A 72,089-nucleotide genomic window follows, 5' to 3' on the forward strand; every position below is an offset into this window, starting at 1 on the left:
CGTGCCAAGCCTGGTTTCAGCACCGTCAGCCGTTTCCGGGTTGTGTCAACTTCACTGAGACGCCTATGCTTGCCCCGTCGTGGTGCGGTCGAGTTAGCCAACTCCAGGGTGCCTCCAGTTTAGGAGCTTCCTATGTGGGCTGCGTGAACTGGTAGTCAAGGCTGGTTCTGTAGTGCCAGTAGGCCCAGCTCCCCCTGTAGGACTGTTGGGGTTCGGTAACTGCGGCTGCCTCGCGGCCTAGCTGTTCTCTCCTCTCCTTTGGACCTTCGGGTCCACCACCTGGTTCCAGCACCGTCAGCTGGTTCCGGGCCGAGCCTTTGGCTTAGGTGCCTCCTCCTGGGTATCCGAGTTCCGCCAACGCCAGGCGGTCCTTGGTAGTGCTTTTAAGCGCGGGCACCTACAGCTTAGTAACCGGGTTCCAGCACCGTCAGCTGGTCCTCGGTCGTGCCATTGGCTCTTGCACACTGGGGCAACGCATCTGGGTTCCAGCACCGCCAGCTGGTTCTCGGCAGTGTTCTTGTCACAGGTACTCCCTCGTGCCAAGCCTGGTTTCAGCACCGTCAGCTGTTTCCGGGTTGTGTCAACTTCACTGAGACGCCTATGCTTGCCCCGTCGTGGTGCGGTCGAGTTAGCCAACTCCAGGGTGCCTCCAGTTTAGGAGCTTCCTATGTGGGCTGCGTGAACTGGTAGTCAAGGCTGGTTCTGTAGTGCCAGTAGGCCCAGCTCCCCCTGTAGGACTGTTGGGGTTCGGTAACTGCGGCTGCCTCGCGGCCTAGCTGTTCTCTCCTCTCCTGTGGACCTTCGGGTCCACCACCTGGTTCCAGCACCGTCAGCTGGTTCCGGGCCGAGCCTTTGGCTTAGGTGCCTCCTCCTGGGTATCCGAGTTCCGCCAACGCCAGGCGGTCCTTGGTAGTGCTTTTAAGCGCGGGCACCTACAGCTTAGTAACCGGGTTCCAGCACCGTCAGCTGGTCCTCGGTCGTGCCATTGGCTCTTGCACACTGGGGCAACGCATCCGGGTTCCAGCACCGCCAGCTGGTTCTCGGCAGTGTTCTTGTCACAGGTACTCCCTCGTGCCAAGCCTGGTTTCAGCACCGTCAGCTGTTTCCGGGTTGTGTCAACTTCACTGAGACGCCTATGCTTGCCCCGTCGTGGTGCGGTCGAGTTAGCCAACTCCAGGGTGCCTCCAGTTTAGGAGCTTCCTATGTGGGCTGCGTGAACTGGTAGTCAAGGCTGGTTCTGTAGTGCCAGTAGGCCCAGCTCCCCCTGTAGGACTGTTGGGGTTCGGTAACTGCGGCTGCCTCGCGGCCTAGCTGTTTTCTCCTCTCCTGTGGACCTTCGGGTCCACCACCTGGTTCCAGCACCGTCAGCTGGTTCCGGGCCGAGCCTTTGGCTTAGGTGCCTCCTCCTGGGTATCCGAGTTCCGCCAACGCCAGGCGGTCCTTGGTAGTGCTTTTAAGCGCGGGCACCTACAGCTTAGTAACCGGGTTCCAGCACCGTCAGCTGGTCCTCGGTCGTGCCATTGGCTCTTGCACACTGGGGCAACGCATCTGGGTTCCAGCACCGCCAGCTGGTTCTCGGCAGTGTTCTTGTCACAGGTACTCCCTCGTGCCAAGCCTGGTTTCAGCACCGTCAGCTGTTTCCGGGTTGTGTCAACTTCACTGAGACGCCTATGCTTGCCCCGTCGTGGTGCGGTCGAGTTAGCCAACTCCAGGGTGCCTCCAGTTTAGGAGCTTCCTATGTGGGCTGCGTGAACTGGTAGTCAAGGCTGGTTCTGTAGTGCCAGTAGGCCCAGCTCCCCCTGTAGGACTGTTGGGGTTCGGTAACTGCGGCTGCCTCGCGGCCTAGCTGTTCTCTCCTCTCCTGTGGACCTTCGGGTCCACCACCTGGTTCCAGCACCGTCAGCTGGTTCCGGGCCGAGCCTTTGGCTTAGGTGCCTCCTCCTGGGTATCCGAGTTCCGCCAACGCCAGGCGGTCCTTGGTAGTGCTTTTAAGCGCGGGCACCTACAGCTTAGTAACCGGGTTCCAGCACCGTCAGCTGGTCCTCGGTCGTGCCATTGGCTCTTGCACACTGGGGCAACGCATCCGGGTTCCAGCACCGCCAGCTGGTTCTCGGCAGTGTTCTTGTCACAGGTACTCCCTCGTGCCAAGCCTGGTTTCAGCACCGTCAGCTGTTTCCGGGTTGTGTCAACTTCACTGAGACGCCTATGCTTGCCCCGTCGTGGTGCGGTCGAGTTAGCCAACTCCAGGGTGCCTCCAGTTTAGGAGCTTCCTATGTGGGCTGCGTGAACTGGTAGTCAAGGCTGGTTCTGTAGTGCCAGTAGGCCCAGCTCCCCCTGTAGGACTGTTGGGGTTCGGTAACTGCGGCTGCCTCGCGGCCTAGCTGTTTTCTCCTCTCCTGTGGACCTTCGGGTCCACCACCTGGTTCCAGCACCGTCAGCTGGTTCCGGGCCGAGCCTTTGGCTTAGGTGCCTCCTCCTGGGTATCCGAGTTCCGCCAACGCCAGGCGGTCCTTGGTAGTGCTTTTAAGCGCGGGCACCTACAGCTTAGTAACCGGGTTCCAGCACCGTCAGCTGGTCCTCGGTCGTGCCATTGGCTCTTGCACACTGGGGCAACGCATCTGGGTTCCAGCACCGCCAGCTGGTTCTCGGCAGTGTTCTTGTCACAGGTACTCCCTCGTGCCAAGCCTGGTTTCAGCACCGTCAGCTGTTTCCGGGTTGTGTCAACTTCACTGAGACGCCTATGCTTGCCCCGTCGTGGTGCGGTCGAGTTAGCCAACTCCAGGGTGCCTCCAGTTTAGGAGCTTCCTATGTGGGCTGCGTGAACTGGTAGTCAAGGCTGGTTCTGTAGTGCCAGTAGGCCCAGCTCCCCCTGTAGGACTTTTGGGGTTTGGTAACTGCGGCTGCCTCGCGGCCTAGCTGTTCTCTCCTCTCCTGTGGACCTTCGGGTCCACCACCTGGTTCCAGCACCGTCAGCTGGTTCCGGGCCGAGCCTTTGGCTTAGGTGCCTCCTCCTGGGTATCCGAGTTCCGCCAACGCCAGGCGGTCCTTGGTAGTGCTTTTAAGCGCGGGCACCTACAGCTTAGTAACCGGGTTCCAGCACCGTCAGCTGGTCCTCGGTCGTGCCATTGGCTCTTGCACACTGGGGCAACGCATCCGGGTTCCAGCACCGCCAGCTGGTTCTCGGCAGTGTTCTTGTCACAGGTACTCCCTCGTGCCAAGCCTGGTTTCAGCACCGTCAGCTGTTTCCGGGTTGTGTCAACTTCACTGAGACGCCTATGCTTGCCCCGTCGTGGTGCGGTCGAGTTAGCCAACTCCAGGGTGCCTCCAGTTTAGGAGCTTCCTATGTGGGCTGCGTGAACTGGTAGTCAAGGCTGGTTCTGTAGTGCCAGTAGGCCCAGCTCCCCCTGTAGGACTGTTGGGGTTCAGTAACTGCGGCTGCCTCGCGGCCTAGCTGTTCTCTCCTCTCCTGTGGACCTTCGGGTCCACCACCTGGTTCCAGCACCGTCAGCTGGTTCTGGGCCGAGCCTTTGGCTTAGGTGCCTCGTCCTGGGTATCCGAGTTCCGCCAACGCCAGGCGGTCCTTGGTAGTGCTTTTAAGCGCGGGCACCTACAGCTTAGTAACCGGGTTCCAGCACCGTCAGCTGGTCCTCAGTCGTGCCATTGGCTCTTGCACACTGGGGCAACGCATCTGGGTTCCAGCACCGCCAGCTGGTTCTCGGCAGTGTTCTTGTCACAGGTACTCCCTCGTGCCAAGCCTGGTTTCAGCACCGTCAGCTGTTTCCGGGTTGTGTCAACTTCACTGAGACGCCTATGCTTGCCCCGTCGTGGTGCGGTCGAGTTAGCCAACTCCAGGGTGCCTCCAGTTTAGGAGCTTCCTATGTGGGCTGCATGAACTAGTAGTCAAGGCTGGTTCTGTAGTGCCAGTAGGCCCAGCTCCCCCTGTAGGACTGTTGGGGTTCGGTAACTGCGGCTGCCTCGCGGCCTAGCTGTTCTCTCCTCTCCTGTGGACCTTCGGGTCCACCACCTGGTTCCAGCACCGTCAGCTGGTTCCGGGCCGAGCCTTTGGCTTAGGTGCCTCCTCCTGGGTATCCGAGTTCCGCCAACGCCAGGCGGTCCTTGGTAGTGCTTTTAAGCGTGGGCACCTACAGCTTAGTAACCGGGTTCCAGCACCGTCAGCTGGTCCTCGGTCGTGCCATTGGCTCTTGCACACTGGGGCAACGCATCCGGGTTCCAGCACCGCCAGCTGGTTCTCGGCAGTGTTCTTGTCACAGGTACTCCGTCGTGCCAAGCCTGGTTTCAGCACCGTCAGCTGTTTCCGGGTTGTGTCAACTTCACTGAGACGCCTATGCTTGCCCCGTCGTGGTGCGGTCGAGTTAGCCAACTCCAGGGTGCCTCCAGTTTAGGAGCTTCCTATGTGGGCTGCGTGAACTGGTAGTCAAGGCTGGTTCTGTAGTGCCAGTAGGCCCAGCTCCCCCTGTAGGACTGTTGGGGTTCGGTAACTGCGGCTGCCTCGCGGCCTAGCTGTTCTCTCCTCTCCTGTGGGCCTTCGGGTCCACCACCTGGTTCCAGCACCGTCAGCTGGTTCTAGGCAGTGTCTTTTGCTCTTGTACCTTCTGCTCCCCATCCTGGTTCCAGTAACGTCAGCTGGTTCCGGGCAGAGCCTTTGGCTTAGGTGCCTCCTTCTGGGTATCCAAGTTCCACCAACGTCAGGTGGTCCTTGGTACTGCTTTCAGGCACGGGTACCTCCTGCTTAGTAACCGGGTTCCAGTAACGTCAGCTGGTCCTCGGTAGTTCCATTGGCTCTTGGACCTTCGGCTACCCATCCGGGTTCCAGTACCGTCAGCTGGTTCTCGGCAGTGTCTTTTGCTCTTGTACCTTCTGCTCCCCATCCTGGTTCCAGTAACGTCAGCTGGTTCCGGGCAGAGCCTTTGGCTTAGGTGCCTCCTTCTGGGTATCCGAGTTCCGCCAACGTCAGGCGGTCCTTGGTAGTGGTTTTTAGCACGGGTACCTCCTGCTTAGTAACCGGGTTCCAGTAACAACAGCTGGTCCTCGGTAGTTCCATAGGCTCTTGAACCTTCGGGTAGCCATCCGAGTTCCAGTTCCATCAGCTGGTTCTTGGCATTTTCTCAGCCTTCTTGTACCTTCTGCTACATTTCCAAGTTTAAGACCCTAAAGTCGACGACCCGGAAGACCACCCCGATGACGACGACGACGACGACCCGGAAGACCACCCCGATGACGACGACGACGACGGCGGAGACGACGACGGAGACGACGACGGCGGAGACGACGACGGCGGAGATGACGACACTGAAGACGACGACCCTGGAGACGACGACATGGAAGACCGAGAAGCAGAAGAACAAGAGGCTGCAGAACAAAGAGCAGAAGAACATTAAGCATAACACTTAATATCAGAGCAAAAGATATGATATGCAGAAGAAGACTAAGCAGTGTATGGGGGTGAGTCCGTTCCTCCTCGTGGTGCCCCTGGATAAAGCCTGATGCTGCAGGCCAAACTGAACGCGGACAAATGTAACTTTTGTGACTGGCAGAACGGAAGGTGTAATCTTCCAACTTTTATAGATAACAACTACGGGAATGCCTGTCACAAATGAGAATATGATGAAGAAGTAGAATAGGAAGAATAATAACAGTGGAATAAAAAGAATATGTAGAATAGGAAGAATAATAATAGTTGAAGAAAATGAATATGAAGAATGTAATAAAAAAAAAAAATAGGTAGAAGATGAAGAAGAAGATGAATAAGGTGAAGAAGTTGATGTCAAAGATGCTGATGATGATGAAGATGAAAGTGTGGGAAAAGGAAAAAAAAGAAGGGGAAGGTCGTGGAATAGTGAAACATCAATATCTGACAAAATAAAAAAAAATTTACATAGTCAATATCTTTTTCAATCCGAACGTCTTTAAAAAAAAAAAAAATCATGCTATTCTATTTGATTGGACTAATCCTCATTGCCTTTAATGTCTCCGCCACCTCCCCCATACATCCTACATTATTCTTAGTTGTTTTCCTTCATGTAGAATGAACCTACAAGGAAAGAAAGGGTTTATTTTAATTCCGATATTTTGGTCCCATTGACTTGCATTGGGATCGGGTATCGGTATCGGCGATATCCGATATTTTTTGAATATCGGCCGATCCAAACCGATACCGATACTTTCCGATATCGGAAGGTATCGCTCAACACTAATCATAAGTATACTCGCGTGGGTTAAACTTCACCCAACGTGAAGGAAGGGATCCTGTTGCGTCACAGGGTCGCGGTACCGCACATAGAAGGCGAGCAAGCAGTCAGCGAACTTAACCCCAACTAGGATTGAAGTCCGATTAGACCCTTGCTGGCACAACACCGCAACAGGGTGTGTTAGGCAACTCTTATAATTAGAGCACCAAAGTGCGAACTGTGCCGTGCTGGCAGGCACCACTAAGCACCCAGACGTGGGTCAGGAAGCGCACTACTGGCGCGTGGCGCCGCACTGGCGGTCACAGCAATAGACGCTGATACGTATGTGACACGTTGAGTGATTTGTCGGGCGCTAGATAGCAGCTATACTCCATACGCGAACAGTCATACAATAGGGTAGGGGTATTTAATGAACGACTTGCACTCACAACAAACACACGTATTCAATTGTACACTAGCGCATGGCCGTGCGGTCATGCGCAGTTTATATAATTGCAGGATAGGAAGTGGCCACAGAAACTTTGCCATTCCAAGACCTGCCAAGAGGACCAATGGAATGTGCTGCAGAGCCAGAGCACATGACCCTCGATCTCCAACGGGAGATCTTGCTCTGGGCATGCTCAGTGTGCGCAAACAAGGACTTAGTCCCAGGGAAGTCCGCTCGCCGCTGACCAGCACTGACTTTAATGGCAGGAGCTGAAGAAGCAGCAGTAACTCTCTGTACAGAGTGAGAGCGAGCAAGACACTGGGAGCGACGTCCCTGCTGAGCAGACTCCACTGCGGCTGGAGGAGAATGGGAGACCGCAGTGGAGACGGATCGAGATTCCCCCTGTGCAGCAGAGGAAACTCGACTCCTAACACCCCCTTTTCCAGATTGAGACCATGTTTAACATATTTCAGAAATTCACCCCTTGTAGGCGGCTCCTCCTTAATCCAATTCCTTGCTATCACCTTCCTAGCCATATATAATAGCCTAGCTATTGCTATCTTCCAGGTGTTATCCACTCTAATTTCCTCCACATATCCCAGTAAGCACACCATCGGATCTCTCGGCACTCTGCATTTATACGCGCCTGCATTTTTCATTTCGTTTTATGCCCCGGAAGTCTTGCAATGCAAATTGTGTGTCCCTGGACTTCCGTGGCATAGAAAGTAATGAAAAATGCGGGCACATGCACAATACTGATTTTATGATTTGACCACAGTTGGGCAAAGCATACTGCGCACACGCAAGAGGCCATTTCAATGCGCACGCACGGCAACCCTACAGGATCTGTGATACTCACAGATCACATTATGTACAGCAAACCAAGGAGGGGGAAGAGAAGGAGAATAAGCCCCGCCCATTGGACCGGACCGAGGAGGTTTACATACACCGCAGGAGACATAAAAATGGTATTTAGTCATCAAAGGTGGGAATTCAGGGGGTATCAAAAGCAATGCTATAATGCTTATGTGGTACTATATTTAATGATATGTTTACATCAAAAAATGGGTGACAGATTCCCTTTCAGCATAAAGGCAGAGCTTAGAGGCTCCCAGCTGCTTCCAGGTAAACATAAATATTTTAAATATGTATATTAAGTTTTTTATATATTTGAAATGAGTAGTAAGTGTAATATTTCTAAGGGTATGTTCCCATGGTCAGTATTAGGCAGCGCTTGGAATGCAGCACATGTCTGCTCCGTCCAAAGCGCTGCCGGCTTTTGTACGCACGGTGATTCTGCATGTGTTCATTGAACCGTGCGGAATCAATGCGCCCAATACATTGGACGGTGATATTTATCTTGCGGAGATTGAGCGCCTCCGCAAGTTAAATAGACATTGGAAAGAGGTGCAGCATGTCCGTCTTCACAGGGAAGCCGGAGGCGTCCATGCACGCATAGTGGAGATGGGATTTCTTTAAATCTCATCCACTATGCTGTAACATCTGACCGATGCGGGTTGAATGCTGCGGATGTATGTAGTGTCCAACACGCAGCGTTTACTGACAGTTGGAACATACCCTAAAGCACACGACATTAGAATATGCACTTTTTTAGAGTGATGTGTCCTGCATGTGTTTAAGGTTTGTTTATAGCTTTTTGCTAGATCTGCTGCATAGCAGATACAAATGGTGCCTAACAAATTGCACTGACATACAGCTCTGTCAAAAATTAAGAGACCACCACATCAAAACCCTGCAATGTGCAGTCCAATCTCCAGACCTTAACCCCATTGAAAACATCTGTAATGTAATCAAGATTAACGATAGTCACAAGCAATCAAACAAAGAAGAACTCCTTAAATTTTTGTGCCAGGAGCAGTGTGAGACTTGTGGAAAGCATGCCAAAACGCATGAAAGCTGTGATTAAAATTTATGGTTATTCCATAAAATATTGATTTCTGAACTCTTCCTGAATTAAAACATTTATGTTGTTTCCAAATGATTATGAACCTGTTTTCTTTGCATTATTTGAGATCTGAAAGCACTGGTTCTTTTTAATTTTGACCATTTTTCTTTGTCCAAAAAAAATACAAAATTTATTGCTTGGAAATTCAGATACATGTCGTCAGAAGTTTATAGAATAAAAGATCAATTTACATTTTACTCAAAAATATACATGTAAAGAGAAAAATCAGTCTCTTAATTTTTGCCAGAGCTGTATAATGGGGGCTGTCAGTTTTTCTATAGTAATAATTTTGACAGTAAAAATATCATTGCATTGCTTATTTCTTCTGCCAAATAAAACAAAATTTGCCATGTTGGTGTGTTTGAGGCATGTGTTCATTGTATGTAGTGTGTGAGATGTGTCTGTATATGACTGTGTGAAATGGTCTTATAAAGATGGCTCAGTGGATAGCACTGCAGCACTTGCATCGCTGGGGTCCTGGGTTCTCATCCCACCTTGGACAACATCTGCAAAGAGTTTGTATGTACTCCCCATGTTTGAGTGGGTTTCCTCCGGGCACTCCGGTTTCCTCCCACATTCCAAAGACATACTGATAGGGAATTTAGATTGTGAGCCTCATCGGGGACAGCAATGATAATATGTTCAAACTGTAAAGCGCTGCGGAATATGTTAGCGCTATATAAGGATTATTATTATTATTTTGTGCCTAAGTGATTTTAAGGTCATTTTTCAAGCTGGTGTTATAAAGTATTCTAATTTACTGAGATAATTACTTTTGTGTTTTCATTGACTGTAAACCATAATCATCAACATTGACAGAAATAAACTCTTGAAAAAGATGACTCTGTTTCTGTAATGACTATTAATATATGAGTTTCACTTTTTGTATTGAAGAACTGAAATAAATTAACTTTTTAATGATATTCTAATTTAGTGAGAAGAACTTGTATGTGTAAAGTATATATCCAAATATGTATTTAGATCTTATGTGCATCACATATTTTGTTAACATTTATTATTACTATTTATTATTATAGCGCCATTTATTCCATGGCGCTTTACATGTGAGGAGGGGTATACATAATAAAAACAAGTTCAATAATCTTGAACAATACAAGTCACAGCTGGTATAGGAGGAGAGAGGACCCTACTCGCGAGGGCTCACAATCTACAAGGGATGGGTGAGGATACAGTAGGTGAGGATAGAGCTGATCGTGCAGTGGTTTGGTCGATCAATGGTTACTGCAGGTTGTAGGCTTGCCGGAAGAGGTAGGTCTTCAAGTTATTTTTGAAGGTTTCGATGGTAGGTGAAAGTCTGATATGTTGTGGTAGAGAGTTCCAGAGTAGGGGTGATGCGCGAGAGAAATCTTGTATGCGATTGTGGGAAGAGGAGATAAGAGGGGAGTAGAGAAGGAGATCTTGTGAGGATCGGAGGTTGCGTGCAGGAAAGTACCGGGAGACGAGGTCACAGATGTATGGAGGAGACAGGTTGTGGATGGCCTTGTATGTCATGGTTAGGCTTTTGTACTGGAGTCTCTGGGTAATGGGGAGCCAATGAAGGGATTGACAGAGGGGAGAGGCCGGGGAATAGCAGGGGGACAGGTGGATTAGTCGGGCAGCTGAGTTTAGAATAGATTGGAGGGGTGCAAGAGTGTTAGAGGGGAGGCCACAGAGCAGGAGGTTACAGTAGTCAAGGCGGGAGATGATGAGGCATGGACTTGGGCAGCACGGTGGCGCATTGGATAGCACAGCAGCCTTGCAGCGCAGGAGTCCTGTGTTCAAGGCCACAGAGCAGCAGGTTACAGTAGTCAAGGTGGGAGACAACATCTGCATAGAGTTTGTATGTTCTCTCCGTGTTTGTGTGGGTTTCCTCCGGGTACTCCGGTTTCCTCCCACACTCCAAAGACATACGGATAAGGAATTTAGATTGTGAGCCCCAATCTGGACAGCGACGATAATGTGTGCAAAAGTGTAAAGCGCTGCGGAATATGTTAGCGCTATATAAAGAAAAAAAAGAATGGACTAGGGTTTTTGCAGATTCTTTGATTTAGGGGTATTCCAGGAAATCTCCTGACTTACAAGCTAAATGTGTCCATAGGTTCCATCCATTGCCAGTCAGTGGTCAAAATGAAAATCCTTTGGCTTTTTACTGGCTGGTAAATATCTGTCTATTGGAATAAAAAAGATATGCAATATTAGACTATGCTATTCCATCTAGTTGAGTCTGGTTAAAAAAATGTAACCATTTAGCTAGGAATAGGGTTGAGCGAAACGGATCGGCCAATTTCAAAAGTCGCCAACTTTTGGCAAAGTCGGGTTTCGTGAAACCCGACCCGATCCCACTGTGGGATCGGGTCGGCGGTCGGTGATCTTCGCTCCAAAGTCGGATTTCGTTTTATATATATATATATATATGTCATTGAGACACATATATATATATAGATATATATATATATATACTAGCTATTGAACCCGTTCTACGCCCGGCTGGCGAGCATTTATATTGGTATATGGTCTCCATCCTGTCATGTGCTCCTCCATCCTGCGTCCCCATCCTGTCATGAGCTGCTCCCATCCTGTCATGTGCTGCTCCATCCTGCGCCCCCATCCTGTCATGTGCTGCTCCCATCCTGCGCCCCCATTCTCACATGCGCTGCTCCCATCCTGCACCCCCATTCTGACATGTGCTGCTCCCATCCTGCGCCCCCATTCTGACATGTGCTGCTCCCATCCTGCGCCCCCCTTCTGACATGTGCTGCACCCATCCTGTGCCTCCATTCTGACATGTGCTGCACCCATCCTGCCCCTCCATTCTGACATGTGCTGCACCCATCCTGCGCCCCCATCCTGTCATGTGCTGCTCCCATCCTGCGCCCCCGTTCTGTCATGTGCTGCTGCCATCCTGCGCCCCCGTTCTGATATGTGCTCCTCCCATCCTCCGCCCCCATTCTGACATGTGCTGCTCCCATCCTGCACCCCCATTCTGACATGCGCTGCTCCCATCCTGCTCCCCCATTCTGACATGTGCTGCTCCCATCCTGTGCCCCATTCTGACATGTGCTGCACCCATCCTGTGCCCCCATTCTGACATGTTCTGCACCCATCCTGCGCCTCCATTCTGACATGTGCTGCACCCATCCTGCGCCTCCATTCTGACATGTGCTGCACCCATCCTGCGCCTCCATTCTGACATGTGCTGCACCCATCCTGCGCCCCCGTTCTGTCATGTGCTGCTGCCATCCTGCGCCCCCGTTCTGTCATGTGCTGCCCTATTCTGTCATGTGCTGCTCCCATCCTGCGCCCCCGTTCTGTTATGTGCTGCTCACATCCTGTGCCCCCGTTCTGTCATGTGCTGCTCCCATCCTGCGCCCCGTTCTGTCATGTGCTGCTGCCATCCTGCGCCCCCTGTCATGTGCTGCCCTATTCTGTCATGTGCTGCTCCCATCCTGCGCCCCCGTTCTGTCATGTGCTGCTCCCATCCTGCACCCCCGTTCTGTCATGTGCTGCTCCCATCCTGCGCTCCCGTTCTGTAATTTGCTGCTCCCATCCATATGCCCCATACACTGCTCCATAAAGGTTTATGGCCCCCATAAGATGCTCCATAGTATGTGCCCCGTACACTGCTCCATAAAGGTTTATGGCCCCCATAACAGGCTCCATAGTATTATATGCCCCGTATGCTGCTGCGATATATAAAAAAAATAACATACTCACCTATCGTCGCTGGGCGCTGAGTGCTGGGGGGCCTGAGCAGGCGGGGACACCGGCGCGCTGTGGGGGTCAGGTGCCGGAGTCGCCACTAGCTCAGGCCCCCGACACTTGCCATATTCACCTGGCCCTGATCCAGCGCTGCGTGCCTCTTCTTCCGGGTCCTCTGGCTGTGACTGTTCAGTCAGAGGGCGGTGTGTGTGTTTTTTAACCATTTCATACAATTGGATTAATAATGGATAGGTGTCATAATTGACGCCTCTCCATTATTAATCTGGCTTAATGTCACCTTACAATAGCAAGGTGACATTAACCCTTCATTACCCCATATCCCACCGCTACACGGGAATGGGAAGAGAGTGGCCAAGTGCCAGAATGGGCGCATCTTCCAGATGTGCCTTTTCTGGGGTGGCTGGGGGCAGATGTTTTTAGCCAGGGGGGGGCAATAACCGTGGTCCCTCCCCAGGCTATTAATATCTGCCCTCGGTCACTGGCTTTACCACTCTGGCGGAGAAAATTGCGCGGGAGCCCACGCCAATTTTTTTGCGATTTAACTCTTAAATTTAATAGCTACAGCGCCCAAATTTTGCCCATACACACTACTAACATTAGTAGTGTGGAATATGCAAAAAAAATTGGAATATGACATGGCTTACTGTATGTAAACCATGTCTCATATCATGTCGGGTTTAGGAAGGAGAAATGAAAAGCCGGCAATTGAATTACCGGTTTTTCTGCTATATCGCGCTGAAGTAAATATAAACATACTAGATGGTGGCCCGATTCTAACGCATTGGGTATTCTAGAATATGCATGTCCACGTAGTATATTGCCCAGCCACGTAGTATATTGCCCAGCCACGTAGTATATTGCCCAGCCACGTAGTATATTGCCCAATCACATAGTATATTGCCCAGCCACATAGTATATTGCCCAGCCACGTAGTATATTGCTCAGTTACGTAGTATATTGCCCATTTACATAGTATATTGCCCAGCCACGTAGTATACAGCACAGAGCCACGTAGTATATTGCCCAGCCACGTAGTATATTGCAGAGCGAGGTAGTATATTGTTCAGCCACGTAGTATATTGTCCAGCCATGTAGTATATTGCACAGCGACGTAGTATATTGCCCAGCCTTGTAGTATACAGCACAGAGCCACGTAGGATATTGCACAGTGGCGTACTATATTACCGAGCCACGTATGTCACAGGTTCAAAAAATAAAAAATAAACATACTCACCTAACGATCCGAGGGCCCCTTGTAGTTGAACATACTCACCATTCTTGTCGCTGCTCCTCAGCGTCCCGTCTCTCCGCTTGCTGGGATCCAACGGCGCTGTGCAGATGAGCGCGCGGCTGCCGCTATCTTGCATTCCCAGGATGCTTTGCAAAATTACCCATATGACTTAGTGGTCTCACGAGACCGCTAGGTCTTATGGGTAATTTCGCAAAGCATCCTGGGAGTGCAAGATGGCGGCGGGCGCCAGCGGCTCAGCGGACTACGGAGGGTGAGTATAGCAGTTTTTTTGTGTTTGTACTATTTTTAACATTACTTTCTTTTACTATTGATGCCACATAGAGTTGGGGCCACACAGGGTTAATAGCGGCGGTAACGGAATGCGTTACCGCCGGCATTAACCCTGTGTTAGCGGTGACCGGAGGGGAGTATGGAGCGTGCGGGGAGCGGAGCGCCGGGGGACACAGTGCGGGGAGCGGAGCGCCGGGGACACAGTGCGGGGAGCAGGCACCGGCCACTGACTGCGGGGAGCGGAGCACCGGGGACAGTGACTACGGGGAGCGGAGCGCCAGGGACAGTGACTGCGGGGAGCGGAGCACCGGGGACAGTGAGTGCGTGGAGCAGGCGCCGGCCACTGACTGCAGGGAGTATGGCGCGGCCATTTTCTTCTGGACTGTGGCCGTCGCTGTTACAGAACCCCCAGCACCAAGAATATGTTATGCAGTATATATTATGTATAATAGGTTCCATGTGAAATGCATCAGTCCACAGGCGGCGCCCCTGGGCAGAGAGGACAGGATATCCCCCTTCTGTCCTCCACCACCTTTGTAATTCCCCCAGTTAATATCAGCAGGCTCCGGCCCCCTGCAGCTACTGTAATGTATGTCTGGCCTGCTTTTTCTATTGGCCTGCCCTGTGTATCTGTGTTATACAGTGGGGCAAAAAAGTATTTAGTCAGTCAGCAATAGTGCAAGTTCCACCACTTAAAAAGATGAGAGGCGTCTGTAATTTACATCATAGGTAGACCTCAACTATGGGAGACAAACTGAGAAAAAAAAATCCAGAAAATCACATTGTCTGTTTTTTTAACATTTTATTTGCATATTATGGTGGAAAATAAGTATTTGGTCAGAAACAAAATTTCATCTCAATACTTTGTAATATATCCTTTGTTGGCAATGACAGAGGTCAAACGTTTTCTGTAAGTCTTCACAAGGTTGCCACACACTGTTGTTGGTATGTTGGCCCATTCCTCCATGCAGATCTCCTCTAGAGCAGTGATGTTTTTGGCTTTTCGCTTGGCAACACGGACTTTCAACTCCCTCCAAAGGTTTTCTATAGGGTTGAGATCTGGAGACTGGCTAGGCCACTCCAGGACCTTGAAATGCTTCTTACGAAGCCACTCCTTCGTTGCCCTGGCAGTGTGCTTTGGATCATTGTCATGTTGAAAGACCCAGCCACGTTTCATCTTCAATGCCCTTGCTGATGGAAGGAGGTTTGCACTCAAAATCTCACGATACATGGCCCCATTCATTCTTTCATGTACCCGGATCAGTCGTCCTGGCCCCTTTGCAGAGAAACAGCCCCAAAGCATGATGTTTCCACCACCATGCTTTACAGTAGGTATGGTGTTTGATGGATGCAACTCAGTATTCTTTTTCCTCCAAACACGACAAGTTGTGTTTCTACCAAACAGTTCCAGTTTGGTTTCATCAGACCATAGGACATTCTCCCAAAACTCCTCTGGATCATCCAAATGCTCTCTAGCACACTTCAGACGGGCCCAGACATGTACTGGCTTAAGCAGTGGGACACGTCTGGCACTGCAGGATCTGAGTCCATGGTGGCGTAGTGTGTTACTTATGGTAGGCCTTGTTACATTGGTCCCAGCTCTCTGCAGTTCATTCACTAGGTCCCCCCGCGTGGTTCTGGGATTTTTGCTCACCGTTCTTGTGATCATTCTGACCCCACAGGGTGGGATTTTGCGTGGAGCCCCAGATCGAGGGAGATTATCAGTGGTCTTGTATGTCTTCCATTTTCTAATTATTGCTCCCACTGTTGATTTCTTCACTCCAAGCTGGTTGGCTATTGCAGATTCAGTCTTCCCAGCCTGGTGCAGGGCTACAATTTTGTTTCTGGTGTCCTTTGACAGCTCTTTGGTCTTCACCATAGTGGAGTTTGGAGTCAGACTGTTTGAGGGTGTGCACAGGTGTCTTATTATACTGATAACAAGTTTAAACAGGTGCCATTACTACAGGTAATGAGTGGAGGAAAGAGGAGACTCTTAAAGAAGAAGTTACAGGTCTGTGAGAGCCAGAAATCTTGATTGTTTGTTTCTGACCAAATACTTATTTTCCACCATAATATGCAAATAAAATGTTAAAAAAACAGTCAATGTGATTTTCTGGATTTTTTTTTTCTCAGTTTGTCTCCCATAGTTGAGGTCTACCTATGATGTAAATTACAGACGCCTCTCATCTTTTTAAGTGGTGGAACTTGCACTATTGCTGACTGACTAAATACTTTTTTGCCCCACTGTATATTCTGTGGGCTGTAAATAAAGTGAGTTCTTTTAGACTGGAAATACGTGGGGTAGCAGTCAGCTTTTATATGCTCTCACGTAACCAAGGAATTCCAGCCAGCGTCCTTCATTCAGAATCCAGCAAAAGCAGAGTTGACTTCCTGAAACACGGGGTGGTATAGAAAGAGGTACCCCAGCTTGTTAGACCCCGTTACAGTCGCTGATTGGTCATGGCTGTTTTGCGGCGACCAATCAGCGACTTGGATTTCCATGATAGACAGAAGCCAGGACCAATGAATATCCATGACAGAAGGACAGACAGACAGATGGAAGTACCCCTTTTCAAAAGTCGGGTCGAGTGAAATCGGCCGATCCTATAAAAAAGTCGGGGTCGTCTGAAACTCGAAACCCAATGCAGTGCATTGGGTTTCCATGGTTCCCAGGGTCTGAAGGAGCGGAAACTCTCCTTCAGGCCCTGCGATCCATATTTTAGTGTAAAATAAAGAATTAAAATAAAAAATATCGCAATACTTACCCTCTGACGCGCCCTGGTACTAACCGGCAGTCTTCCTTCCTTAGAATCAGCCTTCCAGGACCTGGCGGTGACGTCGCGGTGACGTCGCGGCTTGTGATTGACGCACCTCTCTGGCGATCCGGTGCCACGCATACCTGAGCTCCTCACCCTGATTATGGGCCACAGACTCCATTAGCGACTTAGTTCGCCTAGAGCCCTTTCGTTTTCTCATTTATTGCATTACTCCACAGTTTCGCGTAAGAAGGTGATTTTTCCTTCCACACGTTGTAACCAGCTTAACCAGATAAATTGGAAATTGTTCTGAAGAAGGTCCGGTGGGACCGAAACGTTTAACTGTCGAAACTGTATCTGGGACTTGCAATAAAGCTGATTAACTTCACCTTACTACCATTTTGAGTGCCAAGTTTATTGTATACATTAAGTATATTTGTGGACATACTTGCTATAAAAGGGAGAGGGTCTAAATTTTGTTGCACAGCGGCATCAAGCTATCTGTGTCTGCCTATGCCAATGTGATTTGCCTGATTCCTTCATGCCCTGCCTGTACAATGGAAGTATATGAATTATCTGGTCTTCTGATGAAAGTGTGCAACCCATTCTATCAAAATTCCCCTGTGTCGATGGCGAGAGTGGTTGGTCATAGAGTTGAGCGAAATGGATCGTTCATTTTCAAAAGTCGCTGACTTTTGCCACAGTCGAGTTTCATGAAACCCGACCCGATCCCAGTGTGGGGTCGGCCATGCGGTACGCGACTTTCGCACCAAAGTCGCGTTTCAATGACGTGAAAAGCGCCATTTCTCAGCCAATGAAGGTGGACGCAGAGTGTGGTCCCCACCATCTTAGAGAAGGGCATTGCAGTGATTGGCTTGCTGTCTGCGGCGTCACAGGGGCTATAAAGGGGCGTTCCCGCCGACCGCCATCTTACTGCTGCTGATCTGAGCATAGGGAGAGGTTGCTGCCGCTTCGTCAGAAGCAGGGATAGCGTTAGGCAGGGTCCATTAACCCCCAAACCGCTTGTGCTGTAGCGATTTCCACTGTCCAACACCACCTTTTGTTTGCAGGGACAGTGGAAGCTACATTTTTTTTCCTCAGCGCTGTAGCTCATTGGGCTGCCCTAGAAGGCTCCCTGATAGCTGCATTGCTGTGTGTACGCCGCTGTGCAAACCAACTGCTTTTTTCAAAGCACAAATCCTGTTGTTCCTTCCTTTCTGCACAGCTATCTTGTTTGTTTGTCCACACTTTTGATGTAATTTGTGCAGCAGTCCACTCCTTGTTATTGCTGCCTGCCATACCTGGCTGAGATTACTGCAGGGAGATAGTAATTGTAGTCCCTGTTTTTTTTTTTTTTAAATTCTCCCTGACAAAAATAAATAGTGGGAGATTAATCTTGGCATTTGTGCTTGAGTGCCAGTCGTGTGTGCCATCTCTCTCCAATTGTGGGGCACAGAAAGCCTAGTGTCTATAATCCTTTTTTTTTTAAATTTTCCCTAAAAAAAAAAATAGTGGGAGATTAAGATTGGAATTTCTGCTAGAGTGCCAGTCCTGTGTGTGCTATCTCTCTCCAATTTTGGGGCACAGAAAGCCTAGTGTGTAATACTGGCCCTGATTTCTTGGCAATTCTCCCTAACCAAAAAAGGTAAAGGGAGATTAAGATTGGCATTTCTGCTAGAGTGCCAGCCAGTGGGTGCCATCTCTCTCCAATTTTGGGGCACAGAAAGCCTAGTGTGTAATACTGGCCCTGATTTCTTGGCAGTTCTCCCTAACCAAAAAAAGTAGTGGGAGATTAAGATTGGCATTTCTGCTAGAGTGCCAGTCCTGTGTGTGCCATCTCTCTCAAATTGTGGGCCACAGAAAGCCTAGTCTCTGTTTTTTTTTTTTAATTTTGGCTTTTAAATTCTCCCTGAAAAAAAAAAAATAGTGGGAGATTAATATTGGCCTTTGTGCTTCTGTGCCAGTCCTGTGTGCCATCTCTCTCAAATTGTGGGCCACAGAAAGCCTAGTGTTTGTTTTTTTATTTTGGTTTTTAAATTCTCCCTGAAAAAAAAAAAAAGTGGGAGATTAATATTGGCCTTTGTGCTTCTGTGCCAGTCCTGTGTGCCATCTCTCTCAAATTGTGGGCCACAGAAAGCCTAGTGTCTGTTTTTTTAATTTATTTTGGTTTTTAAATTCTCCCTGAAAAAAAAAATAGTGGGAGATTAATATTGGCCTTTGTGCTTCTGTGCCAGTCCTGTGTGCCATCTCTCTCAATTTGTGGGCCACAGAAAGCCTGGTGTCTGGTTTTTTTTTTATTTTGGTTTTTAAATTCTCCCTGAAAAAAAATTAAATAGTGGGAGATTAATATTGGCCTTTGTGCTTCTGTGCCAGTCCTGTGTGCCATCTCTCTCAATTTGTGGGCCACAGAAAGCCTAGTGTCTGTTTTTTTTTAATTTGGTTTTTAAATTCTCCCTGAAAAAAAAATAGTGGAAGATTAATATTGGCCTTTGTGCTTCTGTGCCAGTCCTGTGTGCCATCTCTCTCAAATTGTAGGCCACAGAAAGCCTAGTGTCTGTTTTTGGTTATTTTGGTTTTTAAATTCTCCCTGAAAAAAAAAATAAATAGTGGGAGATTAATATTGGCCTTTGTGCTTCTGTGCCAGTCCTGTGTGCCATCTCTCTCAAATTGTGGGCCATAGAAAGCCAGAAAGCCTAGTGTCTGTTTTTTTTTATTTTGGTTTTTAAATTCTTCCTGAAAAAAAAAATAAATAGTGGGAGATTAATATTGGCCTTTGTGCTTCTGTGCCAGTCCTGTGTGCCATCTCTCTCAAATTGTGGGCCACAGAAAGCCTAGTGTCTGTTTTTTTTTTTATTTTGGTTTTTAAATTCTACCTGAAAAAAAAAATAGTGGGAGATTAATATTGGCCTTTGTGCTTCTGTGCCAGTCCTGTGTGCCATCTCTCTCAAATTGTGGGCCACAGAAAGCCTAGTGTCTGTTTTTTTTATTTCGGTTTTTAAATTCTCCCTGAAAAAAAAAAATAGTAAGAGATTAATATTGGCCTTTGTGCTTCTGTGCCAGTCCTGTGTGCCATCTCTCTCAAATTGTGGGCCACAGAAAGCCTAGTGTCTGTTTTTTTTATTTTGGTTTTTAAATTCTCCCTGAAAAAAAAATAAATAGTGGGAGATTAATATTGGCATTTGTGCTTCTATGCCAGTCCTGTGTGCCATCTCTCTCAAATTGTGGGCCACAGAAAGCCTAGTGTCTGTTTTTTTTATTTTGGTTTTTAAATTCTCCCTGAAAAAAATAAATAGTGGGAGATTAATATTGGCCTTTGTGCTTCTGTGCCATTCCTGTGTGCTATCTCTCTCAAATTGTGGGCCACAGAAAGCCTAGAGTCTGGTTTTTTTTTTAATTTTGGCTTTTAAATTCTCCCTGAAAAAAATAAATAGTGGGAGATTAATATTGGCCTTTGTGCTTCTGTGCCAGTCCTGTGTGCCATCTCTCTCAAATTGTGGGCCACAGAAAGCCTAGTGTCTGTTTTTTTTTATTTTGGTTTTTAAATTCTCCCTGAAAAAAAAATAAATAGTGGGAGATTAATATTGGCCTTTGTGCTTCTGTGTCAGTCCTGTGTGCCATCTCTCTCAAATTGTGGGCCACAGAAAGCCTAGTGTCTGTTTTTTTTATTTCGGTTTTTAAATTCTCCCTGAAAAAAAAATAAATAGTGGGAGATTAATATTGGCCTTTGTGCTTCTGTGTCAGTCCTGTGTGCCATCTCTCTCAAATTGTGGGCCACAGAAAGCCTAGTGTCTGTTTTTTTTTTGATTTTGGTTTTTAAATTCTCCCTGAAAAAAATAAATAGTGGGAGATTAGTATTGGCCTTTGTGCTTCTGTGCCAGTCCTGTGTGCCATCTCTCTCAAATTGTGGGCCACAGAAAGCCTAGTGTCTGTTTTTTTTTATTTTGGTTTTTAAATTCTCCCTGAAAAAAATAAATAGTGGGAGATTAGTATTGGCCTTTGTGCTTCTGTGCCAGTCCTGTGTGCCATCTCTCTCAAATTGTGGGCCACAGAAAGCCTAGTGTCTGTTTTTTTTATTTCGGTTTTTAAATTCTCCCTGAAAAAAAAAAAAAATAGTAAGAGATTAATATTGGCCTTTGTGCTTCTGTGCCAGTCCTGTGTGCCATCTCTCTCAAATTGTGGGCCACAGAAAGCCTAGTGTCTGTTTTTTTTATTTTGGTTTTTAAATTCTCCCTGAAAAAAAAAATAAATAGTGGGAGATTAATATTGGCCTTTGTGCTTCTGTGCCAGTCCTGTGTGCCATCTCTCTCAAATTGTGGGCCACAGAAAGCCTAGTGTCTGTTTTTTTATTTTGGTTTTTAAATTCTCCCTGAAAAAAATAAATAGTGGGAGATTAATATTGGCCTTTGTGCTTCTGTGCCATTCCTGTGTGCTATCTCTCTCAAATTGTGGGCCACAGAAAGCCTAGAGTCTGTTTTTTTTTTATTTTGGCTTTTAAATTCTCCCTGAAAAAAATAAATAGTGGGAGATTAATATTGGCCTTTGTGCTTCTGTGCCAGTCCTGTGTGCCATCTCTCTCAAATTGTGGGCCACAGAAAGCCTAGTGTCTGTTGTTTTTTTTTTATTTTGGTTTTTAAATTCTCCCTGAAAAAAATAAATAGTGGGAGATTAGTATTGGCCTTTGTGCTTCTGTGCCAGTCCTGTGTGCCATCTCTCTCAAATTGTGGGCCACAGAAAGCCTAGTGTTTTTTTTTATTTTGGTTTTTAAATTCTCCCTGAAAAAAAAAAAAAAAATAGTGGGAGATTAATATTGGTCTTTGTTCTTCTGTGCCTGTCCTGTGTGCCATCTCTCTCAAATTGTGGGCCACAGAAAGCCTAGTGTCTGTTTTTTTTTATTTTGGTTTTTAAATTCTCCCTGAAAAAAAAAAAAATAGTGGGAGATTAATATTGGCCTTTGTGCTTCTGCGCCAGTCCAGTGTGCAATCTCTCTCAAATTGTGGGCCACAGAAAGCCTAGTGTCTGTTTTTTTTTTAATTTTGGTTTTTAAATTCTCCCTGAAAAAAAAATAAATAGTGGGAGATTAATATGGGCATTTGTGCTTGAGTGACAGTCCTGCGTGTGTGGCATCTCTCTCATTTTGTGCCACAGAAAACCGAGTGTGTAACATTGTGCCTGATTTTCCTTGCAGTCTCACCCACCTATAAAGGGATATCTAAATCCTACAGAAGTTTGAGTTCAACTTGTAAGTTGTTTAACAGTAACAAATACCGTTACTTTGGTTACGTTTTTAAAACAATGAGGAAGTCTGGTGGAAGAGGTCGTGGCCGTGGGCGTTCATTGCTAGCTGGTAATGATGGTAGTGGTGGTGGAGCATCAGGTGGTCGTGGGAAAAACAATATAGCACCTAAGTCTCGAGCTGTGGAGCCAGGTTCGTCGTCTGGCTACACAAGGCCTCGAACGCTCCCTTTTCTGGGAGTAGGAAAACCACTTTTAAAGCCGAAGCAGCAAGAGCAAGTTTTGGCTTACCTTGCTGACTCAACCTCTAGCTCTTTTGCCTCCTCTTTTGAAACTGGTAAATGTAAAAACAGCGCGTCGTTAGTGGATGTTCACGGTCAGGGACAAGTCGCTTCCTTGTCCTCTTCAGCAAAAACAACAACAGAGAAGGATGCAGCAGGCGACACAACGGGTTACTCCATGGAGCTCTTTACACATACCGTTCCTGGGTTAGAAAGTGAAACAGTTAAAAGGCCATGCCCATTACAAGTTGAATCGGACATGGAGTGCACAGATGCACAGCCACAGCCAGATTACTATGCTGTTCCTTTGACTCAGACCACAACATTGCCCTCGCAGTGTACTGATCCAGAATCAGACCCTGATGAGACTATGGTGCCTCGTCACGAACGCTATACCACCGGCTTACACGGTGACACAGACGAAGTTGCAAACAAGATAGAAGAGGAGGTCATAGATGACCCAGTTGTTGATCCAGATTGGCAGCCATTGGTGGAACAGGGTGCAGGCGGCAGTAGTTCTGAAGCGGAGGAGGAGGGGCCGCAGCAGGCATCAACATCGCAACAGGTTCCATCTGCCGGGCCCGTATCTGGCCCAAAACGTGTGGCAAAGCCAAAACCTGTTGGAGGACAGCGTGGCCATCCGGTTAAAGCTCAGTCTGCAATGCCTGAAAAGTTATCTGGGGTTATCCGACCTGCTCCTAAAAGTGCACGGACTTTGCTCGCATATCCGCCATTCACCCGTACACTCCAGCCGTATGCAGACCTATCAGCGGTCTTTGAACCTTCCCCAGCATCGCCTAATCATCGACGTTGCAACAAGGTGGAACTCAACACTGCACATGCTTCAGAGACTGTGCGAACAGAGGCGTACTGTTATGTTTTTGTGGGAGGATACACATACACGGGCAGGCAGTAGGATGGCAGACATGGAGTTGTCAGGTGTGCAGTGGTCGAAGGTACAAGACATGTGTCAAGTCCTTCAGTGTTTTGAGGAATGCACACGCCTGGTTAGTGCAGACAACGCCATAATAAGCATGAGCATCCCCCCAATGCGTCTGCTGCTGCAAAGTTTGACGCACATAAAGGAGCAGGCGTCTGCAGCAGAGGAAGAGGAAAGCCTTGATGACAGTCAGCCATTGTCTGGTCAGGGCAGTGTACAGGACGAGGTAGCGGGCGAACAGGAGGAGGAGGAGGACGAGGAGGATGATGGGGATGAGTATTTTTTTAATGAGGAAGCTTCTCCGGGGCCAATAGCAACTGGTGTGGTTGCAAGGCCGGGTTCAGGTTTTTTTAGGGAGACAAGTGACGCAGATTTGCCTGAAACTGCCCCTCAACCCAGCACGACGGCAGATTTGACAACTGGAACTTTGGCCCACAAGGGCGCGCTCATTTTTAAAAATGAGCGCGTTAATGGCTTTCAAAGACGTAGCGGCTTGTGATTGGTCGCGGGGCCGCGACCAATCACAAGCCGCGACGTCACCACATGCTATTAACGCGCTCATTTTTAAAAATGAGCGCGTTAATGGCTTTCAAAGACGTAGCGGCTTGTGATTGGTCGCGGGGCCGCGACCAATCACAAGCCGCGACGTCACCGCAAGCTATTAACGCGCTCATTTTTAAAAATGAGCGCGTTAATGGCTTTCAAAGACGTAGCGGCTTGTGATTGGTCGCGGGGCCGCGACCAATCACAAGCCGCGACGTCACCGCAAGCTATTGACGCGCACATTTTTAAAAATGAGCGCGTTAATGGCTTTCAAAGACGTAGCGGCTTCTGATTGGTCGCGGGGCCGCGACCAATCACAAGCGCGACGTCACCGCAAGCTATTAACGCGCTCATTTTTAAAAATGAGCGCGTTAATGGCTTTCAAAGACGTAGCGGCATGTGATTGGTCGCGGGGCCGCGACCAATCACAAGCCGCGACGTCACCGCAAGCTATTAACGCGCTCATTTTTAAAAATGAGCGCGTTAATGGCTTTCAAAGACGTAGCGGCTTGTGATTGGTCGCGGGGCCGCAACCAATCACAAGCCGCGACGTCACCGCAAGCTATTAACGCGCTCATTTTTAAAAATGAGCGCGTTAATGGCTTTCAAAGACGTAGCGGCTTGTGATTGGTCGCGGGGCCGCGACCAATCACAAGCCGCGACGTCACCGCAAGCTATTAACGCGCTCATTTTTAAAAATGAGCGCGTTAATGGCTTTCAAAGACGTAGCGGCTTGTGATTGGTCGCGGGGCCGCGACCAATCACAAGCCGCGACGTCACCGCAAGCTATTAACGCGCTCATTTTTAAAAATGAGCGCGTTAATAGCTTGCGGTGACGTCGCGCTTGTGATTGGTCGCGTGGCTGCGACCAATCACAAGCCGCTACGTCTTTGAAAGTCATTAACGCGCTCATTTTTAAAAATGAGCGCGTTAATAGCTTGCGGTGACGTCGCGCTTGTGATTGGTCGCGTGGCTGCGACCAATCACAAGCCGCTACGTCTTTGAAAGTCATTAACGCGCTCATTTTTAAAAATGAGCGCGCTAATAGCTTGCGGTGACGTCGCGGCTTGTGATTGGTCGTGTGGCGGTCACATGGGCGGCCCGCGACCAATCAGAAGCCGGGACGTGATTCTCAGGTGCTAAAAGCGCTGATTTTGAACAAAGAAGCCTGCCGGTTACCCGCGCTGAGTTCAGGGGCCGCCGGAGAGGTAAATATATCAATATTTTTTATTTTAATTCTTTATTTTACACATCCCTATGGATCCCAGGGTCTGAAGGAGAGTTTCCTCTCCTTCAGACCCTGGGAACCATGAGAATACCTTCCGATACTTGATGTCCCATTGACTTGTATTGGTATCGGATATCGGTATCGGCGATATCCGATATTTTTCGGGTATCGGCCGATACTATCCGATACCGATACTTTCAAGTATCGGACGGTATCGCTCAACACTAGTTACTAACTATTTTTCATCCCTTATCGACGTTCTCCCTCAACCGTCATTCCCATTTGATTACTGGGCATCCAAAGTAGACACCTGGCCAGAATTGTCAGAATATGCATTGCAGGAGCTTGCTTCCCCAGCAGCTAGTGTGCTATCAGAAAGAGTATTCAGTGCTGCAGGTTCAATGTTAACCGAAAAAAGGACTTGTCTGGCTACCCAAAATGTTGATGATCTAACCTTCATTAAAATGAACCACAACTGGATTTCGAATTCTTTTGCCCCACCTTTCCCGGCTGACACCTAGCTTTCCTATGAAAAGGTCTTGCTTGTGGACTGCTCTGACTGACTTTTCCAATCTCGTAATTTGCAGCAGCTGTTTGTCCAGCATATGACATGTTTACACCTCCCTAAATGGCCAAACTCCCCCCACGGGGCCGTGGTCTCGCCACTTGGCGCAAGCACCCGTGAGAGTGCCGTTTGTCTGAAGAGGTGGGTGTGCACGCTTTTGGTCGACGGCACTGCCACTGGGTCCCTTATAGTACAATAAAGTGTCTCTGGTGGTGCGCACCCAACGTCAGACACACCGTTGTAACATGAGGGGCCCTGGGCCTGTACCGCCGGCCACAAGAGAGTTCCCCCCCAGCTCAAACAGTGCTCTACCACTTGCAAAATTATCTCTCAATGCCTGGCACTGACAATACCAATGTGTTGTCATGTATGATGCTACTTAAAATAGTCAGGGCCAGTGTCCTATGTTTACACCAGTAAATACTTTGCGCCAAATTACTAGGTCTGAAACTCAGCAGAGGAGCCCACACCTGTACCTAAGTATGCCACCCTTTTGTGTTTTGGTTTTGTTGTATTGCGAGACATTAACATCTATTTATTTTTTGTGAGTACTAACTGTCAGATACTCATTACAATCGGCCTCCGCTGACAACACCAATGCTGCCTGTGTACCCCTGCAAGATAATTCTAAGTGTCTACAGCCTACTTTTGTTATGTTATGCCTACTAAGCCTGTCTGCGGTCCCTCCTTCCACTAGTCCTCCACTGACCACACCACTGCTGCCCATGTACCCCTGGAAGCTATTTTAAAGTGCCTATAGCCCACTTTTGTTATGTTAGGCCTACTAAGCCTGTCTGTGGTTCCTCCTTCCAATAGTCCTCCACTGACCAGACCACTGCTGCCCGTGTACCCCTGGAACCTATTTTAAAGTGCCTACAGCCTACTTTTGTTATGTTAGGCCTACTAAGCCTGTCTGCGGTCCCTCCTTCTACTAGTCCTCCACTGACCAGACCACTGCTGCCCGTGTACCCCTGGAAGCTATTTTAAAGTGCCTACAGCCCACTTTTGTTATGTTAGGCCTACTAAGCCTGTCTGCGGTCCCTCCTTCCACTAGTCCTCCACTGACCACACCACTGCTGCCCGTGTACCCCTGGAAGCTATTTTAAAGTGCCTACAGCCCACTTTTGTTATGTTAGGTCTACTAAGCCTGTCTGCGGTCCATTATAGAAATTGTCCTTCACTGACCAGACCACTGCTGCCCGTGTAACATAGTAACATAGTAACATAGTTAGTAAGGCCGAAAAAAGACATTTGTCCATCCAGTTCAGCCTATATTCCATCATAATAAATCCCCAGATCTACGTCCTTCTACAGAACCTAATTGTATGATACAATATTGTTCTGCTCCAGGAAGACATCCAGGTCTCTCTTGAACCCCTCGACTGAGTTCGCCATCACCACCTCCTCAGGCAAGCAATTCCAGATTCTCACTGCCCTAACAGTAAAGAATCCTCTTCTATGTTGGTGGAAAAACCTTCTCTCCTCCAGATGCAAAGAATGCCCCCTTGTGCCCGTCACCTTCCTTGGTATAAACAGATCCTCAGCGAGATATTTGTATTGTCCCCTTATATACTTATACATGGTTATTAGATCGCCCCTCAGTCGTCTTTTTTCTAGACTAAATAATCCTAATTTCGCTAATCTATCTGGGTATTGTAGTTCTCCCATCCCCTTTATTAATTTTGTTGCCCTCCTTTGTACTCTCTCTAGTTCCATTATATCCTTCCTGAGCACCGGTGCCCAAAACTGGACACAGTACTCCATGTGCGGTCTAACTAGGGATTTGTACAGAGGCAGTATAATGCTCTCATCATGTGTATCCAGACCTCTTTTAATGCACCCCATGATCCTGTTTGCCTTGGCAGCTGCTGCCTGGCACTGGCTGCTCCAGGTAAGTTTATCATTAACTAGGATCCCCAAGTCCTTCTCCCTGTCAGATTTACCCAGTGGTTTCCCATTCAGTGTGTAATGGTGACATTGATTCCTTCTTCCCATGTGTATAACCTTACATTTATCATTGTTAAACCTCATCTGCCACCTTTCAGCCCAAGTTTCCAACTTATCCAGATCCATCTGTAGCAGAATACTATCTTCTCTTGTATTAACTGCTTTACATAGTTTTGTATCATCTGCAAATATCGATATTTTACTGTGTAAACCTTCTACCAGATCATTGATGAATATGTTGAAGAGAACAGGTCCCAATACTGACCCCTGCGGTACCCCACTGGTCACAGCGACCCAGTTAGAGACTATACCATTTATAACCACCCTCTGCTTTCTATCACTAAGCCAGTTACTAACCCATTTACACACAATTTCCCCCAGACCAAGCATTCTCATTTTGTGTACCAACCTCTTGTGCGGCACGGTATCAAACGCTTTGGAAAAATCGAGATATACCACGTCCAATGACTCACCGTGGTCCAGCCTATAGCTTACCTCTTCATAAAAACTGATTAGATTGGTTTGACAGGAGCGATTTCTCATAAACCCATGCTGATATGGAGTTAAACAGTTATTCTCATTGAGATAATCCAGAATAACATCCCTCAGAAACCCTTCAAATATTTTACCAACAATAGAGGTTAGACTTACTGGCCTATAATTTCCAGGTTCACTTTTAGAGCCCTTTTTGAATATTGGCACCACATTTGCTATGCGCCAATCCTGCGGAACAGACCCTGTCGCTATAGAGTCCCTAAGAATAAGAAATAATGGTTTATCTATTACATTACTTAGTTCTCTTAGTACTCGTGGGTGTATGCCATCCGGACCCGGAGATTTATCTATTTTAATCTTATTTAGCCGGTTTCGCACCTCTTCTTGGGTTAGATTGGTGACCCTTAATATAGGGTTTTCATTGTTTCTTGGGATTTCACCTAGCATTTCATTTTCCACCGTGAATACCGTGGAGAAGAAGGTGTTTAATATGTTAGCTTTTTCCTCGTCATCTACAACCATTCTTTCCTCACTATTTTTTAAGGGGCCTACATTTTCAGTTTTTATTCTTTTACTATTGATATAGTTGAAGAACAGTTTGGGATTAGTTTTACTCTCCTTAGCAATGTGCTTCTCTGTTTCCTTTGTTCCCTGGAACCTATTTTAAAAGTGCCTACAGCCTACTTTTGTTATGTTAGGCCTACTAAGCCTGTCTGCGGTCCCTCCTTCCACTAGTAATCCACTGACCAGACCACTGCTGCTCATGTACCCCTGGAACCTATTTTAAAAGTGCCTACAGCCTACTTTTGTTATGTTAGGCCTACTAAGCCTGTCTGTGGTCCCTCCTTCCACTAGTCCTCCACTGACCACACCACTGCTGCCCGTGTACCCCTGGAAGCTATTTTAAAGTGCCTACAGCCCACTTTTGTTATGTTAGGCCTACTAAGCCTGTCTGCGGTCCCTCCTTCCACTAGTCCTCCACTGACCAGACCACTGCTGCCCGTGTACCCCTGGAACCTATTTTAAAGTGCCTACAGCCTACTTTGGTTATGTTTGGTCTACTGTGCCTGTCTGCGGTCCATTATAGAAATTGTCCTTCACTGACCAGACCACTGCTGCCCGTGTACCCCTGGAACCTATTTTAAAAGTGCCTACAGCCTACTTTTGTTATGTTAGGCCTACTAAGCCTGTCTGCGGTCCCTACTTCCACTAGTCCTCCACTGACCAGACCACTGCTGCCCTTGTACCCCTGGAACCTATTTTAAAAGTGCCTACAGCCTACTTTTGTTATGTTAGGCCTACTAAGCCTGTCTGCGGTCCCTCCTTCCACTAATCCTCCACTAACCAGACCACTGCTGCCCGTGTACCCCTGGAACCTATTTTAAAAGTGCCTACAGCCTACTTTTGTTATGTTAGGCCTACTAAGCCTGTCTGCGGTCCCTCCTTCCACTAGTCCTCCACTGACCAGACCACTGCTGCCCGTGTAGCCCTGGAACCTATTTTAAAAGTGCCTACAGCCTACTTTTGTTATGTTAGGCCTACTAAGCCTGTCTGCGGTCCCTCCTTCCACTAATCCTCCACTAACCAGACCACTGCTGCCCGTGTACCCCTGGAACCTTTTTTAAAAGTGCCTACAGCCTACTTTTGTTATGTTAGGCCTACTAAGCCTGTCTGCGGTCCCTCCTTCCACTAGTCCTCCACTGACCAGACCACTGCTGCCCGTGTACCCCTGGAACCTATTTTAAAAGTGCCTACAGCCTACTTTTGTTATGTTAGGCCTACTAAGCCTGTCTGCGGTCCCTCCTTCCACTAGTCCTCCACTGACCAGACCACTGCTGCCCGTGTACCCCTGGAACCTATTTTAAAAGTGCCTACAGCCTACTTTTGTTATGTTAGGCCTAATAAGCCTGTCTGCGGTCCCTCCTTCCACTAATCCTCCACTAACCAGACCACTGCTGCCCGTGTACCCCTGGAACCTATTTTAAAAGTGCCTACAGCCTACTTTTGTTATGTTAGGCCTACTAAGCCTGTCTGCGGTCCCTCCTTCCACTAGTCCTCCACTGACCAGACCACTGCTGCCCGTGTACCCCTGGAACCTATTTTAAAAGTGCCTACAGCCTACTTTTGTTATGTTAGGCCTACTAAGCCTGTCTGCGGTCTCTCCTTCCACTAGTCCTCCACTGACCACACCACTGCTGCCCGTGTACCCCTGGAAGCTATTTTAAAGTGCCTACAGCCCACTTTTGTTATGTTAGGCCTACTAAGCCTGTCTGCGGTCCCTCCTTCCAATAGTCCTCCACTGACCAGACCACTACTGCCCGTGTACCCCTGGAACCTATTTTAAAGTGCCTACAGCCTACTTTGGTTATGTTAGGTCTACTAAGCCTGTCTGCGGTCCATTATAGAAATTGTCCTTCACTGACCGGACCACTGCTGCCCGTGTACCCCTGGAACCTATTTTAAAAGTGCCTACAGCCTACTTTTGTTATGTTAGGCCTACTAAGCCTGTCTGCGGTCCCTCCTTCCACTAGTCCTCCACTGACCAGACCACTGCTGCCCGTGTACCCCTGGAACCTATTTTAAAGTGCCTACAGCCTACTTTGGTTATATTAGGTGTACTAAGCCTGTCTGCGGTCCCTCCTTCCACTAGTCCTCCACTGACCAGACCACTGCTGCCCGTGTACCCCTGGAACCTATTTTAAAAGTGCCTACAGCCTACTTTTGTTATGTTAGGCCTACTAAGCCTGTCTGCGGTCCCTCCTTCCACTAGTCCTCCACTGACCAGACCACTGCTGCCCGTGTACCCCTGGAACCTATTTTAAAAGTGCCTACAGCCTCCTTTTGTTATGTTAGGCCTACTAAGCCTGTCTGCGGTCCCTCCTTCCACTAGTCTTCCACTGACCAGACCACTACTGCCCGTGTACCCCTGGAAGCTATTTTAGAGTGCCTACAGCCCACTTTTGTTATGTTAGGCCTACTAAGCCTGTCTGCGGTCCCTCCTTCCACTAGTCCTCCACTGACCAGACCACTGCTGTCCGTGTACCCCTGGAACCTATTTTAAATTGCATAGAGCATCCTTTTTTTAATTGTAGGCGTACTAAGTCTGTCTGCGGTCCATAATTGAAATTGTCCTCCACTGAACAGACCAATGCTGCCTGTGTACCCCTGTAACCTTTTTTAAACTGCATTGAGCCAAATTTTGTGTTCAAGGCCTACTACCTGTGTCTGTCTGCGCCACTCAATACAGCTGTCCTCCTCTGAAAAAAGCTGAGCGTCAATATTTTGTTTTTCAGCCTATAGGAATTTGAAAACTGCATTGGGGCTACTACTTCGGTATGGCCTACTAACGGTGTCTGCCGCTCCAAGGTGTTCTCCAGGTTGCCTCTCCATAGCGTCAATCTTCATGCTCGTGTTAAGTAGTTGTTGAAACAACACTACATTAGGCCTACAAGTTGGGTCTGGGTCGTAGAGACGGTGTCTGCCGCTCCAAGGTGTTCTCCAGGTTGCCTTTCCATAGCTTCAATCTTCATGCTCGTGTTAAGTAGTTGTTGAAACAACACTACATTAGGCCTTCCAGTTGGGTCTGGGTCATAGAGACGGTGTCTGCCGCTCCAAGGTGTTCTCCAGGTTGCCTCTCCATTGCTTCAATCTTCATGCTCGTCTTAAGTAGTTGTTGAAACAACACTACATTAGGCCTACAAGTTGGGTCTGGGTCGTAGAGACGGTGTCTGCCGCTCCAAGGTGTTCTCCAGGTTGCCACATAATCGAAGCTGCATAGAGCCTATTTTGTAATTTTACGCCTACAAAGTCTTTCTGCGGTCCCTCCTTCCAATTGTCCTCCACTGAGCACAACAATGCAGACCGTGTACCCATGTAACCTTTTTTAAACCTGCGTCGAGCCAACTTTGTGGTGTAAGGCCTACTTGTAGTGTCTGGCTGCGCCACTCAATACAGCTGTCCTCTTTACAAAAAATGACCTACAATTATCTGGTTTTCAGCCTATCGGAATTTTAAAACTGCAGTGGGCCTACTAGTTGGGTTGGGGCCTTCTATCGGTGTCTGCCGCTCCTTGCTGTTCTCCTCCAGTGAACAAAGCTGTGCCGCCTGTTTACTACTGTTGCCAATTTTGAACTGCATTTAGACTACTTACTGATTTGGGCCTACTCTCTGTGTCAGCCTCTCATTCCAGTTGTCCTCCACTGAACAAAGCAATGCCCCCTGGTTAATCCTGTTACCAATTTTGAACTGCATTTAGCTCACTTTATTCTTTGGGCCCATATCTGTTTCCCCCTCATCCTGCCCATTGCCCAGCCAGTGATAGATGAGTCTTCTGGTACATTGACCCATAACGCAACATTTCCCATGCACGCTACACTGCAAGATTGTGACCCTGCTGAAAGTCAGGTTCCCCTTCCCGCATACCATACCACCTTACACGGGGACAAAGAGGAAGGTGCAGATGAAGGTGCAGGTTCCTTCATCAGGTGGGGGGAGGAATACTCGTTGGCGATGTCACTGGTACAGGGCCCCTCATAGTACGCAAAAGTGTCGCTGCCGATGGGAGGCGCCCCCGCCGTGCAAACACACTGCCGTACTTTGAGGGGCCCTGTGCCAGTGCCAATGCCAACAAGTGGGCCCCCCCTGCTTGCTCAGGATCACAGCACTTGCAAAGTTGAAATACTTACCTCTCCCTGCTCCACTGCCGTGACGTGGTCCAGATTTCCTGGGCCCACTAAATACTTGAACCAGCCCTACCCCCCACAACTTTAGCCAAATGACCCCCAATTTCCAATGCCTTACTATTATTATAAGGTAAATTTAGATTGACAAGCTTCAGTAACAAGAATGTATGGTTTTTGCCATTAAAATGGGCACTGTAGGTGTTTTCCTGGCCTCCACTCACTGCCGACTATGCTCCCCCATTGACTTGCATTGGGTTTCGCATTTTGGTCGATACCCGACTTTTCGCGATAATCGGCCGATTCCACTCGACTCGACTTTTGAGATAAAAAAAGTCAAGGTCGCTCAACCCTAGTTGGTCAAGTAACCGCAAACATGTCATTCGCATACTTCCGAACACATTCTGACTAAACGTGCTCAATTCATTTGTGTTGAGTGAAGCCATGCACGTCTAGTTGACATGTGACCTTATGTACTGTATGTAATAACATACGTGTGGTCACGTGTCCACCCGCTGTCATTGGAAACACTGGAGAATCCTGACTGCATTTACTTATTGAGGGCCCTACTACTGAGGTCAGTAAGGGTATATTCAGATGAAAGATTTGTTGCAGATTTGTTTTTGCAGCATATCTGCAACCATCAGTCTTACACTTATTCAGTTGGTTTATTTGGTTACTTATTGGATAACAAACATGTTTTTTTTACAACACATGATAATATTAGGACATTTTAAGCATCAACTAGTTGTATTTTTTTATATAACAGTATGGTATACCCTAAGAAATAATTTTCTTCTGGTGGGCGCCAAGTACTCCAGAATTAGAGATGAGCAAATGTGCTCTGATTCCCTCTTATTTGGCAAGCTGCAGAGGGAACACGTCTTCCTAGATCGTGCCTGCCGATGGGCTGATCGGCGCCGCAGCTGCATGTGTCGCGGCTGTGTCACAGTCACGACACATGCATGGAATGCCCAACAAACAAGCTAACGAGAATGACACTATGGGTCTAATATCACTAGATACATTAGATGGCCATTTTAAATGGAATTGAAAGAAAGCCATAACAAACATGTAACAGCTTTTTCTAGTCATATGAATATTAAAAAAATACAATTAAAAACTTAACACTCATTTGCTATATTTCATTGTGCTATAACAATTTCAATTTGAACTGTATTTATAAAAAATGTTCAATTTCAATGTTTAATTTTAAACACTTAAGCTTTGATTGAACAGTCGTGCTTTTTTAAGCATTTTGTAACTTGTCTTTCTATTTTCTCTTGTGGACATCGCACTGAATACATCAAAAAGGCGCATAATGTTTGATGATCTTGGAGCAGATTAATAGATGATAATTGTTTTGATCTTTTGCTTTTTTCCACTTTTTATAGAGCAAAATGTGAAAAATAAATAATTTCAAAAAGTTTTAAAATGTTGCAGATTACAAATGTACAAAGAAAAGAAAGCAATTTCCAGAATCTACTATAGTACTGGCGTACCCTTGCATAATGTGCACAAATTTAGCAACACACCAAAAAGTCACAAGTGATGAATGAGTTGAACACATCAGTTTAATGAAAACTATACCAACATTGTCAGGCAACCCTAAAAAAATAGCAAGGACTGAAAACTGAAAAAAAAAATCAAATGCTTCATAAAGCAAAACACAAAAATAAGAATTACAATTACAAAAATCCAAAGTTTTAATAAAAAAAGGCCCCAAATTAAAGACGAATCATGGACAATGTCTTAGTAACATTATATAACATATAATTGGCAAAAAAGTAATTATAATTTAACTAAAAAGGAAAGTAATTTGCTGTACATAATGCTGTATAACAAGAGTTTCAAATATCTCTTTTTCTCTGACGTGTCCTTTCACTAAGCATTCTTCTTAACTCAATGTCCTCATGACCCCTCTGGTAACAGATACAATTCATTTCTCATGCAGACTGCAGAAAGATTCACGATATATGGCACTGCATATCTTTACTTCATTATTTCCTTATAGCAAAAGCTTGAAACTGTAATCTGCGATAAAGAAAAGGTGCCAACACGACATTTACTACTGCTAATATGAATCTGATTTATTCTGCAACAAGTACAACCTTAACTCTTCCTCTTCTGTCACCCTGAGTTCAATACTGGGCTCGGGAAAAAATAAAATTGGAAACAATTAAATGAATTTCAATACCAGAAGGAAGGACCGAATTAAAAATATCCGGAGTTTGTGTGAAAAAAAAGACACATCAGCTACATGCAGAAACGAAATTGTATTACATTGTGCATTAGTACAACACATTGACTAAAGCAGCAAATCAAGGTACGGTATGAAAACTACAACAAGCATCTACTAGTGCATAAATGCTCATCTACTATATAATTGTCCAAGGGTCACTTCTGTCTGTCTGTCTGTCCTTCTGTCTGTCATGGTTATTAATTCGCTGATTGGTCTCGGCAGCTGCTTGTCATGGCTGCCAAGACCAATCAGCGATGGGCACAGTCCGGAAGAAAATGGCCACTCCTTCCTCCCCGCAGTCAGTGCCCGGCGCCCGCATATTCCTCTCCGGTCAGCGCTCACACAGGGTTAATGGCAGCGTTGACCGTGGTGTAACGCACTCGGTTACTGCCGTTATTAACCCTGTGTGTCCACCTTTTTACTATTCATGCTGCCTATGCAGCATGAATAGTAAAAATATCCAATGTTGAAAATAATAATAAAAGAAAAAAAATAGTTATATACTCACCCTCCGGTGGCCCCCCTGGATCAGGAACCGGCCTTTCCCGCTCTGCGCAATGCCCCGGTGACCGCTGAATGATTGCGGTCTTGGGAGATGATGACGTACGGTCTTGCGAGACCGTTACGTCATCATCTTGCGAGACCGCAATGCAACCAGGAGGAGGATGGTGCCACTGCTGCTGCTCCTGTTGTTCTGTGCAGGGAGCCTCCGCGCTGCCAGGTTTCCGGAGGCTGTGAACCCGGAGCGGAGCCTGGTGTGGGGTCCAGGGCTGCAGACGGATATCACCCTGCCCGTCCGACAATTCCACATCCAGGCTGTGAGCGGCGCTGGCTGGAACTTCACCTCCTCCCCAGGTAACCACGTGACCGCGGCTTATCATCAATGATCCCAGACAGACGGGAGCAGCGGCCACATAGCCTCGTCCTCTGACGTCACCGCCCCACCATTAACCCCTTAGACTGCTTATCTACTATATGTGACTGGGCGATATACTACGTAGCTGGGCAATATACTATGTCACTGGGCAATATAGTACGTGAACTACGTAGCTGGGCAATATACTACGGGGCTGGGCAATATACTACGTGGCTGGGTAATATACTACGTGGCTGGGCAATATACTACATGGCTGGGCAATATACTACGTGGCTGGGCAATATACTACGTGACTGGGCAATATACTACGTGTCTGTGCAATATACTACGTGGCTGGGCAATATACTATGTGGCTGGGCAATATGCTACATGGCTGGGCAATATACTACGTGTCTGTGCAATATACTACATGGCTGGGCAATATACTACGTGTCTGGGCAATATACTACGTGGCTGGGCAATATACTACGTGACTGGGCAATATACTACGTGACTGGGCAATATACTACGTGACTGGGCAATATACTACGTGGCTGGGCAATATACTACGCCGCTGGGCTATATACTATGTGGACATACATATTCTAGAATACCCGATGCGTTTGAATCGGGCCGCCATCTAGTCTTCAATAATTATGAGTAAAACTTCCTGTGTTGAACTAAAAAGGGCATTTGTCACTAGGATCAACCCTCCCAAGCCGCCCATATGGTCCGGATCTGATGTCTTATTCCAGGCAAATTCACATTGTTCTTAATATGTAAATTATGTAAATGAACTGTTAAGATCTATGGGCAGGACATAGGTCTCCCCGGCCCGACAATTTTCATATTACACCTAAACCCTCCCCTAATGCATTTTTGATTTTCGTTTCTTCAATTTTGATACATATATTTGGTATGGTACATACATTTTACATTCTTACATTGGCATTCCCTTTTTGTATGCCCACACTGTCACATTCATACATCACACACACGTTATAATGGAACTGATCTAGCTCCTCTCCATCATACTCTTTCATGTATTAGGACACTGCCCATACAATGGCCCTTATGTAATATGGCATTGGGGATGATGTGCGCCACGCTGCGCATGCACCTGGTGCACAATCATGCCTGTTGCCAGAAGATGTGTCATCGGACTGCTATGTTCGCTTTGGTGATGCACTTCTGGTTGCAAACGGGATGGTGGGTTGGGACCATAGGCTAGTGGTCGCACCCGATAACATGGTGTTCCTGATTTGTAAGTGACTACAGCTGGTATCACCCGATAAAATACCTCTCCCTCTTCTTTACTCCCTGATGAAGTGGCAGTGAAACGTGCTTTGGAGTAGGTGGAGGAGGCTGTGTTGTTCCTCTGGTCAGCACCTGTCTGTTTACATTGTATATTTATTTTTCCATGAATTCATTATGTAACTATTTATTAACTGATCCATACCGATTAGGAGTGCATTCTCTTTGCATTCATTTACATGCATAGGCTGGTTACTTTATTTAGCATTATGCCTGCGTGATACTTATCCTATACACTATGGCTATGGTCATGTACATTGGATAAAAATGATTCCACATTCATCATCTCTATGCACTTTCTTGAGGAATTTATGAATTGTATGTGTTTTATATTTGTTGGGGGTTAGTTTGACTGTGAAATTATTGCAGGGTAGTATATTGTTTACAAATACAGCACAAGCACTTTATTACATCTTATTTATTGATTAATCTAATTTATTTATTCATAATTATATAAATATTGCTAGTGGTTATTTACTAGGTACTGATCTATTGTATTGTCATCTATAAGATTTTGTACTAAGTGCACATTCATCCCCCTCCCCTTAGTTTCACTATTTTAATTTTTCCCAATTCCCTTTTTCATCTTCCACTATATTTTTACATGATATATATTTTGTGCATTTTTTAATAATTCAATAAAGTGATCAACATTTTATCAATCTATTTGGTGCCTAATTTTTTGGATATAGTGGTTTAGGTTTATACTCCCCGACAATCTGCCTCCAGAGCTTATTTTAACTTTAAAGGAGAGTACATTAAATGGGAGTTACCTGTGTGAGATATGTAGATCAACAGAGCAGAAAGTAGCGCTACTTTCATTAAAAATATGCTCTGGTGACAGATTCTCAGGGACAACTGGGTCCGGCCCATAGATCTTAAAAGCTCATTTTCACATAAGAAAAATGTGGATTTCTCTGGAATAAGACATCGGATCACACATAGAAAGGTATCATTTTATATAACTTTTTGTTTTCTGGATGCCCAGATGACTTAGGAAGGTGTATCCTTTTGAGTATTGACAGATTCCCTTTAACATTATTTCAACAGTAGTAAAAAACATCTTGATATAAAGTCCTCCGAAGAGTACTTTCTGCTTCGCAGTGATTTTCTTTGGAAAACTTTGTACACCTCTATGAGCTCTCCTCCTTACCTTCATCAGATTTTACATTGAAAAATTCCAGTAGCATTTAATATTTATATAAAAACACAGCCAAAATGTCATTGCACATGACCAATTAAATGGTGATATCTTCCTTCTAAATGGATAGATAGCAATGATGTGCTAATCGATTCTAAACATATTGGATATTAGTAGAATTTTCCCAAACTTGTGGATTCTAGCAACTCTGTTTTTCTAGGAATTCAATTAATCCAAATCCAACTAAATATCCACTTGTTGGCTACCATTTTGCTTTACTGATATGAGCCAAGAAGTGGGCAAAAACAATTAAAAACCATAATCACATCGCTCCTTCACTCTCCGGTACCTGAAACATCCGTACATGTGATAGATAGATAGATAGATAGATAGATAGATAGATAGATATGATAGATAGATACGATAGATAGATGCGATAGATAAAATAGATAGAGAGAATTTTAGCTTTTGACTTAAAGCCTTTATCAAGCATAGTGACATTATATTCTTCTTCCAGTAATCTTATTTATACATCAAATTCTGAACAGCAATCTTCTCCATATTTAATGTAAAACATTGAAAAATATCATATCAAACATACAAGTACAAATGATGTTAAGCTGTAAGGTTGCGCAAGACTTTAGCACATTACATATAGCAAAATTATATATAAAAAATAAAGTTGCATGCATTACAGTTAATCATCTTTTTAGACATGATTATGCACAAGTGTTGATGTGACAGCATTATTAAAAACATACAAAGATTGCTCGCCAACAGAAAGGAGCCATATAACCCATGCGGAGTTGGCGTCTGTTGTCTACAACAGTGCATGCATCAAATTTTCCGCCAAAGGCCAACCGGAGAACAAGACGCCCTTATCATAAGAGAACTGGATGGATGGATGGATGTATATATAGAAAGATATAGGATAGATGGATAGATAGGTAGATAGATAGATTCAGGACAGTGCCAAACGGGTCATGTTTTAAATATAAACACATGCTAACGAGGAAGTTAAAGAGAAATGAAGGGGAAAATGTTCTTATTTTGTTATTTTATGTCCTGAATGAGGCTTTTGTGTGTAAAGAAGAAACCTGATCTTGTGCCTGGAGCCATGCCCTCAGGTACGCAGACCACTGTGTCTGCACCAAAGTACCACAGCAAGGGAAACTAACACGGCAGGCATCAACAGACTGGCACTGGCTTTTGTAAGATCTAATTTACTTTTACAGAATTGACGAAAAAGGCTCTTTTGTGCCCTTCTTCCCCGGTAGCCTGTACTTGTAAGTGTATGAGCTATTTCATGGGGATACATGCAGCAAACATTATAGAGTGGTTTTGTTTCTCGATAATAAAACCTATACCGCTGACAAGTTTCCAGAAATCTGCTGGTTTCATTTCTTAGTCCCATCTGTTCTCCTTTCCCTGGTGATATTTGTTAGTATTTCCTCTAGCAGAATGTTGTATTTCCCTCACTATGCTTCAGGGGAAGGGCACGGATTGATCATTTTACAGGACATGGAGACGTTTATTTTGGGTCCGAGAGCAGTGCAGCGCATTTCTTCGCTTCCTGTCCCGAGCTGCACAAGAATAAACTTCTTCAGTAAGAAAAGAAAAAAAATTCAGCCTGTTTAGCTATAATGGAAGGGGGAGGGAATGTAGAAGCAGCAATGTCAGGAGGCCATTAGGCTGCTTATCTGTCTTTTTACTGTGGCCTGTGAAAGCTCCCAGCTCAGCATGCCATGTGTCAAATCTATCATTTGATATGTCAGGAACTATTATTCCCTCTTTTGTCACCAGTTTTGACCAAAGGATGAAAAATTGCTGTCTTACACAGACTAAATTATTGCTGGGAAAAAGGGCTTCTTGAGCACACAGGGATACACCAAGGTGAAACATGGGGAATCTCTCTTAGATTAGGTGTAGGTTAAAAGAATATTGATCTGTGTGTTAAAACTGTTGATCTCACTCAGCAGCGGATGACAAATAGTTGAAATGGCAAAATTGAACGTCTCCAAGGACATCAAAGCTTTTCTGTGAATTTTGAGAGTGTTTGTTTTGGTTTTTCTGTTCTGCTCTAGGGATTTCTATTACTTGAGGAAGAGGATGCAGTAGTTCTCACGCATTGCTCCACTGAGCTGCTTTGTCTAAACTCTGAGCTGCAATTAAAAGCAATTAGTTGGCAATTAAAAGACAATGCTGTGCAGGGGAATAGCAGTAATAGCAGTACACTATTGTCTGCTGTCTTATTAACCACTGGAGGAGTTGTTTAAGTGCTACTGACAAGTGACTGCGCAACTGCCCAAGATATTTTTTTTATTAATATGACATCAGAAAATGCTGTAAATTAATGAGAAGGTGATACATGCTGTTCACCTGAATTTTTTATTTATTTTTTTACAAATAAATAGGTTGACATAGAGACATTGAGCACATAAAGCTTTGCCAAAGTCATCAGAAATGACACATTCTATTATCAATATAGTTTCATATTTAGAAAATAAAATAAATAATAGAAAGTAATAATACTCTGGTATTTTAGGACAAGACTGGAAGAGATGACTTCTTGTTCTCGGATCAGCTGACTGCTGAAGCCTGGTTGGCTGTAGCTGTCAAGTGACTTGAGCAAGATATCGTCAGAGGCATATCAGACTATAACCTGATTGCTGCCTGGAGGAATAAAATTTATTTCCTCTGGGCAGTGGGGTCTAAGTGCTGGTGCCAGGCAGGTTCAAAACGCTATTAACCTGCAGATTAACCCCATAGCATTTTTTGCATGTGCCAGTTTCCCAGTAAATATTTTATCAAACTGCAACATCAATTTTGATCCCAGAACTAGGGATGAGCAAACGCGAACAGTAATGCTAGGGGTTCATACTGGACATCTACTATGAGGTGCTGAAACCCGGACATGGACTTCTAAACAGAAATCCATGTTACTGTTATGGTTTGCCATCTGAATAAAGGTTGTTGAAAGGCTGCAGAGCAGTCAGTCAAGAAGCTTTAAGGTTGTGGGTGCTTCTGGCCTCATCACAGCCATGCGAAGTATTGATATGACATGTGATTGGCTGGCACACAATGTGACCCGCCCTTTGTGACCGTTTTAAACAAATAAATAAATTAATAAATTAAGTTAAGTCCCACCTATTTATTACAACCAGTCAAGCAAAAGCAGACAGCTGTGAGCTGGTCTTATTATGCTGACAAGGAGCAAATATCCTTCCCAGACTAATAGTATCAGTCTGCAGCTGTGTGCTTAGCTTTTACTGGTTATTAAATTGACAGGAACTAAAAAAAAAAACACATGCGCTCACCGCTATCTTTAATAACCAGCAAAGGCAAAGTGGACAGCTGTGGACTGATTTTAATAGGCTAGGAAATGGTGCATCTATGGCACTTAGCCTCAGCTCTTTCCGATTGCCCTGGTGAATTGGTAATCAAGGTAATGGTTTTGGAGTTGATGTCAGCAGCTAGTGCTGACATCAATTCCCGAAATTAGTAATGGAGTGGTGTCAGACACCTCCATTACTAACCCAGTAGTCAAAAGAAATAAACGCACACATATGAGGCACAATGCTGGAATTGGCACATCTAATGGATGCACCATTCCTGGGGTGGCTAAGGGCTGAAGACAAAGCAAACAGCTGTGGGCTGATATTAATAGACTGGGAAGGTACATGGTTATCTGACCCTTTCCTGCCTAAATATACCAGCCCTTAGCAATCTGCTTTCCCTTAGCTGGTTATTAAAAATAGGCAGGACCCTATGCCGTTTTTTTATTTATTTATGTAATAGTTTAAATGAGGCAAAAACCACCCTTTAATGCTACATGAAGGCACTAAAGGGTTCTAGTTTACTATATGTAGGGGCTTATGACATTAAATACATAGAGGACATTTATCCTATCTATTCTATCATTCTATCCATAATTTTCACAGTAATATTTGATAGAAGCACAATTGTCCTACTCTTACCTCCATTTTGCTTCCTTTTGCAACCCCCTACCCCTACCTCCATTTTACAGCACCAAAATTTGGGTCCCCATTAGCTTCAATGGGGGTTTCAGTTCATGGTCAGGTTCAGGTATCTGAAAAGAACTTTGCACTAAAGTGCGTCCGAACTTGACTGTCATTTTCCCACGGTCCACAGTTCAACGCAGTTCAGGCTGTGAGGGAACGCAGCTTCAGTGACGTCACCACTAGTCACTGAAGATGCTCTTGCAGCATTTCATTCACCAGTGTTTTTCAGCTGGGATGGTCACATCTTGGCACTGTCCAGGTTGAAAACTGTATATTCCTCAGATATGGATTACTGCGTGGGACACAACGATGGACAGGTATGGGTATATTGTTGGCTTGTTATTTTACTTTTATTACAGGAGATCGAGCGCTTCACAGGAATTAAGTGTGGTTGTAAGTATGGTTTAATTAAGAAAATTAAAGGAGTCTGTGTGTTTTTTTTCAAATAAAAGACTTTATTCTGGCTGTGTTTTTATTTACCATACAAATATAGGATTAGTAATGGATAAGTGTCTTATAGACGCTTCTCCATTACGAAGCTGTGAGCTTGATGTCACATGACAGTGAAATCAATCCCCCAACTATTACCCCACTTGCCACCGCTACAGGGCAAATGGGAAGAGTGAGGCTAAGTGCCAGAATTGGCGCATCTTAGACACGCGCCTTTTCTGGGGCGGCTGGGAGCTGATGTTTTTAGCCGGGGCAATTTCCATAGCCCCTTCCTAGGCTATTAATATCAACCAACAGCTCTGCATAGACTTGCTGGCTATTAATTATGGGGGGACCCCACGTCATTTTTACTGGGGTCCCCCATTTTAATAACCAGTAACGTTACAGTTGTGAGCTAATATTATTAGCCTGGGAAATTCTATGGTATTACCCCTTTCTCAGGCTATAAACATCTGCCCCCAGTCACTGCTGGCTTTCCCTCTGCTGGTTTTGAAAATTGCGAGAGAGCCCACGCCATTTTTTCCGGAAAAAACCCCTTTTATTAAATAAGTATACGTACAGTAATTTTCACACACACTGTACTAATTGTATTTGACACAGACATCTATATATCTACCTATTCTATATGTATTTACTGTTTCTAATCCATCTCTTCTATCCTGTCGGCTGCTGCTGTGATTTTACATTACCACGGGTGCTGAATTACCGGCTTTTCTTCTATCTATCTATTTAATATAAATACATAAGCAGTATATACAGTATATATATATATATATGTGTGTCACTGACATATATATATGTATTCTATGTGCATATTGTGCTGTGCGATTCTTTTCTTGCACCCATAGACTTTTATTGCGGGATGTGATCTGAATTCTGATTACAATTGCAGCATGCAGCGATTTTTTTTCCAGTCCGATCGTGATCCGATCTGAGCTGGAAAAAAGAATCACAGATGGACACACAATCATAGAACAACATTGGACCAAATTCAATCCAATTTTTTATTGGATTGCATTCGTCCGATTTCATTGCAAGTGGGAAAGAGCTCTTAAACTAATATGGCTGGAATCCTGCAGCCACTGGCTAATACAGGCTGCCTGTGGACCGAGCGGCAAATATCAGCTAACAGGTTTCCTTTAAGGCTTTTATTATGCTGGAAAATGACCTGGAAGTATGATTGTCCAGATTAGTATAAATATAACAATACTAAAAATTAAATAGCTTTTTTTATTTAATTAGTGAAAAAAAAAATCAGAAATTTGCAAAAAAATGTGGCTTCTGTCACAATTTTCAGTATGGTATTAATGTTAGTGCTGATGGAGTTGTGCGAGAGTTTTTTGTATGGGGAGCTGATGATTTTATTAAATGCCATATTCGTGTTCATACGATGTTTTGCTATTTAACCCCTTCCCGACCTTTGACGCATACGCTGCGTCATGAAAGTCGGTGCCATTCCGACCCATGACGCAGCATATGCGTCATGGAAAGATCGCGTCCCTGCAGGCCGGGTGAAAGGGTTAACTCCCACTTCACCCGGCCTGCAGGGACAGGGGGAGTGGTAGTTTAGCCCGGGGGGGGTGGCTTCACCCCCTCGTGGCTACGATCGCTCTGATTGGCTGTTGAAAGTGAAACTGCCAATCAGAGCGATTTGTAATATTTCACCTAAAAAACTGGTGAAATATTACAATCCAGCCATGGCCAATGCTGCAATATCATCGGCCATGGCTGGAAACACTTATGTGCACCCACCCCACCCCTCCGATCGCCCCCCCAGCCCCCCGATCTGTGGTCCGCTCCCCTCCGTCCTGTGCTCCGCTCCCCCGTCCTCCTGTCCGCTTCCCCGTGCACCAATCACACCCCCCGCGCTCCAATCAAACCCCCCCGCACTCCGATCCCCCCCCGCACACAGCGACCCCCCCCCCGTGCTCCGATCCACCCCCCCGCACAGCGATCCCTCACCCCATGCTCCAATCCTCCCCCGTGCTCCAATCCTCCCTCCCGTGTTCCGATCCACCCCCCCATGCTCCGATCCACCCCCCCGTGCTCCGACGCCCCCCCGTGCCCTGATCTCCCCCCCCTTATACTTACCTGGCCGCCCGAGGTCCGTCCGTCTTCATTCCTGGGCGCCGCCATCTTCCAAAATGGCGGGCGCATGTGCAGTGCGCCCGCCGAATCTGCCGGCCGGCAGATTCGTTCCAGAGTGAATTTTGATCACTGAGATATAACCTATCTCAGTGATCAAAATAAAAAAATAGTAAATGACCCCCCCCTTTGTCACCCCCATAGATAGGGACAATAAAAAAAATAAAGAATTTTTTTTTTTTCACTAAGGTTGGGGTAAGAACTAGGGTTAGGGTTAGGGGTAGGGTTAGGGGTAGGGGTAGGGGTAGGGTTAGGGGTAGGGTTAGGGCTAGGGTTAGGGTTAGGATTAGGGGTAGGGTTAGGGGTAGGGTTAGGGTTAGGGCTAGGGTTAGGATTTCGGTATGTGCACACGTATTCTGGTCCTATGCGGATTTTTCCGCAGCGGATTTGAAAAATCCACAGTGCTAAACCGCTGCCGATTTATCGTGGATTTACCACGGTTTTTCTGCGCATTTCACTGCGGTTTTACAACTGCGATTTTCTATTGGAGCAGTTGTAAAACCGCTGCGGAATCCGCAGAAAGAAGTGACATGCTGCGGAATGTAAACCGCTGCGTTTCCGTGCAGTTTTTCCGCAGCATGTGTACAGCGATTTTTGGTTCCCATAGGTTCACATTGAACTGTAAACTCATGGGAAACTGCTGCGGATCCGCAGCGTTTTCCGCAGCGTGTGCACATACCTTTAGAATTAGGCTATGTGCACACGGTGCGGATTGGCCGCTGCAGATCCGCAGCAGTGTTCCATCAGGTTTACAGTACCATGTAAACATATGGAAAACCAAATCCGCTGTGCCCATGGTGCAGAAAATACCGCGCGGGAACGCTGCGTTGTATTTTCCGCAGCATGCCAATTCTTTGTGCGGATTCCGCAGCGTTTTACACCTGTTCCTCAATAGGAATCCACAGGTGAAATCCGCACAAAAAACACTGGAAATCCACGGTAAATCCACAGGTAAAACGCAGTGCCTTTTACCCGCGGATTTTTAAAAAATGATGCGGAAGAATCTCATACGAATCCGCAACGTTGGCACATAGCCTTAGGGTTGGGTTGGAATTAGGGTTGTGGTTAGGGTTAGGGGTGTGTTGGGGTTAGGGTTGTGGTTAGGGGTGTGTTGGGGTTAGGGTTGTGATTAGGGTTACGGCTACAGTTGGGATAAGGGTTTCCACTATTTAGGCACTTCAGGGGGTCTCCAAACGCAACATGGCGCCACCATTGATTCCAGCCAATCTTGTATTCAAAAATTCAAATGGTGCTCCCTCACTTCCGAACCCCGACGTGTGCCCAAACAGTGGTTTACCCCCACATATGGGGTACCAGCATACTCAGGACAAACTGCGCAACAATTACTGGGGTCCAATTTCTCCTGTTACCCTTGAGAAAATAAAAAATTGCTTGCTAAAACATCATTTTTGAGGAAAGAAAAATGATTTTTTATTTTCACGGCTCTGCGTTGTAAACTTCTGTGAAGCACTTGGGGGTTCAAAGTGCTCACCTCATATCTAGATAAGTTCCTTGGGGGGTCTAGTTTCCAAAATGGGGTCACTTGTGGGGGGTTTCTACTGTTTAGGCACACCAGGGGCTCTGCAAACGCAACGTGACGCCCGCAGACCATTCCATCAAAGTCTGCATTTCAAAAGTCACTACTTCCCTTCTGAGCCCCCACGTGTGCCCAAACAGTGGTTTACCCCCACACATGGGGCATCAGCGTACTCAGGAGAAACTGGACAACAACTTTTGTGGTCCAATTTCTCCTGTAACCCTTGGGAAAATAAAAAATTCTGGGCTAAAAAATTATTTTTGAGGAAAGAAAACGTATTTATTATTTTCACGGCTCTGCGTTATAAACTTCTGTAAAGCACTTGGGGGTTGAAAGTGCTCACCACACATCTAGATAAGTTCCTTTGAGGGTCTAGTTTCCAAAATGGGGTCACTTGTGGGGGGTTTCTACTGTTTAGGCACACCAGGGGCTCTGCAAACGCAATGTGACGCCCGCAGACCATTCCATCAAAGTCTGCATTTCAAAAGTCACTACTTCCCTTCTGAGCCCCCACGTGTGCCCAAACAGTGGTTTACCCCCACACATGGGGTATCAGCGTACTCAGGAGAAACTGGACAACAACTTTTGTGGTCCAATTTCTCCTGTAACCCTTGGGAAAATAAAAAATTCTGGGCTAAAAAATTATTTTTGAGGAAAGAAAACGTATTTATTATTTTCACTGCTCTGTGTTATGAACTTCTGTGAAGCACTTGGGGGTTCAAAGTGCTCACCTCACATCTAGATAAGTTCCTTTCGGGGTCTAGTTTCCAAAATGGGGTCACTTGTGGGGGGTTTCTACTGTTTAGCCACATCAGGGGCTCTGCAAACGCAACATGACGCCCACAGAGCATTCCATCAAAGTCTGCATTTCAAAACGTCACTACTTCACTTCCGAGCCCCAGCATGTGCCTAAACAGTGGTTTACCCCCACATATGGGGTATCAGCGTACTCAGGAGAAACTGGACAACAACTTTTGGGGTCAAATTTCTCCTGTTACCCTTGGGAAAATAAAAAATTGCGGGCTAAAATTCATTTTTGAGAAAATAATTTTTTTTTTTATTTTCATGGCTCTGCGTTATAAACTTCTGTGAAGCACTTGAGGGTTCAAAGTGCTCACTACACATCTAGATTAGTTCCTTTGGGGGTCTAGTTTCCAAGATGGGGTAATTTGTGGGGGATCTCCAATGTTTAGGCACACAGGGGCTCTCCAAACGCGACATGGTGTCCGCTAATGATTGGAGATAATTTTCCATTTAAAAAGCCAAATGGCGTGCCTTCCCTTCTGAGCCCTGCCGTGCGCCCAAACAGTGGTTTACCCCCACATATGGGGTATCTGCATACTCAGGACAAACTGGACAACAACATTTGTGGTCCAATTTCTCCTATTACCATTGGCAAAATAGGAAATTCCAGGCTAAAAAATCATTTTTGAGAAAAGAAAAATTATTTTTAATTTTCATGGCTCTGCATTATAAACTTCTGTGAAGCACCTGGGGGTTTAAAGTGCTCAGTATGCATCTAGATAAGTTCCTTGGGGGGTCTAGTTTCCAAAATGGGGTCACTTGTGGGGGAGCTCCATTGCATAGGCACACAGGGGCTCTCCAAATGCGACATGGTGTCCGCTAACAATTGGAGCTAATTTTCCATTCAAAAAGTTAAAAGGCGCGCCTTCCCTTCCGAGCCCTGCCGTGTGCCCAAACAGTGGTTTACCCCCACATATGAGGTATCGGCGTACTCGGGAGAAATTGCTCAACAAATTTTAGGATCCATTTTATCCTATTGCCCATGTGAAAATGAAAAAATTGAGGCGAAAATAAATTTTTTGTGAAAAAAAAGTACTTTTTCATTTTTACGGATCAATTTGTGAAGCACCTGAGGGTTTAAAGTGCTCACTAGGCATCTAGATAAGTTCCTTGGGGGGTCCAGTTTCCAAAATGGGGTCACTTGTGGGGGAGCTCCAATGTTTAAGCACACAGGGTCTCTCCAAACGCGACATGGTGTCCGCTAACGATGGAGATAATTTTTCATTCAAAAAGTCAAATGGCGCTCCTTCCCTTCCGAGCCTTACCAAGTGCCCAAACAGTGGTTTACCCTCACATGTGAAGTATCGGTGTACTCAGGAGAAATTGCCAAACAAATTTTAGGATCCATTTTATCCTGTTGTCCATGTGAAAATGAAAAAATTGAGGCTAAAAGAATTTTTTTGTGAAAAAAAAGTACTTTTTCATATTTACGGATCAATTTGTGAAGCACCTGGGGGTTTAAAGGGCTCACTATGCATCTAGATAAGTTCCTTGGGGCGTCTAGTTTCCAAAATGTGGTCACTTGTGGGGGAGCTCCAATTTTTAGGCACACGGGGGCTCTCCAAATGTGACATGGTGTCCGCTAAAGAGTGCAGCCAATTTTTCATTCAAAAAGTCAAATGGCGCTCCTTCCCTTCCAAGCCCTGCCGTGCGCCCAAACAGTGGTTTACCCCCACATATGAGGTATCAGCATACTCAGGACAAATTGGACAACAACTTACGTGGTTCAGTTTCTCCTTTTACCATTGGGAAAATAAAAAAATTGTTGCTGAAAAATCATTTTTGTGACTAAAAAGTTAAATGTTCATTTTTTCCTTCCATGTTGCTTCTGCTGCTGTGAAGCACCTGAAGGGTTAATAAACTTCTTGAATGTGGTTTTGTGCACCTTGAGGGGTGCAGTTTTTAGAATGGTGTCACTTTTGGGTATTTTCAGCCATATAGACCCCTCAAACTGACTTCAAATGTGAGGTGGTCCCTAAAAAAAATGGTTTTGTAAATTTCGTTGTAAAAATGAGAAATCGCTGGTCAAATTTTAACCCTTATGACTTCCTAGCAAAAAAAAATTTTGTTTCCAAAATTGTGCTGATGTAAAGTAGACGTGTGGGAAATGTTATTTATTAACTATTTTGTGTCACATACCTCTCTGGTTTAACAGAATAAAAATTCAAAATGTGAAAATTGCGAAATTTTCAAAATTTTCGCCAAATTTTCGTTTTTATCACAAATAAACACAGAATTTATTGACCTAAATTTACCACTAACATGAAGCCCAATATGTCACGAAAAAACAATCTCAGAACCGCTAGGATCCATTGAAGCGTTCCTGAGTTATTACCTCATGAAGGGACACTGGTCAGAATTGCAAAAAACGGCAAGGTCTTTAAGGTCAAAATAGGCTGGGTCATGAAGGGGTTAAAAATTGCCAAAATAATCCCTAAATTAAAGACTGTACTAAAGTATAACTTTTATCATTTAAATTTAATAAAGGAATTTTGCATACAATTAAAAACACAAAGTGTGAGCTGGCATGACCTGTTAGTGGGATAAGGGCTATCAGATGTATTGATTCCTATTTATTGGGGGAAAGGGAGTTGATATGACATTTTATACATTTAAAAACTTTTTAATCTATTCTACTCTTATTTTTTTTACTACTCTGAGGAGATTTTGAACTTACGATCGTCTGCTTGCATAAATATATACACAATCTTGGTCTCCTTTGAGCTGCAGTAGAAGGTTAAGATAGCAGTGCTAGTGGCCTTCAGGGAACCCATGACTGGCATGGTAATTTGTTAGTTCCCCATGATCACAGTAGGAGAAGCTGATGCAAGCTGGTGCACGTGAGCACTGGTGTGCGTTCCATTTAACTGCAACTGTCAGAGAGTAATAGTGGTGTTTATATAGTTAAATGACGTGAATGGAGATCAGTTCTGCCGGTAGCTCTTAGGCATAGAGGCCTGCCACCATTTAATTTAGCATATAGAACAGCATCAGCACTTGAGCTGCCTCCACCCACCTTGACCTGCTCCATTAACGATACATCCATCATGGGACTTTTAGGGAACTTTACCACAAAGTTTGCACAGTCAGTCCTTAGAGAACAGTAGAAATAAGCACCACATACCATTTGCACAACACACACCAACACAAACATATTCGGTGCTTGGTGGAAGCTACCTTTCTGATCATTGAAATCACTCTAAAAATAAAAGGACTTCTCTCACTCTACACATTCTTGTTCCCTAAATGCGTAGCATTAACTTTATATCTTTAACTTTATGACTTTTTGTTGTTTTATACTTTTGAAGAATTTTTTTAACAGTAAAATAATCATTTAGTCTAGATAATGCATCATCTAAATTGTATTCCATCTGGACTTCCCCAACCAGAAGCGACAAAGGCTCTCTTCTTTTCTTCAGACTTGACAGATCTAGATTTAGCTTTGTTGAGAATTTAGTGAAGTTAAGTAATTCTGTGGAATATGGAGGGTATATACCAACCATATTTGTCAAATGTAGGGCCAATCCTGGAAAGCTGCTCTGTTATGTTTGCTAATGACAGGTGTTATGAAGGCAATCCAGAAACACAGTGTGCTTAGCGATCAGAGCGCACACAGTGATCTGACAAATACCCAAAAATACAAGAACGAGCTCTGAGACGTGGAAACTCTGTAGACTGCACACCTGATCCTATCCTAAACACAACTAAAAGTGGCTGTGGATTGCGCCTAACAACTACCTAGGCAACTCGGCACAGCCTAAGAAACTAGCTAGCCTGAAGATAGAAAAATAGACCTGACTTGCCCCAGAGAAATTCCCCAAAGGAAAAGGCAGCCCCCCACATATAATGACTGTGAGTAAGATGAAAAGACAAAACGTAGGGATGAAATAGATTCAGCAAAGTGGGGCCCGATATTCTAGGACAGAGCGAGGACAGTAAAGCGAACTTTGCAGTCTACAAAAAACCCTAAAGCAAAACCACGCAAAGGGGCAAAAAAAAACCCACCGTGCCGAACTAACGGCACGGTGGTACACCCTTTGCGTCTCAGAGCTTCCAGCAAAACAAAAGACAAGCTGGACAGAAAAAAAGCAACAAAAAAGCAAAAAGCACTTAGCTATACAGAGCAGCAGGTCACAGGAACAATCAGGAGAAGCTCAGATCCAACACTGAAACATTGACAAGGAGCAAGGATCAGGCGGAGTTAAGTAATGAAGCAGTTAACGAGCTCACCAGAACACCTGAGGGAGGAAGCTCAGAAGCTGCAGTACCACTTGTGACCACAGGAGTGAATTCAGCCACAGAATTCACAACAGTACCCCCCCCTTGAGGAGGGGTCACCGAACCCTCACCAGAGCCCCCAGGCCGACCAGGATGAGCCGCATGAAAGGCACGAACAAGATCGGAAGCATGAACATCAGAGGCAAAAACCCAGGAATTATCTTCCTGAGCATAACCCTTCCATTTAACCAGATACTGGAGTTTCCGTCTAGAAACACGAGAATCCAAAATCTTCTCCACAATATACTCCAATTCCCCCTCCACCAAAACCGGGGCAGGAGGCTCAACAGATGGAACCATAGGTGCCACGTATCTCCGCAACAACGACCTATGGAATACATTATGTATGGAAAAGGAGTCTGGGAGGGTCAAACGAAAAGACACAGGATTGAGAACCTCAGAAATCCTATACGGACCAATAAAACGAGGTTTAAATTTAGGAGAGGAAACCTTCATAGGAATATGACGAGAAGATAACCAAACCAGATCCCCAACACGAAGTCGGGGACCCACACGGCGTCTGCGATTAGCGAAAAGTTGAGCTTTCTCCTGGGACAAGATCAAATTGTCCACTACCTGAGTCCAGATCTGCTGCAACCTATCCACCACAGAATCCACACCAGGACAGTCCGAAGACTCAACCTGTCCTGAAGAGAAACGAGGATGGAACCCAGAATTGCAAAAAAATGGAGAAACCAAGGTAGCCGAGCTGGCCCGATTATTAAGGGCGAACTCAGCCAACGGCAAAAAGGACACCCAATCATCCTGGTCTGCAGAAACAAAACATCTCAGATATGTTTCCAAGGTCTGATTGGTTCGTTCGGTCTGGCCATTAGTCTGAGGATGGAAAGCCGAGGAAAAGGATAGGTCAATGCCCATCCTACCACAAAAGGCTCGCCAAAACCTTGAAACAAACTGGGAACCTCTGTCAGAAACAATATTCTCAGGAATGCCATGCAACCGAACCACATGCTGAAAGAACAAAGGTACCAAATCAGAGGAGGAAGGCAATTTAGCCAAGGGCACCAGATGGACCATTTTAGAAAAGCGATCACAGACCACCCAAATGACTGACATCTTTTGAGAAACGGGAAGGTCAGAAATGAAATCCATCGAAATATGTGTCCAAGGCCTCTTTGGGACCGGCAAGGGCAAAAGCAACCCACTGGCACGAGAACAGCAGGGCTTAGCCCTAGCACAAATCCCACAGGACTGCACAAAAGTACATACATCCCGTGACAGAGATGGCCCCCAGAAGGATCTAGCCACTAACTCTCTGGTACCAAAGATTCCAGGATGACCAGCCAACACCGAACAATGAAGTTCAGAGATAAGTTTATTAGTCCACCTATCAGGGACGAACAGTTTCTCTGCTGGACAACGATCAGGTTTATTCGCCTGAAATTTTTGCAGCACCCGCCGCAAATCAGGGGAGATGGCAGACACAATGACTCCTTCCTTGAGGATACCCGCTGGCTCAGATAAACCCGGAGAGTCGGGCACAAAACTCCTAGACAGAGCAACCGCCTTCACATTTTTAGAGCCCGGAAGGTACGAAATCACAAAGTCGAAGCGGGCAAAAAATAACGACCAACGGGCCTGTCTAGGATTCAAGCGCTTGGCAGACTCGAGATAAGTCAAGTTCTTATGATCAGTCAATACCACCACGCGATGCTTAGCTCCTTCAAGCCAATGACGCCACTCCTCGAATGCCCACTTCATGACCAGCAACTCTCGATTGCCCACATCATAATTACGCTCAGCGGGCGAAAACTTCCTGGAAAAGAAAGCACATGGTTTCATCACTGAGCAATCAGAACCTCTCTGTGACAAAACCGCCCCTGCTCCAATCTCAGAAGCATCAACCTCGACCTGGAACGGAAGAGAAACATCTGGCTGACACAACACAGGGGCAGAACAAAAACGACGCTTCAACTCCTGAAAAGCTTCCACAGCAGCAGAAGACCAATTAACGAAATCAGCACCCTTCTTGGTCAAATCGGTCAATTGTTTGGCAATGCTAGGAAAAATTACAGATGAAGCGACGATAAAAATTAGCAATGCCCAGGAACTTTTGCAGACTTTTCAGAGATGTCGGCTGAATCCAATCCTGGATGGCTTGGACCTTAACTGGATCCATCTCGATAGTAGAAGGGGTAAAGATGAACCCCAAAAATGAAACTTTCTGCACACCGAAGAGACACTTTGATCCCTTCACAAACAAAGAGTTAGCACGCAGGACCTGAAAAACCATTCTGACCTGCTTCACATGAGACTCCCAATCATCTGAGAAGATTAAAATGTCATCCAAGTAAACAATCAGGAATTTATCCAGATACTCACGGAAGATGTCATGCATAAAAGACTGAAACACAGATGGAGCATTGGCAAGTCCGAACGGCATCACTAGATACTCAAAATGACCCTCGGGCGTATTGAATGCAGTTTTCCATTCATCTCCCTGCCTGATTCTCACCAGATTATACGCACCACGAAGATCTATCTTAGTGAACCAACTAGCCTCCTTAATCCGAGCAAACAAGTCAGATAACAATGGCAAGGGATACTGAAATTTAACAGTGATCTTATTAAGAAGGTGGTAATCAATACACGGTCTCAGCGAACCATCCTTCTTGGCTACAAAGAAGAACCCTGCTCCCAGTGGTGATGACGATGGGCGAATATGTCCCTTCTCCAGGGATTCCTTCACATAACTGCGCATAGCGGCGTGTTCGGGCACGGATAAATTAAATAATCGACCTTTAGGGAATTTACTACCAGGAATCAAATTGATAGCACAATCACAATCCCTATGCGGAGGTAGAGCATCGGACTTGGGCTCTTCAAATACATCCTGATAATCAGACAAGAACTCTGGGACCTCAGAAGGGGTGGATGACGAAATCGACAAAATTGGAACATCACCATGTACCCCCTGACAACCCCAGCTGGATACCGACATGGAATTCCAATCCAATACTGGATTATGGGTTTGTAGCCATGGCAACCCCAACACGACCACATCATGCAGATTATGCAACACCAGAAAGCGAATAACTTCCTGATGTGCAGGAGCCATGCACATGGTCAGCTGGGCCCAGAATTGAGGTTTATTCTTGGCCAAAGGTGTAGCATCAATTCCTCTCAATGGAATAGGACACCACAAAGGCTCCAAGAAAAACCCACAACGTTTAGCATAATCCAAATCCATCAGATTCAGGGCAGCGCCCGAATCCACAAACGCCATGACAGAAAACGACGACAAAGAGCATATCAAGGTAATGGACAGAAGGAATTTGGACTGTACAGTACCAATGACGGCAGACCTAGCGGACCGCTTAGTGCGCTTAGGACAATCAGAAATAGCATGAGTGGAATCACCACAGTAGAAACACAGACCATTCAGACGTCTGTATTCCTGCCGTTCAACTCTAGTCATAGTCCTATCGCACTGCATAGGCTCAGGTTTAACCTCAGGCAGTACCGCCAAATGGTGCACAGATTTACGCTCGCGCAAGCGTCGACCGATCTGAATGGCCAAAGACAAAGACTCATTCAAACCAGCAGGCATAGGAAATCCCACCATGACATCCTTAAGAGCCTCAGAGAGACCCTTTCTGAACAAAGCTGCCAGCGCAGATTCATTCCACTGAGTGAGTACTGACCATTTCCTAAATTTCTGACAATATACTTCTATATCATCCTGACCCTGGCACAAAGCCAGCAAATTTTTCTCAGCCTGATCCACTGAATTAGGCTCATCGTACAGCAATCCGAGCGCCAGGAAAAATGCATCGACACTACTCAATGCAGGGTCTCCTGGCGCAAGAGAAAATGCCCAGTCTTGAGGGTCGCCGCGCAAAAAAGAAATAATAATCAAAACCTGTTGAATAGGATTACCAGAAGAATGAGGTTTCAAGGCCAGAAATAGCTTACAATTATTTTTGAAACTTAGAAACTTAGTTCTATCTCCAAAAAACAAATCAGGAATAGGAATTCTTGGTTCTAACATAGATTTCTGATCAATAGTATCTTGAATTTTTTGTACATTTATAACGAGATTATCCATTGAAGAGCACAGACCCTGAATATCCATGTCCACACCTGTGTTCAGAATCACCCAAATGTCTAGGGGGAAAAAAAAAAGTGAACACAGAGCAGAAAAAAAAAAAATGATGTCAGAACTTTTTCTTTCCCTCTATTGAGAATCATTAGTTAGGCTCCTTGTACTGTTATGTTTGCTAATGACAGGTGTTATGAAGGCAATCCAGAAACACAGTGTGCTTAGCGATCAGAGCGCACACAGTGATCTGACAAATACCCAAAAATACAAGAACGAGCTCTGAGACGTGGAAACTCTGTAGACTGCACACCTGATCCTATCCTAAACACAACTAAAAGCGGCTGTGGATTGCGCCTAACAACTACCTAGGCAACTCGGCACAGCCTAAGAAACTAGCTAGCCTGAAGATAGAAAAATAGGCCTGACTTGCCCCAGAGAAATTCCCCAAAGGAAAAGGCAGCCCCCCACATATAATGACTGTGAGTAAGATGAAAAGACAAAACGTAGGGATGAAATAGATTCAGCAAAGTGGGGCCCGATATTCTAGGACAGAGCGAGGACAGTAAAGCGAACTTTGCAGTCTACAAAAAACCCTAAAGCAAAACCACGCAAAGGGGCAAAAAAAAACCCACCGTGCCGAACTAACGGCACGGTGGTACACTCTTTGCGTCTCAGAGCTTCCAGCAAAACAAAAGACAAGCTGGACAGAAAAAAAGCAACAAAAAAGCAAAAAGCACTTAGCTATACAGAGCAGCAGGTCACAGGAACAATCAGGAGAAGCTCAGATCCAACACTGAAACATTGACAAGGAGCAAGGATAGCAGCATCAGGCGGAGTTAAGTAATGAAGCAGTTAACGAGCTCACCAGAACACCTGAGGGAGGAAGCTCAGAAGCTGCAGTACCACTTGTGACCACAGGAGTGAATTCAGCCACAGATTTCACAACACTGCTCATGAACTTGAACATCCAGTCCTAATTGGATGAAATCAACTCAATCTACTCATCTCCATTTGTTTAGCATTACCATATGACAATTCATTATTTGCCTTTTGTAGAGTTACGACCTGGTTTCAAGCGTATATCATAAGTGTGATTTCACATATAGCATATTTGGAAGAAAGCTACAGATTTTATTTCAGCTAAGCTTACAGTTATTGAGTCAAAGCCAGAAGTGGATTCACAAGTAATAGGAATTTCTCTCTATGGCTTAAAAAAACCTGTATTAAAAAATATAATGACATTTAAGAAAAAAAAAACTGAGGGAAATTTATAATGAGGGGATCATTCTTAGGTTAGTTTTGCTTGTTTTGGAGTTGCTGTTATTTTTGCCAAATTTATCAGGTTTGCTTTCATAGATGTTAAATTCGGTGCATCTAAATAAATTACACTTCTGCCTTGTCAAAAGACAGTGTGGGTATGCAGCTGTGATTGGAGATATAAAGTTTACCTCCGGTCACTGCACTGGTGTCAGCTGATGGAACCAATGTAGCTAATCTATGGCCCCTTACCAGCCTGAGAATACCAGCACCCAGATGTCTACTTTAGCAAGGATAATTGTCAAAAATGATGTGGACCCCACACCATTTTTTTTAAATTATTTATTTAAATAATTAAAAAAATTGGTATGGGTACCCCTCTATTCTTGATAACCAGCCTTGCTGAAGCTGACAGCTGAGGGTTGCAGCCCTCAGCTGTCAGTTTTACCTGGCTAGTTATCAAAAATACAGGGGATCCCATGCCATTTTTTTTGCTCTCATTGTTATTAGCGGCAGCAGGCGTCGGCTGATGGGAGCAGTAGTCCTATCAGCTGTCACCAGTGACTGGAGGTAAGCTTTATAAGTCCAATAGCAACTGCAGCTCACGTTATCTTTTGACAGCATGGGAACCATGACTTTGGCTGACTGACTGGTGGTGATGATTTTACCGCAGGTCAGAAGTGGTGTTTGCCGTGCTGTCATGCACACGACAGCGTGGCAAACACTGGATGTTCAGGCCCCCCATTCAGGTGAATGGGGTTCAGATCCGGGTACAGTTCTTGTACCCAAACTTTTTGTACATGTTCGGCCGAACCCACCAGACCAGAACATCCAGGTGTCCCCCCATCTCTAGTAACAACTTTTTAAAAAGCACAATAACAGCATAACAATTGCAAAAGTCACACATTTTTGTGAAAAATTGCAACATTTTTGACATTTTGATGACAAAAATGTTGAAAATACCTAGAGAAATCCCCTTCAATGTGTGTGAAACTACCCTAAACATGGCAAAAACATACACATACACATAGCTCATTATTATAAGCATTGTTTCCAAATATGCAGCTACAGGGATTGATTCATGTTTAATTTTGCGCTATTTTGATAGGGTAAAAACGGCTAATATTGACTTTTTCATTTACACTGTATATTTAATTTGTACCTTTTCTAAGTTTACATTACTTGGCTTCATTTGTGTTTTTATTTTCGGTATTATGGGCATGCTTTTGCTTATGCAGAGATTTTGGCCTAATCATTTGTCACATATCAAAATGTAAAAAACATTTCCCTACAATTGTATTCAAGTATATAGTGGCATACAAAATCATTTTTTGAAGATTAATGTGCAACATTTTAAAGCTTGATGGAAGAATTGTGCCTGACATTTACTCTAATAAGTCTAAGATACAAAGAAAAAAAGCCAAAAATAAGCATAGTTGAACTTGTACCAATTCATCAAAAATTAAGTGTCATTTTTTATTAATTTATCTCAAAATCTACCTGTGTAAAAAGAAAGGCAAGAAAAAAAAATTGTATAAGAAGCATAAATGATTAACTGAGACAATGCAATTAATGCTTTGACCTTTTTTATTTTTCAAGTTGAGAAAAAAAGATGGTATATGTGTGCAAAAATGTGTGCATGGATGAAATAATGAAACTAAGGCAATTCATATATCAGTATTACTTGCACTGTTCATTTCACACACAAACTGCGTTTTCAATGTCTATATTTTAATGTTTTACTATGTAACATTTTGAAATGTCACAATATAAGAAGAAATCCATAGGGATGTGCACATTTCAGTGATTCACTTCAACACATACATTGAAGTCAAATTCCTGAGGTACTTTCCATGTGAATAGCTGACTGCCCGTAGATATATTTCACAGCAATGAGTAATAGGGTCAATATGAGTTTTACTCTAGAATGTTACAGTAAAAAAAGCAAGCAATATAGCAGAACATTTTTATTTTACACTTGAAATATTTATTATACTAAGATGCGTGCTCGTTTTTACACCCAAATCCAGATCATAAATTTGAACATACAAAATAATAATATCACTACTACTACTACTAATAAAAGTAATAGTAATGTTCTCGTCTAAGTATTCTGGAAGTCTGATTTTTTTGTTACAGTTAGAGTTGAGATAGATCAATGTGAATTTGAACACTTTGGGGGAGACTCATCAAAGCTTTTCTGTAAAAGCTTAGAAAAGTCCCTTTTTTTGCAGAAATGCGAAGTTATGAAAGAAAGGCCACTTAGCTCTGACAAAGTAGACGGAACAGGGACACTGCAATCCGCTTTTATCAAATTCATGACTAGTGGTGGCCTTCATTACGCCACTAATTTTATTAGGGGCTTAACTAAGATTTGATGTGAGGCGAACATTGTGGCACACGCCACTATGCACCTCACCTCATTCACTAAGAGGCATTAGCCTCTTAATGAATCAAGAGCGTCTGTTCCAAAGCTTCAACTCCCTTTGAGATCTGATTTGCATTTCACTATATAAAATGGATCTCGCTCAGCACCAGAGAGCAGGCTAATGTGTTTTTGCCTGGCCACGCGGGTTTCCCCATAATAACCTGCAGATATGACATTTAACGGACTATCCTACTTTTTACAGTGCTGGTCAGTACCATGGCCATCACAAATCAAAAGTTCTCGGTGGTGCATAGTTTGTACATCAGAGTCGTTTTCCACATCCTGAGTCACTGGGTTAGTCTCGCTCTTTTGTAGTGTGTAAGTTCTTATGGTCAGCAGGGGCCACTTTTTCCTCTTTCCTATACAGTGTAAGCTTTTATGATCAATGGGGTCCTCTCTCTTAGGTGATGTGTAAGCTCTTGTGGTGAACAAAGCAATTTCTCTCTCCTCTAGAACCTTCGCTCTTATAATCAGTGGGTTTTTCTCTTCCTCCTCTCCCCTATACATATTTTCTGAGCTATTACAATCTTTTCAGCATGAGATTTGCACATGTTTGTTATAGATTTAAACTATTGGGGAAATTTGGTGAATCTGGTGAATATGAATTGTAAAGCTCGGCTCATTTCTTGTTATAGGTACCTATATAGCACAATGGTACAATAAAGGGCAGTAAAGTACCTTTTTCTTTACCAAATGCTCCGTCATCATTAGAAGAATAATAGTACTCAGTTGTCATATTGTCTGATTCACATCACCCTCAGTGATTGGCTGCAACAGTCCATTTCTGGTTGTATGAAAACTACCAGATATGAATGTAGAGATACATCTCATTCTGGTCATATAGACATGTGACAGCTGAATGCATCAATGGCTCTTTGTTCATCAATGTGGCCACTCAATAGCTGTTACATTTTTACTACAGCATGTTAAAAACACTCAGAGCCTGATGAGTAGAAAAGTTGTTCTTAGCATGATGTTACCACAAACCTGAAAGCTCTAGATCAAACAAACAAAAGTTTTGCTTTTGAACAGAAGGGTACTACTTGATCAAAAACCATGTGTATTTGATTAGAAGAACATGGTTCTAATTATGAATCTTAAAAGATAACCAAAATCATACTGCTTCCTTAGCTGTTCACACATTAATTCATCCTGTGTTAGTGGCTCAGTAACAGAACATCGAGTGTTATGAATAGTGTTGAGCATTCCGATACCGCAAGTATCGGGTATCGGCCGATATTTGCGGTATCGGAATTCCGATACCGAATTCCGATACTTCCCGCGTATCGGATACCGGAATCGGAAGTTCCCAGAATTCAAATTGAACGCAGCAGCCAATGAGGAATGAATGAAAGTGTGGGCACATCCTGTTTAGCATGGTGGGCATGTAAGTACTGGCAAGGCTGGGATTGGCTGCTGAAATGATGTCACTCTGCACTATAAAAAAGCGCTGCCGCCATTTTGCGCTCACTCTGCTGTGATTTCAGTTAGGGACAGGACGCTGTGTTCTAACTGAGGGCCAGTTGAGCTTGCTAATTGCTTTATTTTCCTTTCCAAAGGCTAATTTAGCAAAACACTGTGTGTTCTTCACTGTTCACCTTGCTCTTGCCTTGCAGCGCTGTTTTAACAGCGTTCTGCAAGGTCTCTGTGTGTGTGTGTGTGTGTGTGCAGCTCACTCTGTAGTCTGTGTGCAGCCATATACCCGGTTGTATTCAGCTCAGGGGGGGTTCACACTGCCTCACACAGTTGTTCTTTTTTGCTCTTAGTGCAGCCTGCTGCACATTTTTTCTCAAATTTCCTATTAGTGTTTTTCCACCAGTCTCCAGCTCTATTGTGGAAAAACACTACATAGGATAACCTAGAGGGGTTTTTTAGGGCCTTGCAGCGCCGTTTACGGCTGTCTGCACGGTCTCCGTGTGAGCCCAGCTCGCCCTGCAGTCTGTGTGCAGCCATAGCCGGTTGGATTCAGCTCAGGGTTCGTTACTGGCTCATACCTTGAGAAAAATTTTCCTTTTTTTCAAATAGTGCAGCCTGTTTAAAATTTGAAAAAAAAAATTCCTATTAGTGTCTTTCCACTCGTATCCAGCTAAATAGTGGAAAAACACTATATAGGATAACCTAGAGGAGGGTTTTTTGGCCTTGCAGCGCCGTTTACGGCTGTCTGCACGGTCTCCGTGTGAGCCCAGCTCGCCCTGTAGTCTGTGTGCAGCCATAGCCGGTTGGATTCAGCTCAGGGTTCGTTACTGGCTCATACCTTGCGAAAAATTTTCCTTTTTTTTCAAATAGTGCAGCCTGTTTAAAATTTGAAAAAAAAAAATCCTATAAGTGTCTTTCCACTCGTATCCAGCTAAATAGTGGAAAAACACTATATAGGATAACCTAGAGGAGGGTTTTTTGGCCTTGCAGCGCCGTTTACGGCTGTCTGCACGGTCTCCGTGTGAGCCCAGCTCGCCCTGTAGTCTGTGTGCAGCCATAGCCAGTTGGATTCAGCTCAGGGTTCGTTACTGGCTCATACCTTGAGAAAAATTTTCCTTTTTTTGAAATAGTGCAGCCTGTTTAAAATTTGAAAAAAAAAAAATTCCTATTAGTGTCTTTCCACCAGTCTCCAGCTCAATTGTGGAAAAACACTACATAGGATAACCTAGAGGGGTTTTTTTGGGCCTTGCAGCGCCGTTTACGGCTGTCTGCACGGTCTCTGTGTGAGCGCAGCTCGCCCTGTAGTCTGTGTGCAGCCATAGCCGGTTGGATTCAGCTCAGTGTGCGTTACTGCCTCATACCTTGAAAAACAATTTCCTTTTTTTCAAATAGTGCAGCCAGTTTAAAATTTGAAAAAAAAAATTCCTATTAGTGTCTTTCCACTTGTATCCAGCTAAATAGTGGAAAAACACTATATAGGATAACCTAGAGGAGGGTTTTTTGGCCTTGCAGCGCCGTTTACGGCTGTCTGCACGGTCTCCGTGTGATTTAAACTAGCTCTGTAGCCCGATCTGCACCAAAAAAAAAGTTAAGTTCACCAAACACAACTTAACACTTGTGTAGGCCACATTTGAAAAATAATAAAGTTTAGTCCACAATTTACAACATTAGTGTTTCTTACACCTGGTAGGAGGAGCATTACAGGAATAAGCACACTAAGGCCTTAGTACTTTTCTGCTTATCTTTATCTGTCAACCAAGATGAAGAGGGCAGGGAGTAAGGCACGTGGGCGTGGGCGCGGAGCAGGGAGAGGAGCAGGGAGAGGACGTGGTGATTCTGTGCCTGCTGCGGGCGCCGGTGACTCGTCGTCACTCAGTTTCAGCAGGGAACAGTCCTTCATGCGCAGCTTTGTCGGAGAGCGCCGTGCACCGCTGCTGCGTGAAGACCAAATTGAAGCCGTTGTCGGGTGGATGGCAGCTAACGCCTCGGCATCGACTTCAGTTAGTGCCACATCCTCTCAGGCACAGAGCACTGGAGAGCAGCCATCTGTCTCTTCACCACCTGCCAAATTGGCCAGGCAGTCAGAGAGCCCAGGACAGGAGCCGTCTCTACTTCTGTTCTCTGAATCTCTTGGCTTGGAAACAGGGGGCCAGCCAAGCAGCATTGGAGAAATGGAAGAAGAGGCAGTGTGCAGTGATGCCCAACACCTTTTTCTCTCTGACTCTGAAGAGGCAGGTGGGCCAGTGCCTCCGGTGACCACAGCGCAGTACGCATCTGATGATGAAACTCAGGTGCCGCTTTCTCGTGCGTACTGTGCTGCTGAGACTACCCAGGAGGAGCAGTTGGTGGCAGAGGGTAGTGGAGATGATGAGGTCCTTGACCCATCGTGGCGTGAGGAACAGGAAGGTGGTGGGAGCAGCTCAGAGGAAGAGCTTCCTCTTACGGGCCAAAGAGGGAGAGGGAGGGGGAAGACTGCGGAGCCTGTAGCCTCCACTTTGGCACCCGTTAGGAGCCTGTCTCTTTCCAAAGCCAAAAAGGGCGCTCCCAAGACTTGCAGTGCCTGGTCCTTTTTTGACACAGTTGCAGATGACATTTGTTTTGTCAAATGCAAGCTGTGTCATCATAAAGTAAAAAGAGGGAAAAATGTCAGCAACCTCAATACCACAAATATGTGGAAACATGTGCGGACCAGGCACGCGGTGGAGTTACAGAAACACACTGAAGATGTAGGCCAACCAACAGCGGCAGCTACCACCTCTTCAGCTCGTGTTGCCTCTTCCTCCAGCTCACGCACAGCTGGTTTGGCTTAATCCCAGAGACCTTGTGTAATTCCACCCACAGCACCACCTTCCCAGTCATCCTCACACTCCCAGTCTACTCTACAGCCATCGGTAGTACAGGCATGGGAGAAAAGGCTGGCATTCTCGGCCAACCACCCCCGAGCACAGGCTCTGAATGCAGGCATTGCCAAACTGTTGTCCCTGGAAATGCTCTCGTTCAGGCTGGTGGAGACTGACAGCTTCCGTGACTTGATGGCATTGGCAGTCCCACAGTACAAGGTGCCCAGCCGCTTTTACTTCAGCAGGCAGGCTGTCCCTGCCCTGCACAGGCATGTTGAGGCAAACATAAAACATGCGCTACTGAACGCCGTCAGTAGCAAGGTCCACCTCACCACCGATGCGTGGACCAGTCAGCATGGACAGGGGCGATATGTTTCCCTCACTGCCCATTGGGTTAATGTTGTTGAGCCAGGTACAGATCGTGCGAGTGGCGCAGGACGTGTCCTGCCCACTCCAAGGATTGCAGGAATCCAGTATGTACGCATCGACTCCTCCTCTTACACCAGTTCCTCAGATTCCTCTCTGCAGGATCCATCACAGTCCACCTCCACATGGACCCGTGAACGTTTACCTATGACCGACATGAGCACAGCCGTGGCCAAACGTCAGCAGGCCGTCTTGAAACTAGTTTCATTGGGGCATCGAAGCCACACAGCGCAGGAGCTCTGGAATGCCATAAAGCAGGAGAGCGATGTGTGGTTACTGCCAGCGAATCTCCAGCCAGGCATGGTAGTGTGTGACAATGGCCGAAATCTGGTGGCAGCTTTGGCCCTTGGCAACCTCACTCACATCCCATGTCTGGCACATGTGCTCAATTTGGTTGTGCAGAGTTTTCTGAGGGACTATCCGGATCTTGATGCCCTGCTGCACAAGGTCCGCCTAGAGTGTGCTCACTTGCGGCGTTCCAGCTTGGCCAGATCCCGCATTGCTGCTCTGCAGCGCAGATTCCGCCTTCCGGAACACCGCATCATATGTGACCTACCTACCCGGTGGAATTCCACGTTACATATGTTGGAGCGGTTGTGTGAGCAGCAGCAAGCAGTTATGGAGTACCAGCTGCATCAGGTGCAAAGAAGTCGCAGTCAGCGCCGATCAGACTTCACAACCACAGAGTGGGCCACTATGAAGGACGTCTGCCAGGTTTTGCGTCCTTTTGATTATTCCACGCGGATGGCAAGTGCAGATGATGCACTAGTCAGCATGACTGTCCCCCTTATCTGCCTGCTTCAGCAAACTTTGCAAGGGTTACAGATGGATCTGGATAAGTTGGAAACTTGGGCTGAAAGGTGGCAGATGAGGTTTAACAATGATAAATGTAAGGTTATACACATGGGAAGAGGGAATCAATATCACCATTACACACTGAACGGGAAACCACTGGGTAAATCTGACAGGGAGAAGGACTTGGGGATCCTAGTTAATGATAAACTTACCTGGAGCAGCCAGTGCCAGGCAGCAGCTGCCAAGGCAAACAGGATCATGGGGTGCATTAAAAGAGGTCTGGATACACATGATGAGAGCATTATACTGCCTCTGTACAAATCCCTAGTTAGACCGCACATGGAGTATTGTGTCCAGTTTTGGGCACCGGTGCTCAGGAAGGATATAATGGAACTAGAGAGAGTACAAAGGAGGGCAACAAAATTAATAAAGGGGATGGGAGAACTACAATACCCAGATAGATTAGCGAAATTAGGATTATTTAGTCTAGAAAAAAGACGACTGAGGGGCGATCTAATAACCATGTATAAGTATATAAGGGGACAATACAAATATCTCGCTGAGGATCTGTTTATACCAAGGAAGGTGACGGGCACAAGGGGGCATTCTTTGCGTCTGGAGGAGAGAAGGTTTTTCCACCAACATAGAAGAGGATTCTTTACTGTTAGGGCAGTGAGAATCTGGAATTGCTTGCCTGAGGAGGTGGTGATGGCGAACTCAGTCGAGGGGTTCAAGAGAGGCCTGGATGTCTTCCTGGAGCAGAACAATATTGTATCATACAATTATTAGGTTCTGTAGAAGGACGTAGAGCTGGGTATTTATTATGATGGAATATAGGCTGAACTGGATGGACAAATGTCTTTTTTCGGCCTTACTAACTATGTTACTATGTTACTATGTTACTATGTTAAGGGATGATGTGGTGGAAGAGGTGGAGGATGAGGAGTCACCTTTTCCATCAGCTTCTGGAGAGTCAGCGCCACGTGGTTCCTCACAAAGGGGTACGCAGGGGCCAATTTGTGAGGAGGATGAGGAGGAGTCAATGGACGAGGAAGAGCTCCGTCCAGAGGAGGGAGCGACACAATTGTCCAGTGGTCAGTGTGTACAGCGAGGGTGGGGTGATGACGAGCGGGCAGAGATCATGTCTCAAGCAGGGGACAGCGTTTCTGGGCCGGTTGGCACTCTGCAGCACATGGTGGATTTTATGCTGCAGTGCCTGAGAAATGACCGCCGCATCGACCACATTCTCAACATGCCTGATTATTGGGTGTTCACCCTCCTCGATCCTCGCTACCGGGACAACGTCCAAAACCTCATCCCTGCGTTGACCCGGGAGCGTAAATTGCGGGAGTACCACGACACACTGGTGAATTCCATCATCTTCTCCTGTCCAACTGAGAGGAGTGCTGCTAGTGCTTTACAAAGCAGCTCAGTGCGTCGAGGCAGTGGGGGAGGCTCTGCCCAAAGAGGGAGCAGAAGCAGTGCCTCTGCCCAAGGCAAGCCGAGTATGGCACAACTCTGGCACACTTTTGTGTGCCCGCCCCAAATGTCTACACCATCACCGGCGGCTCCAGTCAGCAGGAGGCAACGGTTCCGTCAGATGGTGACAGACTACATGGCTTGCCCTCTTACTGTACTCCCCGACGGCTCTTCCCCGTTCAAGTTTTGGGTCTCTAAGCTGGATACATGGCCAGAGCTAAGTCAGTATGCATTGGAGGTGCTGGCTTGCCCTGCGGCTAGTGTCTTATCGGAACGTGTCTTTAGTGCCGCAGGTGGTGTACTAACAGACCGTCGCATGCGACTATCCTCCGATAACGTTGACCGGCTTACTTTCCTGAAAATGAACCAGGCATGGATCTCGCAGGAATTTGCCACTCCTCTGCCTGATTAATTAATTGGGTGTCATCCATGTCTTCTGCTGTGTTCATCTTTCTACCACCTGAAATGCTATTCCTGGGCTCCAACACCGCCAGTTGCGGCTCAGAAGTGCAGGCTGCACAGTCAAAACATACGACCCAGTGTTATTGGGTTTCAGTAACGTCAGCTGATCCCCAGCTGTGTAGCCGGCAATGTGTCCTGCGACCGCTACGCTGGCACAACAACCTGAATGTAAGGGAACCTGCCCCCCCCCCCGTCGTTTGTTACTGAAAGAGCCATCTTGTGCAGCAGTAATGCTGCACAAGGAAAAGGTAGCTATTTTTTTTGGGCTCCTTGCACACGCAGAACTTAACACTTATAAAATGTGTTCACTGATACCGTTATACCGTCCCAGAGCTGGGACTTTCCTTCGTAATGTGACGCAGCACAGCTGTCATTCCTACCCCCTTGGTGCCATGCGCTGCCTCCTCAGCGTTGTTTTAAGCTGTCACGGAGCCTGCGCTGTTCTGTTATCCCTTGGCCATGCCCTATTTGCGCTGCCTGTCTTCTGACATAATTTGGTGTCAGGCTGGCTGCGCCTGTGCGGCCGCGCTGCCATAGATCCCGCCTCGCAGTGTCTTCTGATTGAGTCACACTGCGGGCCTGGGATCCATGGGCATGCGCAGTGCATATCTTCCCCTCGGGCTCTCGCTCATTTCCCTCCGCCTTCTTTAGACTGTGCGCTGTCAGCTGATCCCTAATAGCATGCCACGGCCGTGACAACGCACAGTCTGAAGAAGAGGGAAGGAGGGGAGTGAGAGTCGAGGATATGCACTGTGCATGCCCATGGATCCAAGGCCCGCAGTGGGATTACGTTAGACGAGACTGCGAGGTGGGATCTGGAGCAGCGTGGACGCACAGGCACTGACAGCCTGACACCAAATTATGTCAGAAGACAGGCAGCGCTAATTGGGCATGGCCAAGGGATAACAGAACAGCGCAGGCTCCGTGACAGTTTAAAACAACGCTGAGGAGGCAGCACATGGCACCAAGGGGATAGGAATGACAGCTGTGCTGTGTCCCATTACGAAGGAAATTCGCACCTCCGTGACGGTTTAACGGTATAAGGGGACACATTTTTAGTGTTTACTTCTGTGTTTGCAAGGAGCATAATTAAAAGAGCAACCTTTTCCTTTTGCATCCTTAGCGCTGCACAAGATGGCTCTTTCAGCTACAAACGTCTTGGGGGGGGGTTAAAGGTTCCCTTTCAACTTGCTCCAATCAGGCTTCGGCCTACACTCTGTTCCTCTGCTCCTCCTGCTGTCCCTGGGCTCTAACACCGCCAGTTGGTGCCTGGAAGTGCTGTGTGCACAGTCAACAGTCTCTCCTCTGTTATTGGGGTTCAGTAACGTCAGCTGATCCCCAGCTGTGTGTGCGGTAATACCTCTAATCTGCTCCTCCTGCTGTCCCTGGGCTCTAACACCGCCAGTTGGTGCCTGGAAGTGCTGTGTGCACAGTCAACAGTCGCTCCTCTGTTATTGGGGTTCAGTAACGTCAGCTGATCCCCAGCTGTGTGTGCGGTAATACCTCCAATCTGCTCCTCCTGCTGTCCCTGGGCTCTAACACCGCCAGTTGGTGCCTGGAAGTGCTGTGTGCACAGTCAACAGTCGCTCCTCTGTTATTGGGGTTCAGTAACGTCAGCTGATCCCCAGCTGTGTGTGCGGTAATACCTCCAATCTGCTCCTCCTGCTGTCCCTGGGCTCTAACACCGCCAGTTGGTGCCTGGAAGTGCTGTGTGCACAGTCAACAGTCGCTCCTCTGTTATTGGGGTTCAGTAACGTCAGCTGATCCCCAGCTGTGTATCCGGCAACGTGTCATGCGACCGCCACGCTGGCACAACTAAAATGTAAGGGGACCTGTCCCCCCCCCCCCCCTAGGCGTTTGTTACTGAAAGAGCCACCATGTGCAGCACTAATCCTGCACAAGGGAAAGGTCGCTCTTGAAATTATGCTCCTTGGAAACGCTGAACTACACACTCATGTAATGTGTCCCCTCACACCGTCCAACCGTCCCAGAGGTGGGACTTTCCTTTGTAATGTGACGCAGCACAGCCGTCATTGCTACCCCCTTGGCACCGTGCGCTGCCTCCTTAGCGTTGTTTGATTCCGTCATGGACCCTGCACTGTTATGTTATCCCTTGGCCATGCACAGTTTGCGCTGCCCGTCCTCTGACATCATTTGTTGTCGTCCTGGCTGCGCCTGTGCGTCCACGCTGCCCGAAATCCCACCTCGCAGTGTCGTCTAATGTGATCCCACAGTGGGCCTGGTATCCATGGCCATGCACAGTGCATATACTAGCCTCTCATTCCCCTTCTTCATGCTTCTTCAGACTAGGCGGCGTCAGCTGATCCCTAATAGCATGCCACGGCCGTGACGCCGCACAGTCTGAAGAAGCATGAAGGAGGTGAGTGAGAGGCGATGATATGCACTGCGCATGCCCATGGATCCCTGGCCCGCAGTGGGATTACATTTGATGACACTGCAAGGTTGGATCTCGGGCAGCTTTGACGCACAGGCACTGCCAGCCTGACACCTAAATGATGTCAGAAGACGGGCACCGCTAACTGTGCATGGCCAAGGGATAACATTACAGCGCGGGCTCCGTGACAGAACCAAACAACGTTGAGGAGGTGGCGCACGGCACCAAGGGGTTTGGAATGACGGCTGTGCTGTGTCACATTACAAAGGAAAGTCCCACTTCCGGGATGGTTTGACGGTGTGAGGGGACACATTATATGAGTGTGTACTTCAGCGTTTGCAAGGAGCATAATTTTCGGAGCCACCATTTTCCATGTGCAGTATTACTGCTGTACAAGATGGCTCTTTCAGCAACAAATGCCTGGGGGGGGGGGGGGTTAAAGGTTCCCTTTCAACTTGCTCCACTGCAGGCTTCGGCCTACACTCTGCTCCTCTTTGATTCCCTGGGTTTCAACACTGTCAGTTGACACCTGGAAGTGTTGTCTACACAGAAAAAACACTAGGGGATGTGTCAGTGGGGTTCAGCACCGCCAGCTGTTCCCCTGCTGTGTAGTCGGCATCGTGTCCAGCACAAGCCACGCTGGCACAACCGACCAAAAGCTTCCACCAGTGCAGGCTTCGGCCTACACTTTGCTCCTCTCCTCCTCCTGCTGACCCTGGGCTCAAACACCGCTAGTTTTTGCCCGGAACTGCTAGCTGCACAGAGAAAAACACCAGCCAATGTGTTAGTGGGGTTCAGCAACGCCAGCTGTTCCCCTGCTGTGTAGCTGGCAACGTGTCCTGCAAACGCCACGCAGGCACATGAACTGAAATTGAAGGGAGCCTGGCCCCCTCTCCCCCAGGTGTTTCTATGTATAACAGCCACCTTGTACAGTAGTACTGCTGCATTTGTACAAGGTGGCTGACTTTTTATCCTTGCCCACGTGGAACTCAACACGTACAAAATGTGTCTCTTTGAGACCATTCCACTGTCCCTGAGGTGTGACTTTCCTTTCTAATGATACGCAGCACCCCCCTTGGTAGCGCTTCCCATGTTCTGACATCATCGGTTGGCTAGTTGCGCCTGTGCGTCCGCCCTGCCTGAATAAAATGCTCCTCGTTGTCTTAATTATTTTGACTGCGAGGGTGTGATTGATGGGCACGAGCAGTGCATATCTTCGCCTGTCTTAACTCATCTCCTTCCGCCTTCTTCAGACTGTGCAGCCTCATGGCCGCGGCATGCGAGAAGGGATCAGATGAGGCCGCCCAGTCTGAAGCAGGTGTAAGGACATGTGTGAGCGGCAAACATATTTAGTGCACCAGGGCACAAATCCCAGCACCGCAGTGTGATTTTTTAAAAACACACTGTGGGTCTGGGATTCATGTCCACCGCTAACCGCAACGGCCAACATGAAATGAGGTCATAAGACAGGAAGCGCTCACAGCGCATGGCCAAAGGATCACAAGAGCGCAGACTCCTGTACAGCAACTAACAACGCTCAGGAAGCTGCGCCCATGCAAAAAGGTGTTGTTTTCGACACCTGTGCTGCTTTTCTTTAAAAAGACAAGTCACGCCTCCACTACTGTTTAACAGTATAATGGGCTAAATAGTGTACGTGTTGCATTCAGCGTGTGCAAGTAGACAAATTAATAGAGCAACATTTTACTTGTGCAGCATTAATGCTGCAGAAGGAGTGGCTCTTGTACTTTGTAACACCTGAGGGGGGGTTAAAGGTAACCTTTGAAATTGGTTCAACTAGGCTTCGGCCTACACTCTGCTCCTCTCCTCCTCCTGCTGACCCTGGGTTCTAACAACGCTAGTTTTTGCCCGGAAATGCTAGCTGCACAGAGAAAAACGCCAGCCAATGTGTTAGTGGGGTTCAGCAACGCCAGCTGTTTCCCTGCTGTGTAGCTTGCATCGTGTCCAGCACAAGCCACGCTGGCACAACCGACCAAAAGCTGCCACCAGTGCAGGCTTCGGCCTACACTTTGCTCCTCTCCTCCTCCTCCTGCTGACCCTGGGCTCTAACACCGCTAGTTTTTGCCCGGAACTGCTAGCTGCACAGAGAAAAACACCAGCCAATGTGTTAGTGGGGTTCAGCAACGCCAGCTGTTTCCCTGCTGTGTAGCTTGCATCGTGTCCAGCACAAGCCACGCTGGCACAACCGACCAAAAGCTGCCACCAGTGCAGGCTTCGGCCTACACTTTGCTCCTCTCCTCCTCCTCCTGCTGACCCTGGGCTCTAACACCGCTAGTTTTTGCCCGGACATGCAATCTGCACAGAGAAAAACACCAGTCAATGTGTCTGTGGGGTTCAGCAACGCCAGCTGTTCCCCTGCTGTGTAGCTTGCAACGTGACCTGCAAACGCCACGCAGGCACATGAACTGAAATTGAAGGGAGCCTGCCCCCCACCCCCAGGTGTTTCTATGTATAACAGCCACCTTGTACAGCAGTACTGCTGCATTTGTACAAGGTGGCTGATGTTTTCTCCTTGCCCACGTGGAACTCAACACGTACAAAATGTGTCTCATTAGAGACCAATGCTAATGTCCCTGAGGTGTGACTTTCCTTTTTAATGACACGCAGCACCCCCATTGTTAGCGCTGCCCATCTTCTGACATCATTGGTTGGCTGCCTGTGCCTGTGCGTCCGCCCTGCCCGACACAACGCCCCTCGTTGTCTCATATTTTGGATGCGAGGGTGTTATTGATGGGCATGTGCAGTGCATATGTTCGCCTGTTTTAAGTCACCTCCTTCCGCCTTCTTCAGACTGGGTGTCCTCTTGGCCGCGGCATGCGATAAGGGATCAGATGAGGCCGCCCAGTCTGAAGCAGGTGTAAGGACATGTGTGAGCGGCAAACATATTTACTGCACAAGGCCACGAATCCCAGCCACGCAGTGTGATTTTTTAAAAACACACTGTGGGTCTGGGATTCATGTCCACCGCTAACCGCAACGGCCAACATGAAATGAGGTCATAAGACAGGAAGCGCTCACAGCGCATGGCCAAAGGATCACAAGAGCGCAGACTCCTGTACAGCAACTAACAAAACTCAGGAAGCTGCGCCCATGCAAAAAGGTGTTGTTTTCGACACCTGTGCTGCTTTTCTTTAAAAAGACAAGTCACGCCTCCACTACTGTTTAACAGTATAATGGGCTAAATAGTGTACGTGTTGCATTCAGCTTGTGC

Source organism: Ranitomeya imitator, chromosome 3 (genome assembly GCF_032444005.1).
Source record: "Ranitomeya imitator isolate aRanImi1 chromosome 3, aRanImi1.pri, whole genome shotgun sequence".
Taxonomy (NCBI): Eukaryota; Metazoa; Chordata; class Amphibia; order Anura; family Dendrobatidae; genus Ranitomeya; species Ranitomeya imitator.